Raw genomic sequence first — 71,487 nt, 5'->3', positions numbered from 1 at the left:
AATTTCTTCCTCTGAAAACTGCCTGTTCATGTCCTTTGACCATTTATCAATTGGGTCATGAATTGTATTCTTGTACATTTGACTCAGTTCTCTATATATTTTAGATATGAGGCCTTTATCCCCAGAGCTAGTTGTAAAAATTCTTTCCCAGTTTTCTACTTCCCTCCTAATCTTGGTTGTATTGGGATTGCTTGTGCAAAACCTTTTCAATTTAATGCAATCAAAGTATCCATTTTGCACTTCATAATGTTTTCTATCTATTATTTGGTCATAAATTTCTCCATTCTCCAAAAATCTGACAGATATACTATCTCTTGCTTCCCAAATTTGTTTATAGCATTCGTTTTTATGCCTAGATCATGTATCCATTTGGACTTTATTCTTACATAAGGTGTCAGGCTCTGGTCTATGCCCAGTTTCCAACACATTACTATCCAGTTTTCCCAGCAGTTTTTGTCAAACAGTGAATTCTTACCCCAGAATCTGGGGTCCTTGGGTTTATCAAACAGTGTGTTGCTATATTCATTGACTACTGTGTCTTGAGTACCTAACCTATTCTACTGCTTTACCCTCTATTTATTTGCCAATACCAAGTGAATTTGGTGATTGCTGCTTTATGATACAATTTGAGATCTCATAGAGCTAGGCCACCTTCCCTAGAATTTTTTTTCATTAGTGTCTGTGATATTCAGGACATTTTGCTCTTCCAGATGAATTTTGACCTACCCATGAGCAACTGATATTTTTCCACTTATTTAAATCTGACTTTATTTGTGCAAAAAGTGTTTTGTAATTGTGTTCATATAGTCCCTGGGTTTGTTTTGGCAGATAGACTCCCAGATATTTTATAGTGTCTACCATAACACTGAATGGGATTTCTCTTTCTATCTCTCACTGTTGGGCTTTGTTAGTAATACATAGAAAGGCAGGTGATTTATCTGGGTTTATTTTATAGCCTGCAACTTTGCCAAAATTGTTTATTATTTCAAGAAATTTTTTTCTTGATTCTCTAGGATTCTCTAAGTATATCATTTGCAAAGACTAATAATTTAGGTTCTTCTTTGCCTATTCTAATTTCTTCAATTTCATTTTCTTCTCTTATTGCTGACTAACATTAAATAACAATAAAGCTAACATTGAAAAGCAGTGGTGAAAATGGACATAATTGTTTCATCACTGATCTTATTGGAAATGCATCTGGCTTATCTCCATTGCATATAATGGGGCAGCTAGGTAGTGCAGTGGATAGAACACCAGTGCAGGAGTCAGGAGGACCTGAGTTCAAATCTCACCTCAGATACTTGACACTCACTAATGGTGTGACCTTGGGCAAGTCCCTTAAACCCAACTGCCTCACTCCCTTAACTTCTCTTCTAAGAATTTCGATGCTATACCACTTGGTGTATATGTGTTTAGCAATGATATTGCTTCACTATGTAGTGTACCTTTTATCAGGATATAGTTTCCTTCCTTCCTTCTTTTGGTTAGGTCTATTTCTGCTTTTGATTTGTCTGAGATTAGGACTGCTACTTCTGCTTTTTATACATCAGCTGAAGCATAATATATTCTGCTCCAACATTTTCCCTTTACTCTGGTGTATTCCCCTATTTCAAATCTGTTTCTTGTAAACAACATATTGTTGGGTTATGGTTTTTGATCCATACTGCTATTCACCTCCTTTTTATGAGAGAGTTCATACCATTCACATTCACAGTTATGATTACTAGCTGTGCCTTTCCCTACATCCTATTTCCCCCCTTTTATGCTTTTAGCTCTCCCTTTTCCCTTCTCCTCCACAACAGTTTTATTTTTTGACCACCACCTTCCTCAGTATTTCTTCCCTTCTATCAACTCCCTTCCCTTTTATTCCCATTTTCTCTTACTACTTCTTCCCTCCCTTTTAGCCTCCCTCCCTTTTCTTTCTCCATTCCCCCTTCCCCGGCCTATAGAGCTAGTTAGATTTCTATACTTCACTGAGTTTGTTGTTCCCTCCTTGAATCAAATCAGATGAGAGTAAATCTCAAATAGTTCTAATCTCTCTCCCCTCTTTTTCCTGTATTGTAATATGTTTTTGCCTCTTCCTGTGATGTCATTTACCTTTTCCTGCCTTCTCCTTTTCACATCTCCACTACAATCCCTTTGCATCCTTAAACGACATTTTTTTATCATCACATCATTTAATTTATACCCACTCCCTCTATCTATGTATATCCCTTTTATGTATCACAATAAATATACAGTTCTCAAGATTAACAAGAATCATCTTCCCTTATCTGGATGTAAACGATTTGCCCATATACAATAACAAGTTTTTTTTCCCCATTGTTTACCTTCTCAGGCCTTTCTTTTGTCTTGAATTTGAAGATCAAATTTAAATTGAACTCTGGCCCTTTCATTAGGAAGGTCTGGAAATCTCTTATTTCATTGAATCTCCATCTCCTTGCCTGAAATATTGTGCTCCATTTTGCTGTACAATTGATCCTTGGTAGTAATCCAAGCTTCTTTGCCCTATGGAATATCATATTCTAATCCTTCTTGTCTTTTAATGTAGAAGCTGCAAGGTCTTGTGTGATCCTGAATGTAATTTGTTGATATTTGAATTGTTTCATGCTGCCTGCTTGAAGTATTTCCTCCTTAACTTGATAGTTCTGGAATTTGACAACAATATTACTTGGTGTTTTCATTTTGGGATCTGTTTCAGGAGGTGTTTGGTGGATTCTTTCAATGACTATTTTGCCCTCTGAATCTAGGACCTCAGGGCAGTTTGTCTTGACGATTTCTTGGAAGATTTTGTCCAGGCTCTTTTTCTCATCATGGCTTTCAGGCACACCAATAATTCTTAGACTTACTTTCCTGGGTCTATTTTCCAGGTCAGTTGGTTTTTCAGTGAGATATTCTACATTTTCTTCTATTTTTCATTCTTTAGATACTGTTTGAATGATTCTTGATGTCTCACAGAGACACTAGATTCTACTTGTCCAATGGTATTTTATAATAGATTGTTTTCTTCAGTTTACATTTGCAACCTCTTTTCCATTTGCACAGTTATTCCTTTTAAGGAATTATTTTCTCCAGTAAGGTTTTTTAATTCCTTTTACATTTGTCCAATTTTCCTTTGTAAGGAACTTTTCTCTTCAGTGAATGCATTTTTCATATTTTTGAAATCATTGGCTAATTTTTCTTCTACCTCTCTAATTTTGCATTTAAAATCTTTCTTGAGATCTTCCAAGAACACTCATTGGGACTGAGACCAGTTCATATTTTCTTCCAAAGTTTCAGTTCGAAGTACAGTCTCAATGCTGACCTCTTCAGTTTCATGTTTTGGTCCTTGTCCCCATAGTAAGATTTTATGGTCTTTCCTTTCTAGTTTGCTTCCTCCTCATGATATTACCTTTTTCTTTGCTTTAAATGTGGATTTCTGCTTCTGGGGCACAGAGAACTCTTTCCCATCTTTCTTGTGATTGGAACTTGAGTCTTTGTGTGTTGTAGTCTCTGGTTCTTTCAGCTAGAAGCTAGAATGCTGCAGCTTATCTGGTGCTGGGATGACTTGAGTGCCAAAGCAGAGGCCAGGTGAAGTGTTTCTGAGTTTCCCAAGAGTTACCCTGGAGCTTGTTGCAGGAGGTGTGGGGGAGGGTTGATCTGGTCATAGAAGGTCTCCTCTCCTGAACTAGAGCACAGGTAGGGTCAGTAGTTGGTGAACCCCCTTCTACACTAGTGTCTTCCTGATTCCCCTGACTGTGTTAAGGCATGACTGGTGTCCTTGTGTTGGTGCTTACTGGCTCTCCCACCCTTTGGGGCTCAGTATCTCCTCCTGATTTGCTGAGATGGGGCTGTCTGTGACAGCTCTGTTCCTGCACTGGTCACAGAAAGAGGGATTCTCCCATTTGTGATTTTCCCAGCCTCACCGGCTAAAAGTCTTTTTGCCCCTTCAGGTAATCCCACTAAATCTAGGATTTTTCCTGGGGAAATATTCTCTGGATTTTTCAAGGTCAAAAAGGGGAGGGGGAGAGCATTTACAGATCACTCCACCATTCTGGCTTCTGGAATTTCAAGTAGGTGACTTACAGACATTTAATCTGAAGGCTGATAGTCTCAGGAGCAGCTGCTGCTGTTATCAGGGGTCCTCCTCTTCTCTCTCACTCAATTTCTCAGTACAGTATTTGAATATTTATTTTTCCCTGCAGTTCTAGTGCATCAGGGCAGTTTTCATTGATAATTTCTTGAAAGATGATGTCTAGGCTCTTTCTTTTATCATGGCTTTCAGGTAGTTCAATAATTTTTAAATTGTCTCTTCTGGTTCTATTTTCTAGGTCAGTTGTTATTCCAATGACATATTTCACATTGTATGCTATTTTTGCATTTCTTCACTTTGTTTTATAATTTCTTGATTTTCATAAAGTCATTAGCTTCTGTCTGCTTCATTCTAATTTTTAAGGAATTATTTTTTCAGTGAGCTTTTGGACCACCTTTTCTATCTGGCCAACTCTGCTTTTCAGGGCATTCTTCTCCTCTTTGCCTTTTTGGATCTCTTTTGCCATTTTAGTTAGTCTATTTTTTAAAGTTCTATTTTTAGCATTTTGGGGCTCTCCTTTAGCAAGCAGTTGCCTCGTTTTTCATGATTTTCTTGCATCACTGTCATTTCTCTTCCCAATTTTTGCTCTACTTCACTTACTTGATTTTCAAAATTCTTTTTGAGCGCTTCTATGGCCCGAGACCAATTCACATTTTTCTTGGAGGCTTTGCATGTAGGAGCTTTGACTTTGTTGTCTTCTGTTTGTATGTTTTGGTCTTCCATGTCACCAAAATAAAATTCTAAAATCTGATTCTTTTTCTGGTTTTTCCTCCTTTCTCAGTCATTTACTTGATTTTTGAGCCCTTTATCACAGATTTCTCTGCTTCCAGTGGGGGTGGGGGGTTTATTGTCACCCACTTGATCCCTCTACAATCTGTGAGTCTAGAGCTCCAGAAACAGTGGCTGTAGCTGCTGCTGCCACTGATGCTGCTATGTCTGTCTCTGGCTCCTCTGCCCTTTTTCCCCTTTACTGCTCTGTGGTGGGGACTGGATCATTCAACCCTCTGACCCAGGTCCCACAGGTTTTTTCCAATGACCTTCCAATTTGTCCTCAGCGTTTTGATGAAGTGTGGAAACCGCCACAGATGCCTGAGATTCAGGTCCCCAGGGCCTGCTTGATCCCTTCTCTGCTGGTGTGGCACACACCGGACTGTGCTCTGATCCCAGCCTGGCATGATAGACACTTCCTGGCAACTTTCCAAGTTGTCTTGGATTGGAGATTCCCTTCATTTCATTATTCTGTGGGTTCTGCAGCTCCAGGATTTGTTTAGAGCCATTTTCAACAAGTATTTGGTTGGATTTGTGGGGAGCACCCTAGAAGTAGGGCAGTAGGAGGGGAAAGGGGAAGGAAAAGGGAAGGGAGGCTAAAAGGGATGGAAGAAATTGTAAGGCAAAAGGGGAAACAAATGGGGGGGCTGACAGAAGGGAGGGAAGACTGAGGGAGATGGTAGTCAAAAATTAAAACTCTATTGTGGAGGGGAAGGGAGAAGGGAGAACTAAAGGCATAAACTGGGGAAAATAAGATGGAGGAAAAGACACAGCTAGAAATCATAACTGTGAATGTGAATGGAATGAACTCTCCCATGAAATGGAGGCAGATAGCAGAATGGATTAAAAACCATAATCTAACAATATGTTGTTTACAAGAAACACATTTGAAATGGAGTGATACACACAGTGTAAAGGTAAAAAGCTGGAGCAGAATATACTGTGCTTCAGCTGATATAAAAAAAGCAAGGGTAGCAATTCTAATCTGAGACAAAGCACAAGCAGAAATAGATGTAATCAAAAAAATAGGGAAGGAAACTATATCTTGCTAAAAGGCACCATAGATGAGGAAGCAAGATCATTACTAAACATATATACTCCAAGTGGTATAGCATCCACATTCTAAGAGGAGAAGTTAAGGAAATTACAGGAAGAAATAGACAGCAAAACTATACTTGTGGGGTACCTCAAACTCTCCCTCTCTTAACTTGATAAATCTAACCTCAGAATAAACAAGAAAGAAGCGATAGATGTGAATGGAGCTCTGGATAAAGTAGATATGATAGATCTCTGGAGAAAACTGAACAGGAATAGAAATGAATATAGCTTTTTCTCAGTGGTACATGGCACATACACAAAAATCAACCATATACTGGGACATAAAAACCTCACAATTCAGTGCAGAAAGGCAGAGATAGTCAATGCATCCTTCTCAGATCATAATGCAATGAAAATGATGTATAATAAAATACCATGGAAAGATAGACCAAAAATTAATTGGAAACTAAAGAATCTAATCCCAGAGAATGAGTGTGTTAAACAACAAATCATAGAGCCAATTAATAACTTCATTCAAGGGAATGGCAATAATGAGACAACCTGCCAAAACTTATGGGATACTGCAAAAGCAGTTCTTAGGGGAAGGTTTATATCATTGAACAACGACATGAATGAAATAGAGAAAGAGGAGATCAACGACCTGGACATGCAGCTGAAAAAGCAAGAAAAAGAACAAACTGAAAATCCCCAAGTAAATACCAAATTAGAAATACTGAAAACCTAAGGAGAGAGTAATAAAATTGAAATTAAGAAGACTATTGAACTAATAAATATAACTGAGTTGGTTTTACGAAAAACCCCAATAAAATGGATAAACTGTTGGTCAATTTGATTAAAAAAACTAAGAAGAAAATCAAATTACCAATATCAAAAATGAAAAAGTTCAACTCACCTCCAATGAGGAGGAAATTAAAAATAATAATTAGAAATTACTTTGCCCAACTGTATGCCCATAAATTTGACAATCTAAGTGTGATGGATGAATATTTAAAAAATATAAAATGTCCAGATTAACAGAAGAGGAAGTTGAATACTCAAATAATCCAACTTCAGAAAAAGAAATTGAACAAGCCATCAACGAAGTCCCCAGGAAAAATTCTCCAGGGCCAGATGGATTTACAAGTGAATTCTATCAGACATTTAAAGAACAGTTAATTCCAATACTATATAGACTATGTGGGAAAACTGGTGAGGAAGGACTCCTACCAACTTCTTTTTATGATACAAATATGGTTCCGATACCTAAACTAAGAAGAGCCAAAGCAGAGAAAGAAATTTATAGACTAATTTTTCTAATGAATATAGATGCAAAAATTTTAAATTAGATGTTAGCAAAAAATAATATAGCAACTTATCATGAGAATAATGCATTATGATCACGTAGGATTTATACCAGGAATTCAGTGCTGGTTCAATATTAGAAAAACTATCAGGATTATTGATCATATCAACAATAAAACTAACAGAAACCATATGATTATCTCAAGAGATGCAGCAATTGCATAGGTCAAAAGAAATGATGGGGTAGACCTGATCATGACATAACTTCAAAAACTGAAACCATTGAGAGATATCTTAAAAAGAGAAATTATCTTATACAAATCAGGTAAGAGAAGAAGCACTGACACAGAGGAATTAGAGGGGATAGGAAAGTTGTTAGTTTTGGAAACCTATTTTCATGGGGAATGGGTTTAACAGGGAATAGTATGAACATCTTCTAAATTTAGAAGGAAATGAAACACTAAGAGGATAGGGAAGGGGAAGAAGATAAGAGAGGTATCTTTGGAAAGGAGAGTGAGGAAATAGGTAAAAGGGGGTATAGAAGGACATTTAGATTTATAAGAATGGCAGGATAAAAGAAGGATCATTGGAAGGGGGATAGGTTAAGTAATAGGAGGGCAAGGTAGCTAATAGAAGAAAAGTAGAGGAGTCAGGAGGGATAAGAAATGAGATCTATATAAACATAAAAATGAATATTAAGATTTGAATCTGTTAGGGAAAAATATGTGAGCATGTATATATGTATGTATCTGTGTATATGTGTGTATACATATATGTATATATATATGTATGCTTAATTGCAGTGTGGGGGAGGGGGGGAAAAGAACAAAATAAAAAGTACAACCAAAAAGAAAACCTGAAAGGAAGCAAAGACAGATGGGCAGGTCTCAGAGCCATGTGTGGTATTTATTATATAGGCTTTCTTGAAATGGAAATTTATTTCTATGTATTTTGAATCCTCTCTTGTGTTCTGCTGTGCACATGACATGTTTTTCTTTTCTCTTCTTACATATTTAAGCTTTAACATATACATTTATAATGTTTCTTTTCACATTATGCATTTAAGTTTTAATATTTGTCTAAAATGAAAAAAATAAAAGCATCCTTCTGAGAAGGGGTCCCTGGACTCCACCAGACTGATTGCTCCAGGGCTCTTTGACAAAAGAAAGGGAAACTATGTTGATTAACATCATTCTGCTCCCCAGTTACTCCCTTAAGTTACTGTGCTCCTACCTAACTGTGGTTCCAGGAAGTAGTTAATGCACACATTATGATTCTGGGCCTTTTTTCCTCTCCATATGCTGACAGTTACTTCCTCTGTGCCTCAGTTTCCCCAGGTGTAAAATGAGGCAATACGACTGAATGGCTTCTAGGTCCCTTTCATCTCCAAGTATACGATACACTCCAGGATTCTCACACATTATTTTACAAAGGAGAAAATGGAGGTTCAAAGAGACGGTGAGATTGTTCAGAAAGAGAGTGACTTCTCCTGTTCCCCCACCTGAGCTCTCTCCCTCTTTTCCTGATGGTCCTTGTGACCCTTTTCCAGACCAGGCACCTGAGGGATCAAATCTGGCAGAGGTCAGAGGACTCTGGATCTCCATCTGGAAGGGCTTTTTCCATCATCTAGTGCACCCACTTATTTTCCCAATGACAAAAATGGAAGCTCCTCACAGTCGAGTGACTCTTACAAGGTTCATTGAATAACAACAGACATGGGGTTGGAACACTGGGTTCTGGCTCTGAAGCTTGGCTCTCTTCAGCATATCCCGCATTCTGTCTGTGCAGGAAGCTATCTCCCTATTGATATGGGAGCAATTGGCAGAGGGACAGCCCTGAGCTCAGAGCCACTTTTCTTTGAGTACCCCCTTCCTTATGTCTTTTAGGGCAATGCCCTGGGGGCCCCATGAAGCCTTATTTGCAAACCCAGCCTCCTTTCCAAATCAGAGCCCCTGCCAGGGGTGGGCTCCATTTGGGCGAGTTGGCCTTGCTCCCTTCCATAAACCTCCCCTGGAGAGGAGTATAGACAGGGCCCCTCATGGGGAGACCTAGGTCATCCACTGCTTGGGGAGGCTTGGGCTCCCACAAGATCCCTGCAGATTTGAGTCTTATGCACTATGACTGATCAAGTGAGATGACATTTGTAAAGAACTTTGCATGGTGCCTGTTAACATGGTGGCAGCACACAGTAAGCACTCAATAAATGCTTGTTCCCTTCCTCTTCCCCTAGTGCAGCTTTTCTTCCTTGTTCGCCCAGCTGGGGACACAAAAAGGTCAGCAGATTCTCTCTGCCCCAGGAGAGACATTGCAGCATTCTCAAAGGGCTCAGTAACCTTGGCTGGGATGAGACCCAGGGTAGGCCAACAGTCTGCCCTGTCTGAACAGAAGAGAACCTGAGAGGGCAGGGGGCACCTGGTCCAAGATCCCTCAGCATGCCTGATCAATGGTCATCTAGCCTCTGCTCATCCATGACCTTATCAGTGTTCAGCACTCTGTTTTCCTGGTGGACAGGTCTACCTGTGAGCTCTCCCTTATGCTGTGTGATATTGTCCCCCTGGGACATCCTTGCTTGGGTCCTAGCTGTCCCAACAGGAACAATGTCCTGTTGTTCACTGACCTGCTTCCCCAGAAAGGCCCTTAAATGGGTAGTCAAGACTGGAGTTGTGTTGGGCCCAGCTGGAAAGGGAGTGTCAGTGACTCTCCCCATCCTCAGCAATGTTCCCTTCTGCCTCAGAGACATTGAAATGTCTTGGGACAAGTGAACTTCAGGACCATGTTGCCTGCCTCAGGCACAACTGGAGGGGCCTGGTGCCTCCTTCTGAGGCCTCAGTATACCCTCCAAGCTTCGTGGTATGGACTGAGAAAGCTGGGAGCAAGAAGGAAGTTATCTCTCAAATTCTGACTGTCCTCTCCCAACCACTTTTATCTCCTAAGGAGGTTCACAGTCTGTCTAAAAGACTCTATCTAGGCTTGGGGCTTAGGCAAGATAAGAGAAAATGAGTCAGTATTAAGCTGGTCCCCCCTCCTCCAGCACATTCTTTGTCCCTCCAGCCCTCAGATTTCCTGAAATTACTTAGCCCCTCTAAGGGGATCTGAGCTTAGCTTATCTCCCACTGGAATGTAGGCCTTGGGGACAAAACTAGGATTACAAAGGATCCCTGATCCTGGTCAAATCAGCCTACCTTGTCCCTGCCTGACTTGGGCCTCCAGGTGCTTCTTGGGCTAATCTCTCCTAGACTACTCCTGGTGCTGCCAGGAATCTTGTTCCACATTCTACTGCACCCTGGCAAGGTGTGTAGGGGAAGGCTCTAAACCCAGACTGTGAGAGCGAACTGGAGAGATGACAGGACCCATGGGAAGGGCAGCACTTACCATACATGGCTAAATGTGCTCATGCTCTTACTATCAGAAAGTGTATGGGATTAGCAAACTGTACAATGTGGTCATCAGCGTCCTTGAGGGTAAGGTTGGAGATGAGCAGGGAGCCGTTGGGGAAGATCTTCTGTAGGCTGTTTGTTGTTCTCTGATATCCAGTAATAACATGGTAGAAAGCGATCTGGTGGGAGGATTCTACTGTGCTTCTGAAGCAAGTGCAGCTGGGAGGCTTCTCTGAGTACCTCTGGATGCCCAAGATGACGCTGCTGCCCACTGTCCCACATGGAAGTTTTGGCACAACATGGAAGGAAGCACGTTGGGCAGATATTGGCTGGATCCAATAGCTGAGGATGGAGGCTGATGGGGGAGGAAGGAGGCAGAGGTCAGCAGGGTCCCCCTACCCTCCTGGGGGAACCAGGTCACTGAGCTGTCCTCAGGTAAAGGGAGGGGGCTGCTGAGCCTGACCCAGGGTCTGCTTGGGGCTCAAAGGGCTATAGTTAAAGGGATTCATGTACCTAAACATCTTTGTATCAGTCCCAGTCTCTGAGAATTTAGTCTGTAACACGTTTTACACTCCCTCCATGAACTTGATTCATAAATGACCTGCCAGTTTGGAAGGCAAGACACTGAAAGAAGAAATGAATGAAAAAATTATTGTGGTTGAAGACAGAAATCAGGTCTTAGACCTTGATCAAACCTTAGAGAGCAACTGAGTCAAACACACTCCATTCACAGATGAGGAAACTGAGACCAACTTGGTGCAGTCAATTTGACCAGTATTAAATAGGAAAAGCAGAGGCAGCATTTGAAGCCAAGTTTTCAGACCAAAAACCAGGGAGGGCCTTTCTCATTAAAATCTAGGTGCATTTTAAGGTTGGCAGTGAAACTCCCAAACAGCTTTGGGAGGTAGGTGGTGTTTCAGGTAAACACATGCTAAGAGGGTAAATGAGCTGTCCATGGTCACAGGTAGTAAACACCAGAGCTGGGATCCACACCCAGATCTCCTTTGACTGTAAAGCCTCCCTTAGCCTCTTTAGAGGCTGCTCAGCTCCAGCACTACCCCTTGCCCTGTTTCAGGATTGAAACCTGGATTCGTAACCCTGAACTGTTATTTTCTTTCTGCTTCTGGCTCAGCAAAAACTCCCCTGGTCAAGTCTGCCGAGACTGTCTCTGGGGCAGACCCCCTTGGACCAGTCTCCTTGCTCCTGGTCCTTATATTGACTGATTTGTCTTTATCTCAGCTAGAATCCCCCAAGCTCCCTGACCTGCCCTGGGCTGCAGAAGAGCCGGTGTCTCACTTGTGAGCAGGACCCCCTTCCAGGTTCTGCCCTCACTGTGGGGAGCTTTGACGGACTCTCTGCTGTCCACTGTGTGATCACCTTTCTCCTTGCCAGGAACGTCTGCCTTCCCCTCCTGAGCTGTGTCTTCTCTTTACTGAGCCTAAGTGCAGAACGTGCTGGGGAGCAGACTCAAGCAGTTCCTGCATGTAGCCTAGACCTGTGTCTGCTCTATCTCTTTCTCCTTCCCTAGAAGACTGAGGTCTCTCTCCCTTCAGATCTAGAGTTCCTCTATCTGCCAGGATCACATGGGTCCCACAGGGCAGGGACTTGACCTCTGACTTTCTTTTCCTTTGCCTCTTTTCTTCTTCTCTTTCTTCCCCACCCAGTTTCAGTGGTTTCCTGTCTTCTCAGGGAGCCCCTCCCCTGCACAGATCCCTTCTACTATCCATGGAGAAGTGGCTCTGTGACCAAGGGGAATAAATGTCACTCAGTATTACCTACTGTGGATTTCTACTTCTACCTGACTTTCCCTCCCAGAGTTGGTGGGTTGGTTAGTTGGTTGTTGTGCTTCATTCTTGAAGAGGATCCAAATGACATCACCATGATAAAGTGAAATTTCAGTATGTCTGACTGTGGCTGATCAGACCAATACGAGCTCGGAATGTTCTACCACAGATTGGGCACAGATAGTCCACGTGAATGTTTGGAGTGGATGCTCCAAATTTGCGCATCCTATGTTTACTTTGTGCTGTCTCAATTCTGCTTTGCTTAAAGAGCACAGCACCCTTTCTTATGTGAGCACACCATGCTGAGTGATCCTGTGCCAGTGTCTCCCAAATCATGCAACCAGTTCCAAAGTTCTTCAGAGAGAATCTCAGAGTGTCCTAATATGACTTCTTCTGACCACCATGTGAGTACTTGCTTTGTATGAATTCTGAGTAAAATAAGCTTTTAGCCAAGCGTAAGTTTGGCATTAGAAGAACATGGACACATCAGAGATGTGCTCTATTCAGTAAAGTCTGAATGCTTGGCAGTTCAGTTCAAGAAAGGACTTCATTCTCCAGTACCTTATCCTACCAGGTGATCTTTAGAATCTTCCTGAAGTAATTCAAACGGAAGTGATTTTATGACTGACAGAGAAGGGTGGCCATACAGCCCCAGGAGGAAAATGGTATTCCAGATAAACACAAGCTAACAACTGTGAGATCTGTCCATGGCCAGAGAGCTAGTAAACATCAGGACTGGGACCTAAAGTCAGGTTTCTTCTGACTTTCAAAAATCTCTTTGTATCTTCAGATATCGCTCAGTTCTGTGGTTGGACATTGATCTGAGTCTCAGGGTTGTGGACTGATGGCCTTGAGCTGCTTCTTTCTCCTCTGACTCAGCTCAGGGAAGACTTCCCTGACCAGGTGTACAGAGACTATCTCTGGGACACATGGCCCTGTGACTAATCTCTTTTCTCCCGGTCCTTGGTAAGCTGCCTATTTTGGGGTGAGAATCGCCCAAGCATCCCCTCTTCCCCTTGGCCCCAGCAGATTTGGTGGCTAACCTGTGATCGGGAGCTCCTGAGGGGCTACTCCATCAATCTGTACTGTCCACTGCTATGATCAAATTTCCCTTTGCCAGGAATCTTTGCCTTCCCCCTGTTCACTGCGTAATCTCTACACTGAGCTGAAGTGCAGACCCTGGAGTTGTCCCTGCTTGTGATGAGGCTCAGGGCTGTCTCTGCCTGGCTCTTCTCTGTACCTGTCTACTTCTCTAGCGGTCTGAGGTCTCTTTCTTTCTCTTCAGGGCTGGAGCTCTTCAGTCAGCAAGGATCACATTGGCACCTCAGGGCAAGGACTTTATCTCTGACTTCCTCCCCTCTCCCCTCATCTGCATTTTCCTCCCCTGCCACCTTCTGTAGTTCCCTGCCTCCCAGTCATTCCAGGTGGAGGGTAACCTTCAAGTCGTAAACCCATTGTTGAGATAAGGGGCTGTCTCTTCCAAATGAGAAGACTTTCCCCAGCAGACAGAACAGATGGGAACAATTCATTCCAGCAGCCATGAAGGTGGTGAAAACAGTCACTGCGGAGTGCTTTGAGTTTTGTCAGACATTAAAGACAGAAGCAATTCCACTGCATCATGGACTGTTGCTTTTGTCTTGCCATTGGACTCAGGAAGAGAGAGAGGAATGTTAATGACTTTGCATAGCTCTGCCTCACTTAAATTCAACTTGCAGACAAGTCAAGATGTAGCCCCATGATTTCACTGATATTCATCAAAAATGAAAACCAGACAAAATCATCCTTCCCTATTTCCTCCCTCCCTTCACAGATTTCTCCCACTGTCCTTGGAGACTCTTTTGTCCGTCAAGGCTAAAAGGTGCTATGGTGACGGAATCGCTTACCGAGTAGAGCAAGTCATGCCTGACCAGCAGGCTGCTGGTCCTCCTGTGGAGCTCGCGAGTAAAAGAATGAGGCAGGAGAGCGGGTCAGTGAAGCAACTCTGATTTATTCAAGCAAGCACTCTGATTATATAGTCTCTGCCAGCTAGTCCAGTGAACCATGGTAACACACATAAACAAACCCGAAACTATAGAAATGAATACAAGCTGGAACTATAGTGACAGCAACAAACCAGGAGTGGGGCCGTCCCTTCCAGCGCCATCTTGTTCACCCTTCCCTGCTCCGGACTCAGTTTACCTGATGTCCGTCAGTGTGGCATCCCAGATGGTGTGGCGGTCAGCGCCCCGTACAAAAAGGGATCAGTCAGTCTTAGTCACAGGTGCTTGTAATGCTACCTGACTCTCCCTTCTAGAGTAAGAAGGTTCTGCATGCCAGAATGAGGACAGAGAGTATGGGGGAAGGAAGGACACAGGATTGGATCAATGATTGGAGCTTTTTCTGGGACCTGGACTGCTGGGCTCCCCTTCCTTAACAAGCTAGGTCAGGATGCCAGTGCCCTTAATCCGGCATTTTGCTTTGGCTTCTCTTTTTCATTGGCTTCTGAGAGGGGTTTCTCACAATTTTCTACACAGCTGGGGTATAGGAAAAGAGGATGGAACAGACTAGAGGTGTCCTCCCCTCTACTGACACCAAACTATTCACACCACAGGAAATATGCTTAAGATTCTGGTTTCCACAATATATGAACTGAGAAATACAGAAGAGCAAGCTGATTTTCAAAGGGGCAGAGGAACTAGACACAAAATTGCCAACACCTCCTCAGTTGTTGAAAAACCAAGGGAGTTCTAGAAAACCACATCCTTCTGCTTCATTGACGACACTAAAGCCTTTGAGTGTGGATCACAACAAAATGTGTCACGTCCTCAAAGACATGGGAGGACCAGGCCATCTGTCTCCTGGGGAACCTGTATGTGGGTCTAGAAGCAACACTTAGAACTGGACATGGTTGAACTGATTGGTTTAAGGTGGTAAAAGGAGTACAACAGAGTTGTATGGTGTCAGCTTATTTATAACTTACGTGCAGAGTGTGATAGGCAAAGTGCCAGGCTGGACAAATCAAAAGGACAATTCAAGTTGACAGGCCAAATTTCAACAATCTCAGATATGCGGATGATGCCATTCAGAAAGTGAAGAACCAAAAAGCCCTTTTATGATGGTGAAAGAGGAGAGAGTGAAAACAGTCTTGAAGCTAAACATAAAAACAAAACAAAACAAAACAACAACCTTAAGACCATGGCGAGTGGTTCCATCTCTTCTTGGTAAATACAGAGAGAAGAAATGGAAGCTCTGTCAGATTTTATATTTTTGGATTCAAAGATCATTGCAGGTGGTGACTCCAGCCATTAAATCAAAAGGAATTTGCTCCTTGGAAGGAATACTACAATAAATGTGGACAGCATACTCAAAAACAAAGCCATCACCTTGCTGACAAAGGTCCTCATGGCTAAAGCTGTGTTTTGTTTGGTTGATTCTTTCAACATGTAGCAATGTATGGCTGTGAGAATGTAAACATACATGTATCAACGTATGGCTGTGAGAGTCAGACTATAAGGAAAGCTGAGAAATGCAGAAGCAGTGTTTTGGAACTGTGGTACTGGAGAGGACTTCTCAGTGTCCTTTGGACAGCAAGGAGATCAAATCAGCCAATACTTAAAGAATTCAGACTATTCTCTGGAAGGTCAAATACTGAAGCTTAAATAATCTTGCCATATATTGAGAAGATAGGACATACTGGAAAAATTGATGGTGGGAAAGATTAAAGGCAAAAAGGAAAGGGGACGGCAGAGGATGACATCATCCATCGATGGAGAGTGTGGTGGAAGACTTTGGGAGACAGCAGAGGATGGAAAGGGCTAGTGTGCTATGGTTATGGGGGTCCCAAAGGTTTGGAAACAACTCAGCAACACCCATAGTAGAGAGGATCTGGCCCTACAATTTCATTTGACAGCGGAAGAAAGAGGGACAAAGATAGTGTGACCTACCCAGGGTCCCACAGGGAGGAAACAGGAAAGCTAAGATTCAAATGTCATTTTTTTGGCCCCAAATACAGTGCTCTACGTTCTTCAGGAACACTCCAGGCTCAGCTATGGAAATACTGCCTCTATCTAGAAACTTTCAATGGGAGGCCCAGGTAGGACAGGACCTTTGGGTATATGGGCTGGGGGTCCATGTGTTGCTGCATAATTAAGGAGAAATTTATGGTGAACCCCTCTCTTTTCTCTTCCCTCTGCATTGTGAGGCTAAGCCTGAATCCCCTTGTATTCCCTGATCTCCTTAGAAAGCTAAAGTCCAGTTCCCAAGCATACTGTTCCTCTGGCCAAGGTGGGAGATACATTTCATCAGAGATCCTCTGAAGTCATGATTAACCCCTAAATATTCTAAATTACCAGGTTTTCTGGATGTCTTTACCTTTTTTATTCTTCTGGTCACTCTGTGAATTGATCTCTCTGTTCTCTCTTCAACATGCACAGTTGATGTAATTCCCTCCTTATTTCACTAAATCCATCAAATTCACATTTTTTTGTGACACAACAAAATTCCATGATATTCATACACAGGAATTCATAATCTGTGTCCCATTGGATGATAGCCCAGGTCATTTCTAGTTTTTTGCCATAACAAAAACTGTTACTATAAATGTTGTGTATTGATGGCTCCTTCCTTTCTGTCCTTGACCCCTTTGGGATACCTGCCTGATAGTGTAGCGCATCACCCAATTCCCACTGTCATTCATGACTGGAGAGCCCAGAAGACATCTGATGACTATTCTCTCTCAGGGGGCACAACTGAAGGGCATCTAGCACTGTTTCTTATGAGTCACTACCTGGGTGCTCCCCATTAAAAACCAGACAGAAAGGAAATTATTGTTAGCAAAAGGTATTTACTAAGGAGCAGTAATAATAAAATGTACAAAACATCTCCTCTAAAACCAAAAGTTGGGGGTGCATTCTCCCATGAATACAGCTTTCTTGATAAGAATGTGTACAAATTTCAAATAAAATGGTAGTCAACTTGGGTTGAGGATCCCTGTAGCTGAGGCATGCCACCCAGCTCCTTCCCCTACGTGTCCTTTTTCCTTTTGTGAAGTACTCCATGAATAGAGCTCACTATTGGGCTCCAAGTGTCACTGTCATTGGGGCCCGTTCCTGTCATTTTTTTCCAACATGAGCAGTCTTGGTCCCTGCACCTGCCATTGGCTTTCTGTGACTGGCTCTCTTTATACATTGTAGGAGTTCTGCCTTGGGGGACCCAGATGATCTGGTCCATCTTTGAGATCATGTTATCAAGAAACAAATATTCCTGGGTCCATGGAACCTCAGCAAGGTAAGAATTTTAGACTCTTGAGAATCTCAGCATCTGAGGACCATGCAGATAAGCTGGATCATCTACACCTGAGTTCAGTATGAATGAATGTGAAAGTTTCCAAAAGTACTTCTACAAGGATAAAGAAGACAGGAAAATATTGAGACATTAAAAATATTGAAGTAATTGGGGACCAACAGAGTATGCACCCAAATTCATTCCAGAGGGTATCTTGGCTTCTAATGAGCTCTGGCACACATAACACTGGCTTCCTTCATGCCTCTCAGTCCTCTCTGTGAGGTCTGGGTGCCTGTGAGTCCATGGAAGCCTTCTTTCTCCCCACATCCAGGCTTTTTCTTTCTCTTGGTTAGTTTTTTCCGATTGGCCTAGGTGTCTCAACTTTCTTCCCTGGGAGATTCTTCTGAACTTTCGTTAATGAAGGGAAATAGAAATGCTGTCACAACATCCTCAGGGACTTTTGTGTCTTCCTTCAGCTTGAGGGTTCTTCCAGGGACTGATCTTCTCATAAACATCCACTTGGGTTCTGTCCAATGCCTGCATATAGAGAGAACAGATGTCACTGGCTTCCCAGAATGGAGGCTGGGAGTAGGAGGACCCTTCCCTCTCCAAACCCTGCCTCCAATTGTCTCCATCCTAGCCCTGTTCTATTCCCTCTCCCATCAGCAACTAGAAGTCCATCCTCAACCAGCATTTTGACCTCTCCCTTGGTCCCTGAGAAAGGCCTGGGCCCTCCTTGTACACATACATACCTGATAGGGACTCTCAGATTGGACTTGAGGAAAAGCAGGGGAGGAGTCTAGGCCCTGTGGAGGGGGAAACAACAGCTGGTAAAAGTCTCCAAAGACCAGAATTGGAAAGGAATTTAGGACAGAGAATGCTTGATATAGAAGGAACCTTATGACATATGGCAAATCAGATGGGATTTAGGGACGTCATGGTCATGGATTCCCTGAATTAGAATGGACCTCAGACCCTAAGAGCAATGTCCTCTACAGTTCATGTGACAAGTGGTCATTCATTCTTCCTTGAAGACTCCCGGTATGGAGGAGGACACCATGTCCCAGGTAGCCATTCCACCTGCATCTATGCAGTTATTTAGTACCCACTATGTAGCAAATACTGGAAAGTCTTATTCTTTTCCTGCCTGGAAGTCCTGCTGTGAGAAACCTCCCTGTCCTGAATGGTCATGGCCTCAGGAGCAGGCCACCAACCAAGCCTTGGGCTCAACTCATGAGTCACTTCCTTCCCAGACTACTCCTCACTTCTAGCCCTGACTGATCCACAAGACAAGCTCCACCAAGAGTTAAGCATTTCAGTCCTGGAATTCCCCACCTGGCACTCCTAAGTTAACCATCTCTCTCTCCTGCTTTCCAGCTCTGGAGCCATAATCAAATCAACTTTAGCCTGACTTCTGATTCCATTTACTATCCCTATAATTTCCCAAAGCAAAAAGTCCCTATCTGGACAGCATTTCTCCATATGTGTAATCTCTGGCAATTTCAACATATTCTCATTGTGTACAATGAGCACTTTTACATATGATATGAATAAAAATCATTCATTGAATGAATGACTTTTTTATACATTCATTACTTTATTCATTGGATGAGCAGAGAAAAACGAGACAGTCCAGCAGTCAAGGAGATAATATTGTGTTGGGAGGAAGCCATCAGTAAAGAAACAATAAATCCAAACATATAGAGAAGAATGAAAAGAGGTGGGGCATGAGCAATAGGAAGGAGCAAGGCAGGCTCCTGTTGAGGTTGGCACTTCTGCTGAACTAGGCAGGAGGGTCAGGATTTCATTCGAAAGAGGTGAGGAGAGAGCACCTTCCAGGCATGGAATATAGCCCGCCCAGAGAGGGCAGGTGGAAAGTGGTGTTCTTGGAGCAATAGAGTGACTGATTAAAAATTGTTTCTCTTTTACCCAGGATCCCTGGGGTATTCACCTCCCACTTTGATTTTTTTTATTATTAAAGGGGCCATCCCTTGAGCAACTTCCTTGAATGGGTCTATCTAACTCAAAGTCAGAATGCTATAGGACCTTAGCCTGAAAGGCCTAGGTTCTCGCTTTACATTCTGTTGCATCTCCAGTCATTCTGATGAATATGAGGGCACTTCATCCAGATGACTCAAAAGAAGGAGAGGTTGATGACCTTGCACAGCCCTCTCTCACTCAAATCAAAGTCAACTACAAGTCATGGTCCTCTTTGAGAATGAAGGACAAACACACAGTAACACAAGAGTGGCTGATTAGATGGAATCTTTGAGTGGAGGAAAGACCACAAAAGCGTAATAAACACGGAGACAATGACCTTAGATCCATCTAGTGAGTAAGGGGTAGTGGGTAAATATTTGAATAAAACTCAGAAGGAAGAAATTTCAGGTTTGGCTTCTGATACAAACTGGCCTTAAGAACATGGGCAAGTCCCTCATGGTTTCATTGGCTAGCAGATCTCTAACATTATAGACTCCCTAAGAACATTGAGAATGGGAGTTCCCTACATCAATAAAATCAGCAACTGCACAAAAGCAAAAAAAAAAACCAGGAGTGGTTACAGTTTCTTTTTTCTGGCAATAGGGAACCACTGAGCATTCTCAACATCTGGAAGGGACTTGGTCAAACCTGTGCCTAAGTACATGTTTGCCAGCAGTGGAGAGGACAGGGGAGACTCTGGAGCTTGGAAAACCAATGTGGAAGCAGTTGCAATACTCTAGGACTGAGCTGATGGTGTCTTGAACTAGAATATTTTCATGTTTGAGAGGAGAGGTGAGAGTGGTGGGGAAAGCACACTTGCCATCTCATATTCTACCAAGACTTCCTCTAAATTCCATTCCTTGCTCCCTATTGTGGCCTGCTGGACCAAGAAGGTTCAGTCTGAACCCTCTCCTACATGTCATGCATTCAAAGAGTTATCAGGTGCCCATTTGCCACCACATCCTCTCCCAAAATCTTTCCTTCAGACTGTTCCCTAACCAGGTCTTTTCACAGTGCTAGTGAATTCCCACCCTTATTTTTACCCTCCAGACACTCCATAGCTCCACAGGTTGCTCTACTTATCCTGCAATCTCTCAGGCACATTAAAAGCCTTAGACTCATGAGAGAAGCATCTCCATATCAGCAAAAATGGGCCCCTTCCCATGCCCTGACAGACACTCCAAAGTGCTGGAAGTAAGTGGAGACCATCTGTCCCTACCTGTGCAGACACAGCTGAGCCTATTTGGCAAGCAGTGTTTTCATACAGGGTGGTGTCCTCACCTGGAGGGAGAGAAACCCAAAGAGAAGATTGCATTGGTATATCATGAGCCTGAATTCCGTGAAATACTGACTCTTCTTCCTTCCCACCCCTACTCACTCCCCAAGGGGCAGCTAGGAGGTCCAGTGGATAGAGCACCAGCGCCAGAGTCAGGAGGACCTGAGTTCAAATCTCACCTCAGACACTTGACATTCACTACCTATGTGACCTTAGACAAGTCACTTAACCCAATTGCCTCATCCTGGGTCATCTCCAGTCATCCTGATGAACATCTGGTCACTGGATTCAGATGACTCTGGAGGAAAAGTGAGGCTGGTGATTTGCACAGCCCTCCCTCACTCAAAACAAAGTCAAGTGCAAGTCACGTCATCATTTCTCTGATGGCATGGCTTTCTTTGGCAACGAAGGATGAACACACATACACTCCAAACAGATGAAGAAGACATGGGAGAATTGCTTCCTGTCCATCTCCCCCACAGAGGGTCAGTCAATAAACATTCATTTCAGGCCTATCATATGGCAGGTGCTGTGCCAAGCATTGGGCAAACAAAGAAAAGCAGAAGACCATCCCTGCCCTCAACAAGATTATAGTTTAAGGGATGAAACAACCTTCAAACTGTGTACAGTCAAGACATAGACAGGATAAATTGAGGAGATAACCAAGTGTGGGAAAGCTCTTGAATTAAGGGAAATGGAGAGGTTTCTTGTGAGAGCTGGGATCTTAGTTGGCACTCTAAGGAAGCCAAGAAACAGGCGATAAGAGAAAGAGGGAGAAGCTTCCAGACATGGGGGATAGAATGAGAAAATTCTCACAGAAGGAATTCCAGGGTCTCCTTCACCTAGGTTTCTGAGTTTCTGGGCTTCTAAGATATCATGATGAGATGTGTACATTCAGATTTGTTAAGACTTTCAGGTCTTTGGTTCCAAGAGCTGGACTTCTAGAGTCTGACTCTAGATGGGCCCTATCTTATCTCTGGATCTCTCTTGATGGACAGAACAGAGAAGATATGAGAGAATAGAAGCTCAGTTTCGAGAAGGAAGGTGTCACTTTGGTCACGAAGCCTGTCTATGGTGATTCATCAAGGCAAGAAGGTGACCCAGAGGTGCCAAAGCCTGTGCCCCTAGGATGGCAGCTCTGGACAGTTTCTTTAATCTAGAAGGGCTTGTATCACCAAGTATGCAGAGGCTCATGCCCAGTAGACTAGCCATGTGGGATGAGTTGTTATACCAAGGCAGCCCATAGTGAAAATAATACAACCCACAATGATTCTAATGTTGAGCTTAAAATCCAGCTTGCCTTTGAGCCCTTGTTTATAATCAGAGATATTGAGGTGGAAGTGACCATGGAGGCCAGCTACTCCAGCTCTCTCTCCATACCTGAGGAAATTGTTGCATAGGGACATTTCCCCCAAGACTGCACTGGTGTTAAGCTGAGAGTCAGAATGTGAGGAGAGAGTAAAAAAGTTAGTGGACAGTGTTGAGAGTCACCATGAATAGGCCCTGCAGAAAGAACAACTTGAGTCTTCTCCAAATATGAAGGGCTTTCAGTGCCTAAGTAGGGGATATGTTAATATATCTATTTAAGATTAATTGAATGGAGGGCTCTTTTGAACGCTGGTCATCCTGTCAAAGAAGACGAAAAAGAGCTGGCTGTCATTACCAGGGCAGCTCATAGCTTCTCCTTGAAGTAAAGAAAGGGAACTGTGGTTGGAGCCATAAGTCCCAAGGCCATCATTTCACTTACCATGTTTGGGTGCTGAACAGTTCTTCTCGGAATGGTGATGCTTGCTTGCCCTTAAGAAAGAACAGATATGTGAGAGTGACATTCCTAAAATAAGTAATAGATTTCCCCAAGGTGGAAGGGATGATTGGAATAGAGTCAAGGCTTATCTTGGATACCCTCAGGCCTCTTATCGTATCCCTACATACAACCTCCTCACTGTAAGTATCTTCACCTATAGGTAGTATTAGTCTACTAATCAATCTGGATAGTCCTCAGTGGCCTTTTCCATCACTTGGCCTCTCACTAGGTTGTGAGTAGCAACCTGTCTCCTTTTTCTCTACAGCCCCTTCCATTCTTTCTCTTCAGTCCCTTTGTTTGGGTATCTAAGAAAAATGTTCCAGGCCACACCCCACAGGGGAAAAGAACCCTTGTTTCCAAGAGGCAATCAAGTATGAAAGATGAGACAAAATATAATCCCAGAGAAGAAAGCTACCTAAGGGAATTAGTATTAAAAAGTAGCACTTTGGGAAGAGAGGTAGATCAGGTCCAGAAGTGAATTCAGAATGCTGAAGACCAAACAAATATCTCTCCCCTACCCAGGGAGACAGCAGGAAGGAGGACAAACATAGCAAGTATTATTTTACCTTCCAGTCTTTCTGAAGAAGAAAAAATAGATGATGCCTCCAGTGAGAGCCACCCCAGCCAAGACTCCAATCACAATACCAGCAATGTCCCCTGTAGAGAATGAGGAGCCATTACCTCTGCCTGGGGACACTTTCTCTGTGGACAGAGAAGAGGAAAAGAATCTTGAGTGGTTTGAGTTGTCTCCAATATGAAGTGGCTACACTTGCGCACAGTGTCTGGCACTCTGGAAATACTTATTAAATGCCTGTTTATCAATGAAACGGACTTGACCTTTGTTCCTCAGAACCTAGGGATCTCTGTTACAAAATCGTATTGCAGGCTATCTGGAAACATCTGAACTTTGGGCAAGAACAGGAACCTGTATGTAATCAATCTCTGAACCTGTAATTTCCTGACCACAATATGGCCACTGCACTTCTCTGTTTCTTTTGATGGTGCCACCCTCATCCCAGTAATCTAGGTTTCTTTCTTTGCTCTCCTCTCCTGTCCTGTCCTCTCTGCTTCTGTCCTCTCCTCTCCTGACCTTAACCCTTAAACCTACTGCACTCTGAAGCGCATAGATTGGATCCCTGCCCAAACTCCATTTAAGTGGTGTTTTCTGAACCCTATTGGCTTAAAAGTGATTATCAACAGTAACTGTTGCTCTTTCCCTCCCAACTAGATTCAGTTATTTTTTCTTTTTCTCATTGTGGGGGCCACTCCCTGATTACTTCTTAAAAGGGCCTATTCACTATATGGACTTCAAGGTCTCTTTCATCACCAAGTCTGTGATATGCTCCAGGATCCTTCCACCCCATTTTACAAAGGAGAATATGGAGGTTCAAAGAGATGAGATGATTGTTCAGACAGAGAGTGACTTCTATTCTAGGACCTGAGCTCTCTCCCTCTTTGCCTGATGGTGCCTTTTCCAGACCAGGCACCAGAAGGCTCAGAGCTGGTAGAGATCAGAGGACCCAAAATCTCCATTTTGGAAGGCCATTACCACCAGCTAATGCACCCCTTATTTTCTTATTTTTTTAAATTTAATTTTTCTTTTTACTCATTTATTTTTTCCACTTTTTCACTTCACTTTTTAACTTTTTAAATTTACTTTCACTTCCACATGATTTTGAGTTCCACACTTTCTCCCCAACTCTCCCCTCCCCTAACCCCAAGATAACAGGCATTCCAATTACCCCTCTCCCCAATCTACCCTTCCTTCTATCCCCCCTTTCTTTTATCCCCTTCCCTTCTGTTTTCTTGTAGAGCAAGATGGATTTCTAAACCAAATTGCCTATATAACTTATTTCCCAGTTTCATGTAAATACAATTTTTAACATTTGTTCAGTTCCAAATTCTCAGTTTTCTTCCTTCTCCACGTACCCTCATTGAGAAGGCAACCAATTTGATATAGGTTATACATGTGTATTCATGCAAATCACTTCTATAATAGTCATGTTGTGAAAGACTAACTATATTTAACTCCATCCTATCCCACCACCCACTTATTCTATTCTCTCCTTTGACCTTGTCCCTCCTCAAAAGTGTTAGCTTCTGATTACTCCCTCCCACCATCTGCCCTCCTTCTATCATCCTCCCTCTGATCCCCTTCCACCCTCTCTTTCTGTAGGATAAGATATATTTCCATACCAAATTGAATGTGAATGTTATTCCCTCCTTAAGCCAAATCTAATAAGAATAAGGTTCACTCATTCCCTTTCACCTCCCCCCTCTTTCCATCCACTGTAAAAGCTTTTTCTTGGCACTTTTATGTGGGATAGTTTACCTCAGTATACTTTTTCCTTTCTCCTTATCCCATTATATTCTTGTCTCCCCCCTTAATTTTATTTTCTAGACATCACCCCTTTGTATTCAACTCAAACTTTGCCCTCTCTCTATATGTATGTGTGTATGTCTGTGTGTATGTGTAAATGTATGTGTTTGTGTATATGTATGTAATACATACATTTTATGTATATACAAATATATGTGTGTGTATATATGTGTGTGAGTGTATATATGTGTGTGTGTGTGTGTGTGTGTGTGTGTGTGTATGTACACATATACATATACATATACCAAACTCCAGTTGAGGGGCTCTTTTTGGGACATTCCTGGCTTCAGAATGATTATCAAAAGTAACTGTTGCTCTTTCCGTCCCAGCTACATTTACTTACTTTTTTCTTTGTTTTGCTCATTAAAGGGGCCATTCCCTATTTACTTCTTGAAGAGGCCTATTCACTGAATGGGCATTACCTTACTGTAAGTGAGTAGCTGAACAGGCCAAGGTCTCCCAGTGTACCCTGGGCCTTCTCTGGTCATCCTAGTCTCTGGATCCCGATAGCCCAGGAGGGGAAGTGAGGCTGGTGACCTTGCACAGCCCTCTCTCACTCAAAACAAAGGCAAGTGCAAGTTATGTCATCATTTCTCTGATGTCATGGTCTTCTTCGAAAACAAAGGAAGAACACAGACAGACACACACATATGTGTATATACATATATTATATGTACATACATATATTGTGTATTATATATGTATGAACACATATATACATGTGTGTATACATATACAAACACACACACACATATATATGTATATATTTTTTCCCTCCACCTACCCTCATACTGAGAACGATTTCATGAGTTACAAATATCATCTTTCCATGTAGGAATGTAAATGGTTCAACTTTAATAAGTCCCTTATGATTTCTCTTTCCTCTTTACCTTTTCATGATTCTCTTGATTCTTATATTTAAAAGTCAAATTTCCTATTCAGCTCTGGTCTTTTCATCAAGAATGCTCAGAAGTCTTCTTTTTCATTGAATGTCCATTTTTTCCCCTGAAAAATTTTTCCCTCAAGAATTATACTCGGTTTTTCTAGGTAGGTGATTCTTGGTTTTCGTCCTAGCTCCTTTGATCTCTGGAATATCATATTCCAAATCATTCAATCCTTTAGTGAAGAAGCTGCTAAAAATTGTGTTATCCTGATTGTGTTTCTACAATACTTGAATTATTTCTTTCTGGCTGCTCACAGTATTTTCTGCTTGACCTGGAAACTCTGGAATTTTGAAACATTATTCCTAGAAGTTTTCCATTGGGGACCTCTTTCAGGAGGTGATCCACAGATTCATTCAATTTCTATTTTACCCTCTGGTTCTAGAAATGTCCAGGCAGTTTTCCTTGGTAATTTCTTGAAAGATGATGTCTAGGCTCCTTTTTTGATCATGCTTTTTCAGATAATGTAATAATTTTTGAAGTTATCTCTCCTGCTTCTGTTTTCTAGATCAGTTGTTTTTCCAATGAGATATTTCACATTGTCTTGTATTTTTTAAATTCTTTTGGTTTTGTTTTATAATTTCTTGATTTCTCAGGAAGTCATTAGCTTCCACCTGCTATATTTTAATTTTGAAGGAACTATTTTCTTCAGTGAGCTTTTCAATCATCTTTCCCACTTGGCCAATTTTTTTAACGCTTTCTTCTCCTTGTTGACTTTTAGGACCTCTTTTGCCATTTGGGTTAGTCAATTTTCTAAGATGTTATCTTCTTCAGTATTTGAGTGGTGTCTCCTTTAGCATGCTGTTGACTTGTTTTTCATGATTTTCTTCCATCACTCTCATTTCTCTTCCAAGTTTTTCCTCTACTTATCTTACCTGATTTTAAAAATCCTTCTTGAGTTCTTCCATGGCCTGAGACCAATTCATATTTTTTCTTGGAGGCTTTAGATGCAGGAGCTTTGATTTTGATGTCTTCTTCTGATTGTATGTTTTGATCTTCTGTGCTAGACCCACATGGCTCAGGAGAAGTAAGTGAGATTGGTGACCTTACACAGCCCTCCCTCAGTCAAATCAAAGTCAACTGCAAGGCCTGTCATCATCCTGATATCATGGCCCTATTCAAGAACAAAAGATAAACACAAGCCATGAGTGAGTAGCAGTTCCTCTCCTCTCCTCTCCTCTCCTCTCCTCTCCTCTGGTGTTCTGCCCAGGGGAAGGTAAATTCCATGGTCAAAAGCTGCTTTTTTTTCCTTTGGGTTTACTGGGTGCACTTCTTGCTGAAAGATCAGACCTTAAACCCAATTCACTCTGGAGTTCATGGTTGAGTGGTTATTTGGTTGATTGTTGTCCTTCATTTTCAAGTAGGACCAAAATGACATCACCATGATAAAGTGAAGTTTCAGTGTGTCCAGCTGTGGCTGATCAGATGAATAGAAGCTTGGAATGCTCTACCACAGGTTGGGCACAGATAGTCTGTATGAATTTTTGGGGTGGATATTCCAAATTTGCTCATCCTATGTTTACTTTGTGCTGCCTCAGTTCTACTTTGCTCAAAGAGCACAGCACCTTTTCTTATGTGGGCATGCCATGCTGAGCAGTCCTGTGCCAGTGTCTCCCATGTTTCACAGTCAAATCCAAAGTTCTAGAGAGATACCTTGAGAGTGTCCTTGTATCACATCTTCTGACCACCATGAGATTGCCTGGCACATGTCAGTTCCCCATAAAATAATTTTTTTGGAAAGTGAACAACACAGCCAGCCCATCAGAGTTGTGTTCTCTGAAGCACACTTTGAACGCTTGGCAGTTTGACTTGAGCAAGGACTTCAGTACTTGGTACCTTATCCTGCCAGGTAATCCTCAGAATCTTCCTAAGACAGTTCAAAGGAAAGCGCTTCAGTTTGCTGGCATGGCACCAGTAGACTGTCCATGTTTCACAGGCATATAACAATGAGGTCAACACAACAGCTCTGTAGAACTTCAGTTTGGTAGTCAGTCTAATACCTCTTCTCTCCCAAACTTTTCTTTGGAGCCTCCCAAACCCTGAGCTAGCTCTGGCAACGTGTGCATCATCCTCATTGTCAATGTGTACATCCCTGGAAAACACACTACCAAGGCAAGTGAACTTATCCACAGCATTCAAAACTACTCCATTTGTTGTAACCAGTGGTTCCATGAATGAATGTTGTGGTAGTGGCTGATGGTGCACCTGTGTTTTCTTGGTATTAATTATTAGGCCAAAATTATGACAGGCAGCAGAGAATTGGTCCATATTTTGTTGCGTCTCAGCTTCAGAGGCTGTATTGAGTGCACAAACATTTGCAAACAGAAAATCATGTACCAACACTCCCTCCACTTTGGTCTTGGCTTGTAGTCTTTTCAAATTGAAAAGCTTACCATCAATGTGGTAGTTGACTTTAATGCTGTGTTCATCCTCATTGAAAGCATTTGACAACATGGCTGAAAACATCATGCTAAAAAGCATGGGAGCAAGTACACAGCCATGTTTCACTCCACTGGTGACTGGGAAGGCACGAGAGCATTGTCCACTATCCAAACCCAGGAAAACATGCCATCATGAAATTGATGCACAATAATGATGAACTTCTCCAGGGAGCCATATTTTGACGTAATTTTCCACAATCCCTCATGACTAACAGTGTCAAAGGCCTTGGCCAGATCTACAAACATTGTGTACAGATGTCTGTTCTGCTCCTGGCATTTCTCCTGGAGTTGTCAGGCAGCAAACACCATATCAGTTGTTCCTCAGCCCTTTCTGAAGCCACGTTGGCTCTCAGTTATATGTCCATCTTCCAGGTGAAGGACCAGCCAACTAAGGAGGCTTCTAGCAGGGATTTTGCCAGCAATAACTAAAAGAGAGACCTCTCCTGTGATTGTTGCAGGACAATTTATTCCCTTTCCTTTTATAGAGATGGACAATGGAGGCATCCTTGAACTTCCTCTTGCCATAGAAACTGGAAAATTTCAATCACATTTTTATGAGCAGTAATCTCCCTACCTTGTAAATCTCAGCTGGAATAGAATCAGCACCAGGTACTTTGCCACATGAAAGAAGCCTAATGGCCTTCAAAACCTCTTCTTCAGTTAGAAGTTGAGCTAAAAAGAGATTGACTTCCACTTGGTCAGCTTTCAGGGAATCATAAAAGTGTTTTGGATTGCTACTATCAGCATAAAACTGAATTTCATCTGCCTTCTTACTAAGCCAGGAATCCTGCATCTCTCTAAGCTTTGCTTGTACTTTGCTTTTGATGGAATTAAATGCTGCCTTCTTAGGGGTGGATGAACTATCCTGCTGGTAAATCCTGTGGGGTTCTCATTTTTCTTTTAGCAGCTTCTGAATTTCTCCATCATTTTCATCAAACCAGTCTTGGTGTTAGTGAGTGTTCCGACCCAGATGAGCAAATGCAGTGCTGTACACCAAGTCTCTGAAAGTTGCATGCTTCTTTTCTGCTCCACTGTTGCCAACCATGTGTTGGCTCAACTTTCCCTCCAAGTTAGCAGCAAACTCTTCACACTCAGAGAAGTGCTCTAATTTGTTGATATAGATTCTTGTGGTAGTCATTTAGGCTTGGGCGTGGCACTTTTGATGAATGCGAATATTTAGCTTGGAAAGGATAAGTCTATGATCAGTCCAGCACTCTGCACCACACATTGCCTTTGTCACTCTCATATCTTGTCTGTCTCTTCTCCTCATGTAGTCTATTATATGTCTATGTTTACTTCAAAGGTGTATCCATGAAGTTTTATTGTGTTTAGGTAAATGAAAGACAGTGTTCGTGATGAGGCCATGTGATGCCCAAGTCTTCAGCAGCAAATGACCATTGCTATTGCTGTTTCCAACTCCGTTCCTCCTTAGAACTCCCTGACAAGTCTGGTAGTTTGGGCCTACTCTAGCATTAATGTCACTGAGAATTATAAGCTTGTCCTCTTTTGGCACATTGGTGATAAGGGTTTGTAGGTCTTCAAAAAATTTTTCTTTGACTTCATCAGGGTTCGTCATGGTGGAAGCATAGTCACTGATGATGGTGGCATGACATTTTCCTACAAGTGGCCATCACTTTGTCCTGAGCCTCTCATTCACTCCTTTTGACAGGCATACCAACTTGCTGACTAGAGTAGTTTTGATTGCAAAACCCACAACAGCTTCATGGCCCTCCACTTCACTTTGCCCACTCCAGAAAAATGGGTATCCAGCTCCACCTTCAGTAAGTTGGGCTTCACTTGTCAACTTTGTTTCACTCAGGGCTGCTATTTGGATGAGATACCTGCTGAGTTCTCTTTCAAGAGGAGGAGTTTGTCTTTCAGATCTACTGGATTTTGTGTCGTCTATAAGTGTGCACATGTTCCATGTGCTGATGGTGAGTGGGATCATCTTTGCAGATGTTTTGTGCATTTTATATATTTTTTTGTGTTTTGACCACATAGTGGGATTCCCCACCTGCCGCAGTAATCAGGTCCATGTTGGGTAAGCAGACAATGTTGAGGGCACCTCTTCCAGTCCCTTCCTCACACCAGAAAGTGAGCACTGCAATCATTCAAAGGCTGCTCAGACACTTAGGGGGCTGCCAAGTCCCTCTACCTCCAGTGAGAAATGACCCTATGGCCTGGGCTGCCTGTGTGCAGGGTAGTGACTACAGCTCCCAGTGTGTCTGCATCTGCTGCTTCATCATTTCTTTGCCACCACAGGATTTTGAGGCATAATAGTAAAATAGGAGATGTCTTTTGATTTGTGCATAAATTGGATTTAAGTGAGACAGAGTTGCACAAAGTCATCAACCTCACTCTCTCCTCCAGGGCCATGATAGTTCAGAGTCATGATGACTGGCAATGGGTCAGGCTGAAGTAGATGACCTTGGCATCTTTGGTGTCTAACCAAGCCCTAAGTACTCCAGATCACCTATTTCAACTCTCTTCATGGCCATTAGAATAAATTGTTCTCATCTGCACATTCCACCAGAGGAAGTTTTCACAAGCTTAAGGTAGACACCCCCCAACTCACCAATGAATTTAAGACCCTTTGGTTACCCTCAAGTTGGTTTGGCCCATCTACCAAAACGGTTTACTGGGGTATGGTTGCTACACATGCTACAGCTTCTTGGAGCCACATGTGAGAGTTAGGTAGAATAGGTGAAAAACAAAGTTGAAAAGAGCCCCATAAAGGGCTCAGCAGCCATCATACCAAGGTGCTGGTCCTCCCTGAACACACCCTCCACCCTGGAACTCATAGGCTGGACAAGAAGTCCCCACCTACCTTGCACAGAGTGGATGTAATAACTAAATAGTAATTGTTTCTCTTTTTCCCAGATAACCTGAGGATCTTCCCCTTCAAATCTGACTTTTTTTATTAAAGGGGTCATCCCTTGAATATCGTAAAGAAGCCTATTTATTGAATGAGTGTATCTCACTCAAAGTAAGATTGTGATAAGACCTAAGCCTGAAATGGCCAGGGTCTCATATTGCAGCCTGGGCCATATCCAGTTATCCTAATGAGTATCATGCTACTGGACCCAGATGGCTCAGGGGAAGAAGGTGAGGTTGGTGACCTTGTACAGTCCTCCCTCACTCAAATCAAAGTCAACTGCAAGTCATGTTCTCATCATAACATCATGGTCCTCTTCGAGAATGAAGGACAAACACACAAATCACCAAAGTAAAATTACTTAAGTCTGGAGTTTCCAAGGTGCCCTCTTTCTTTCCAGGCTCAACAGAGGGTGCAGTGGACTGAGCTTCTTTCCCAGGTCACATCTGTTACAGTGTCCTGTGCTGAGGAGGAGAACCATACCTCCCAGCCTGGGATGGCCTCCCCCTGCCCTTTGCCTCATAGACCCAGGCTTTCCTTCCAGAACACCCTGAAACAACACCTCCCCAGGAACCTTTCCTGATGCCGTCATCTGCTGTTGCCCATCCTACATATTAACCTTGTATTTTTCTAGAGAGTCTGCCAGGAAGCCAAACAGAACTGGGTGCTAGTTTTGTCTCAACACCATAGTTTAATGCTGGGTGAGCTGCTTCATCCCTTAGTGCCAAAAGAAGTTTCAAAGACCAGGATTTGCAGACAAGGTGCCAGCCTGCTTTGGTGGAGGGGTTGTCTCCCCCAGGAATTGCCTCTAGCCAGTAATCATCAGTCCAGGACTGACCCCTCGTTTTTCACTTATTCCAATACATGTATACATGTGTCAGAAAGCATTTTCCTTGAGATTAGTGGCTCTTTTTTTTCTCCTTTTATGCCCAGTCCTAAGCCCAAGGCCTTTGCATGTAGTAGAAGCTTAATAAATACTTCTAGTTCAACAGATTTATGATTCCCAGGTCGTTCTTCCCAAAATATCCACTGTCTAGTTACTGAGTGACAGGAAGACCACTGCAGATGACCAGCAGGGCCCTGCCATAACCCTGGCTCCTGCCTCTCACCTGTAACCATTGAATACAACCTGCTACAGACAGATGCCTAGCACAATTTCCAGAAGGCAGACCCTGGAAGAGTGCCCTTGACCTTGTATCCAAGCTGTACTTTTTTTTTATTTGAGACTCTGCTTGTAGATGTTTTCAAGGAACTTTCTCCCTTGGGTTTGTATTTTGGGCATTTCTGTCTCAATGACAGTTTCTTTTCATGGTAGTATTTTTGGTTTATTCAATATTCTAGCCCAGAAGTGGGGAACCTGCAGCTTGAGGGCCACAAGTGACCCTCTAGGTCCTCAAGTGTGGCTCTTTGAATCCAAACTTCACAGGATAAATATCCTTAATAAAAGGATGTGTTCTGTAAAATTTGGACTGAATCAAAAGGCTACTCCCAAGGACCTAGAAGACCTTATATGTCCTCAGGGTCTCAGGTTCCCCACCCCTATTCTATCCCTACTTCTTGAACTGGTACTTTGTTATTAGAGCCAGGCTCTGCACCCATCTGGAAGGAATATCTGGTCTTATTTGGTCTTTGTATTCCTTGGTATCTTGCTGCTGCTTTCTCTGGATCTTCAGAGTTCTGTTCCTTAAGGATATGAGGAGTGGCTCAGGATGGTCATCTGCTAACAACTTTCAGTGTGCCCAAAGCAATGCTATTCAGAGAATTCTGATCACTCTCCCCTCTTGTCTGAATTTGACTAGCTCTTACTTTAGATTTGCAATGCCACTGCAGACTTGTCCCTAGTTCCAGCAGACTGTTCCTGACCACAGCTGCTGTCAGCCAGCCAAAAGACTCTGATGGTATAGAATTACAGGCTTCCCCTTGTTCTGAGCTCTCTGCCATGCTCACTCAGCTGCAAGACTCAGCCCCAGATAGAGGATGGAAATTCAGCTCCTTGTCCACTATACAGCCACAGACCCACAGCTGCTCCCAGCTCTCAGCACAGGTCCCCTCTTCAGCACTGAATCTATGACCTAGCTCTAGACTTAGACTGCAGAGCTGGTCATTGACTCCTGCGGCTGTTCCCTGCCCAGTGCCAGGCCATCTCTGCTGAATCCCTGCCCACTTCTTCCCCAAAGTACATAGCCTAGGGCCCTCATTTAGTCCCTAGTCTTCTCATCACCTTCCTGGTTGGTCGATGTGCCTGGACTTTAGCCTTTATATCTATGCTGCACTGGGGAGGAAAATCACTCTCTGCATTTTCCTCTTGGTCTTTGGCTCCTTTGAGCCCTTTGTTGGAATGGTTGTGAAGGAGAGCTGGGCTGGAGGGCTTCTTTCTCCTCTTCCTTCTGCTACCTTGCATGGTCTGTCTCTCAATTAAAAAAAAAAACATTCTACAAATGCATTTGTATAATGACTCCTCCCCACTCATGGCCTATTTCCTATAGTCTCATCATCTTAGCTTGGAGTTGGGGCCAGTTTTACCTGGAATTGAGGGACTGAAAATTAACTTTGGATTCCCCAGATTTTTACACATCCAGGTTGTTTGGGCCAAGTCAGAAATGAACTAGTGATGTGACAGTGGTCATATATTAAACAAACTCTGAGCCTTGAGTGTCAGGTTCAATTTCACTGGTCTACCCAGTATTGATGAATGGCATGTACCAACCAGATATGTCTGCGATCCTCTCTTTTCTCTGCTAATTATGCTTTACCTTCTAAGTAACCTTTAGTGTACTAAGTCTGGCATTCAAGGTTTTTCACAAAATGGCAACAGACCTTTATAATACTTCTCCTGGTCATATATGATCTGCTCAGGCTGCATTGTTTTACGTTCTGCTCTCAGACACGTACTATAGCTTCCCTCCTCTGATCATCGGCTCAGGCTATTTCTCCATGGAATAGCATATTCTCCCTGTTAAAGTACCATCATCCTTTAAAACAAAATTCAAGTGTTAGCTCTTCTTTGAAACCTGACCTGATTTCTGCCCAGTCCCGAACCAGAGTGGTCTTTTCCCCCAGGTCTCCGACAACACTATTTTGTAGCCATAGTCTAAGTATGCATATAATGTAATATTGCACTTCAGTTAACTGTGTTTGGGTTCTGATTCCTCCACTAGATTGTAAGGTTCCTGAAAATAGTAAAGGGAGTCTTAGTTAAACCTTATATTTCCCTCTGTGCCTGTCACAGGGCTCTGCAGAAGGCCTGCACCTAAATGTGTGTCAAATGATGAATGAACTTGTATTGTACATGACATTTTCTAAGGTGATTTTAGCAGAGAGGGAGACTGGTCTCCATTTTTACCAAAGATAAAATAGTTATAATTGGACTGACATTCATTACAAGTCTGACCACATTCATCAGATCTTTACATGTTGTCTCCTAGTTCACCATGAAAAACCATCCTCCTTAATGGGCCTGAGCACCTGCTCCTGGCCTCCCACCTTTGGCCAATTCAAAAAGCTAATTCTCTTAGGGAAGGGAGAGACCACTTACCAACCAAGACTGTGACATCCTTAGAGACTGATATGTTGGTCACGTTGTTCCATGCCAAACATGTATAGCTTCCTGAATCTTCCCAAGATGTACTGTTGATGGTGTACATGTTATCAGAGAAGTTAGAGTTCACAGTACCATTGACTTGCCATTCATACTGTGCAGGGGGGTAAGACTCAACCTGACACACTAAGGTCAGTGGATTGTTGACTGTGACTTGAATCTTGTCTCCTTCAGGGCTTGGAGAAAATGTGATAGTGTCTGGTCCGTCTGTGAAAAAAATAGAGAGATGAGATGAGAGCCATTGTTGGGGAAAGGATTGGAGAAGGAGGAGACTCAGAGTCACTCACAGTTCACAGTCAGAGTAAGGGGGTCACTTCTGTTGTTGCTGATTGGATTCCAGACTTCACACTGATAGGACCCTGCATCCTCCCTCCTCACATTCCTGATGTTGAGCGTCTGGTTGTTCTCAGACAGGTACTTCCTCTCATTGAGTGACAGGGACTCATTATTGAAGACCCACAGGATGTTTATCCCCTGGTGTTCTGTGACACATGTGATGACCAAAGTGCTATCCTCCAGGATGCTGGTACTGTTGGCAGTGATGGTGGGTTTAGATACTATTTCTGCAGAGAGGAAAAGAAGAGAGAGTTCTGTGAGGGACTGCCCTGTATTTTCACCGGGTCACGTCTCCCAAAGCCCAAGCCCAAACCCTTCTACTGCAGACATACAGCAATGGTCCCTGGCCCCATGGGCAGGGAGATGCCCCCTGGGTCTATAGCTGTGCCAATAAGGAAGGTGAGCAAGAAGCCCAGGGGATGAAGTGCTGTGTCCTGGGCCAACTCCTCCTCCAGACAGCTCCCAGGACATGCAAACCTAGTGACTAAGGTGGGGATGGGAGTCAAGCATTTATGAAATGCCTACTATGTGCCTGGCACATGGTGGGAGCTATCTACATGCGGTTATTTTCCTCATTATTATAATTATCATTCTTGTCAAGCATAGTGTCAAATATCACGTTATCTAATGTATCCTCTTGGGAAGCAGGGGCTACTATTCTTTCCATTTTACAGTTCAGAAAACTGAGGCAGACAGTGGTTAAGTGACTTGTCCCAGGTCACACAGCTAGGAAGTGTCTAAGTCTTTCTGAATCCAGGCCCAGTGCCCTCCCTATCCACTGGGGATCCCAGCCTCTCACCAGTCATCTCATTCTAATCCAGGTCCTTAACCTGGAGTCTGTGAATTTCATCTTTAAAAAGGGTGGAAAACTGTTTTTCAGTAGAATTCCTTCCTCTGAATTCTATAGATTATATTTTCTCCAATTGAAAGCAACCTTCTGAGAAGGAGACCCTGGCCTCCCCTAGTCTTCTTGGGGCTCTTTGATATAAAAGAAAGCTCTCCTGGCTCCCATCGATCTCTGTTCCTCAGCTATTCCCCTTAATTTACTTTGTTCCTTCCTAACTGTGGTACCAGGAAGAATATAATGCACATGTTATGTGGGTCTTGTTTCCTCTCCTTGTGCTGACGCTTACCTCCTCTGGGCCTCAGTTTCCCCATCTGTAAAATGAGGGAGCATGACTAACTGCCTTCTAGGTCCCTTTCACCAGGATCCTCGCACCCCACTTTACAAAGGGGAAAGTGGAGGTTCAAAGAGATGATGAGATATTGTTTGGAAATTGAGTAGCTTCTCTTATTCCAGGATCTGAGCTCTTGACCTCTTTGCTCAGTGGTCCTTGGGGGCCTTTCTCAGACCAGAAACATGAAGGCTCTGAGCTGGCAGAGATCAGAGGACCTTGGAGCTCCATCTGGATCTCATCTAATGTACCCCTCTTACTTTTCTGATGGGAAAAACGAAGGCTCCCAGGGGTGAAGTGACTTACACAAGGTCCATTGGATAACAATAACAGACTTGGGGTTGGGACCCAGGCATTCTGGTTCTGAAGCCAAGCTCTCTTCAGCACACCCCAAATTCTCTGAGGATGTTGTCTCTCTATAGATATGGGAGCAATTGGCAGAGGGACAACCTCAGCTTAGAGCAGCTCAGAGCCGCTTTGCTTTGGGTTCCCCCTTCCTCAGGTGCCTTAGGAAGGCTCTGGGGCCGATCTAGTTTCATTGGCAAACCCAGTCTCCTTTCCAAATCAGAGCCCCTGCCAGAGATGGGCTCCCACGTGTGTGAGGGTGGCTGTGCTCCCTTCCACAAACCTCCCCTAGACAGGGTACCTCTTGGGGAGACCTAGGACATCCACAGCGCCTGGCTTGCAGTGTGAAAAGCTTGGGCTCCTACAGGCTCCCGGCAGATTTGAGCCTTATGCACTATCCATGGTCAAATGAGATGACATTTATAAAGAGCTCAGCATGGTGCCTGCAGACAGTAGGACTCAAAAACTCCTTGTTCTCTTCTTCCTCCCCCTGGTGCAGTTTTTGTTCCTCCTTTGACCAGCTGGGGACACAAAGAGGTCAACAGATACTTTCTGCCCCAGGAGAGACACTGCAGCATCCCCTGAGGACTCAGGAGCCTTGGCTAGGATGAGACCCAGGGTAGATCAACACTCTGCCCCTGTCTGAGCAGCAGAGAACCAGAGATGGCAGGGGGCACCTGGCCCAAGATCCCTCAACATGACTGATCATTGGTCATCCAGCCTCTGCTCATTCAGGACCTTATCAATGTTCAGGTCCTGTTTCCCTGGTGGTAACCTTTGCTTGTGAGGTCTTCCATATGCTGTGTGACACTGGCCCCCTGGGACATCACCCTTTGGGTCCTAGTTCTCCCCTCAGGAATAATATAGAGTATTGCTGACCTGCTACCACACAAAGGCTTTTCAGGATCCTGAGGACTGCTTTCTTGTGCCCTCCCCACTCTGATCCATCCCTCCATCCATTACTGAGTCACCACATTCTTGTGGGTGGATACTCTGATGCTTCAATTGACTATGATTTGTAGGAGGTCTTCCCTCTACCCCATAGTTCTTGGCCCCTCTATCCTTAGCAAATGAATGTCATGAACTTCTGAACCTGCAGAATTCATCTCATGGCTAAACTTGGAATGATGGGCCTCTGTGCACTTGGCAAAGAGCAGTCCTGTAATGATGGACTTTCCTGGCTTCATGAGACATGAAGGTTACCTTCATGGCTGGGGTCTTGTGCATGTCCATCTTAACATGAGGTGCCCAGAAATGAGTACAGCATTTGTTCCCAGGCTGGCCTGTCCCTCGCAGGGCCCAGAAGGACCCCTGCTTCCCTGACTCCAGACAGCATGCTTCTATTGCTACAGCCCAAGATTAAGTTACCTTTCAGTCCAAACAGTCCATGAATTTTTTCTACACCAACTGTTGTCAGGTCTCTTTCCCCACCATTTGTATTCAGTCAATTCCTCTAAACCCCAAGACTTTGAAGAGAGGGTCATTTAGTCCCAGTTGAATCTCATCTTTGTTTGGGGAACTCTACTGAGGAGAAGCCTTCTATCTGTCAAGGCTATCTGCCTCCATTTTGGATCATTGTAATCATTAGAAAGTTTGCTCTGACAATTAGCCTGATTCTACATCTCTGCACCTTTGATTCACTGTTCTGGGGTCAAGTACAGCAAGACAAATCCCTTTTTTGCTTGATAGCTACAGAAGACTTGGAGACACAGCCCTGTGATTTTGGAGTTGATGGGACTTTGGTGACCATCAAAACCATCTCAGGTCTGAAGAAGAATCTTTAGTACATTCTACTTGACAGATGCTAGTGCAGCCCCCAAAGAGGAGGAAAGGAAGGATGGGGAAGGGAAGGAGCCTTTATTAAGCCTTTAGTGACTACTATGTGTGCTCATCACTGTGCTAAGTGCTTTACAGGTACAATCTCCTTTGAACTTGCCTACTTTAGAGGAACCCATTCTACTTTGGGACAGCATTAGGGAGTTTCCCACTGAAGACCAAAATGTCCAGTTGTATGGGACTTTTAAGGCCATTGTGCCCTCTCTCCATTTACCTCTGTGTGCTCCTGGCTCTGCCTTCTGAGGCCAGATGGAACACATCTGATTTCCCTTCCCTGGAACAGTCCAACAAACTGCTATCATGTGTCTACCCCAAGCCTTCTCTTCCCCAGGCTAACCTAAGTTCCCTCAGCTGACCCACCAATGATATGGATAGCAGGCCCTTCATCAACCTGGTTGCCTTCCTCTGGACACTGTCCAGTGTCTCAATGACCTTTGTAAACTGTGTCATCTAGAACCAAATACAATACTCTGTGTGCCACTGGATGGTCTGGAAGGACTGTTATCTCTTTATCCTTGGCAGTGGCCATGCTTCAATTGCAGTATATTTTTGGCTACCTTATCATTCCATTGACTCAATTATGAAGCTTGTGGTCTACTCAGAGTCCTGCCCCCTCCCCGTCAAGTTATTTTTTCAGATGAACTGCTGTTTCACCATTGGATTCTGAGTTTGTGATGATCCCCTCTTTCATGGAAGCCTGCCCTCTTTTTAGGCAATTTAACATTATGTCCACAAGTCAGGTTTCCTGTTTGCCCCAATCTCCCCCTCTCTAAACCAACTCTCCTTACTTACTTGAACTATTTTTCCTATTACTTGGTGACTAGTACTTTCCCTATCTGGACCCATTCTTGGTTATGCTTTGGACTTTTTGAACTCAAGGGCAGGACCTAACATTAATGCCCAATAATTTCATCTGGTCACATTTCATTCACCAGACCAGCTTGCTGAAATGCTTCTGGATTCTAATTGGTTCATGCATATAGTCACCTTCCTCTTGACTTTTTCTTCTTAAATTTCAAAATTATGCTTTCAGTCTCTATAATTATTAGAATAAGAGTCACCACTTACATAGCTCTTTACATATATCGTCTCATTTGACCCAAGTCAGAGATAAGAACATCTACCAAGACAAGGTCAAGAACAGAAACCTCTGAAGATTTGTATGAACTGATTCAGAACTAAGTGAGAAGAACCAAGGGAAGAATTTATACAATAGCTACAGCACTATAAAGGCAAAGTGCTTAGAAAGACTGAAGACTCCAATCAATGCAGGGACCAACCAGGAGTCGCAAAGACACACAATGAAATAAGCTCCTCACTTCCTACCACAGAGATGACAGACTCAGGGTATACACTGGTGGAGAGATCTTTTGCGTATAGCCAACATGGGAATGAGTTTTGCCTGACTGTCCATATCTGTCACAAGAATTTCCTTTCTCTTTAGTGGGGTGAGCAAGAAGAAGGGAGAGCAAATAGATTTGGGTTAATTGAAAATATTAAATTAGGAAATTTAAACCAAAGGAATGAAATACTCTCAAGTGTAGGGTGAACCAGACTAAAATGGAAATGGGAAATATTTACCAAAACAAATAAAAATATAATAACACAAAGACAATAACCCATTTAAGAAATAAGTCAAATATATGGGCCTTAGCAATCCTTCTGTGTAGCTTTAGGCCAAGAAGAGTCATCCCTCCTTCAAGGCATATCCTGCTGCAGTCTGAATTTCTCAGGGTCAGATCCCCAACCCATAATTCTAACTCTTTCTCCTGCTCTCCATTCCACCTATCTCAGACTCAACTCCTTTCAACACAACACATACAGTGGCAGGAAGTTGTGGGTTTGTAACAACAAAACTCCACAAATTTTGCCATAGGTCTTAATAGGGCTGAGAAAGAAAAGGAAACTGAGGCCACAGATGATCTCTCTAGAGTCCTGCTATGCACCAGCGTGAATCAGAATGCAGAGAGTCTGTCATCTGCACATGTGAGTGAGACATAATATCTACTCAGAAGCCATTGTCCGCAGAGCACATGTGGAATGTCAGGCAAGCTACCAGACCAGAGAAGTGAGACAATGGTGAGATGCCAGACCTAGGCACATAATCCTACAGCTATTCGACCAGTCATCCAGACAAGAGCCCAGTTTCATATCGGGCATGTCTGCGTGTTACAGCATGTCACAAAGAAGGAACATATAAATGCAAAGGTGAATCTCTGTGGGTGAAAGGAGACAAAGTTGAAATTTCCCTCCCCATCTTCTGAATTTCCCTTCAAAAGGGGATCAGAGCCAAGCCTATTACATGATCAGAGCTTACATTGCAACCAAGACCCCCATACAGGTCCATAGCACCAAGTGAGACAGACTGAAGGAAAGACCACAGAGTCCAGGGACAGTCATTGAAGATGTGCCCCCAGAACTCAGGGGAGAATGAGAGGTGTGTCTCTGACAGAAGGACAGAACGGAATGAAAATGAGAAGGAGGACAATGACAGCAACCACTCACATGCTTTTTGTACCTAAAATGTAAAAAGAACTTTCTCTACCACTGAATCTTGTGCTATGGGAAGTGAAGGATTATTCAGCCTTCCAGAACAAGAAACTGAGGCTCAGAATGGAAGAGGGACACCTGGGACACCAGGTATATTACAGAGTCAGGTCTCCAGCCCAAGTTTCATGATTCTGAGCTCAGAGCTCTTTCCACCACAACATGTAGTGCCAATGGGCCCAGGGGGCAGAATGCCACTAACTTTTATTTCTTTCATGCCGGGGAAGGGGAGAGCCCAACACAAAGCTGAGGACAGGTCCATCTACTCAGCAGAGATTGTGACATTGATGTCTTTGCTGCTAGACAGGCCAGTGGCTGAATTAGATGCATTACAGGTATAGGTTCCAGTGTCATTCAGAGACACATTAGAAATAGAGAGCTGGGGTGTGGATGTCCTCTCAACTCATTGAAAAGCCAAATGTATTGGACAAGTGGATTAGAATCAGCAGAGCAGGACACCTCAAGAGTTGCCCATACGGGGTAATTAGGGTCTATGGGGACAATCATGGGGGTATCCAGGCCATTTAGAGCAAAGTCCATATTGAGATAAAGACAGAGAGAAGGGGAATTCCCTGTTCTAAAGCCCATCACCAGGGATCATTGTGTCTCCTTGACCCTCCTTGGAGCTGGACATTCACAGTTCATTCTCCACTTTTTAGGTTTCAACCTGAGATCCCTTAACTTGGAAGGTCTTAAGGCCTTCCCTAGGTCAGCACCATGGCTGGCCCAACTCCATCATAGATGGGAAAGCATCATGGCCAATGTGGGCCCCCTAAACTCAAGAGAGACAGGAACCTCAGAGATCTGATCTTCAGCACTCAGGCAAGTGACTGAATGAGCCTGACCTCTGGAAACACACCACCAGACTATGAGCATGAACCACATGGAAAGAGAATTTACTCACAAGTAATATTCAGAGTGAATGGTTCACTCCTATTTCTACTAACTGGGTTCCAGATTTCACACTCATAGGGTCCTTGATCTTCTCTTGTTACATTGATTATAGTGAGTGTCCTGTTATCTGGAGACAGCACTATCCTATCACCAGCTGGGGAGCTTTGGTTTATGAACCAAACCAGGTCTGTGACATCTTCACTGTCAGACTGGCATGTCAAGGAGACAGAGTCCTTGTTCTCCACTGGGGCCATGTTGGTGCTGATGATGGTAGGTTTGGGTAGTGGTCTTGTGCAGAAAATAGACAGAAAATTATGATTTGCTTCCTTTTCTTACCCTTCCAAACAAACATCTGGTTTAGAAGTACCTCCCTATGCCCTTGGCACAGAGGGAGATCTTAGAAGATGAGGCCAAGAACCTGTGATCTCATGGGCATGGACTGCTTTCTGTGATGCAGGTCATGGCTTTTTCAGGCCTTAGGAGGGCTGAAAGATCTTGAGTTGCTGTGGCTCACAACCATATTCCCCTCAATCCCAAGCCCCTGATGCTGAATCTTTCCAGTATGACAGACTGGTACAAAGATGACAGGCTCCCATGGTCATTACCTTGTCTGTACGTGAGGCCTTTCTAGCTTGGCAGGAACTGGGAGAGTTTATGCTCTCTTGGACTGGACTTCAAGAAGCCAGGCTCATGTTGACACCTTGATGAGATATTGGTGAAGGCCAGAGGACAAGCTAGAGGCATCACCTTAACTCCAAAGGAAAGGGAGAGATTGGGAATAGATCAGCTAACAGCCACATGCAGAATGGAGTCCTGGGCTGGAAATCAAGAGACCTGGTTTTAATCCAGGGATTTCTAAGGCATAATAGCACCCGCTGTGCCTAGGACTGTGTCTTGCCCTTAGGGGAAGTTAATCCCCATTTACAGAATATCCTTGGATTCTCTGCTCTGGACCCTCCCTTTTCCCAGGAGTTTCTTCTCCTACAACATGAGAATGTTGAAGCTGATTTTCTTCAAGGTCCCCTCAGGCTCAGATATCCTTTTGTTACACTAGGAAGCAGAGCCTTCATGGCCAAAGGAGGGCCCAGATACTGGCCTTTCTTTGTCTCTGGATTCTCTGTAGTAGGCAGGTCAGCCTGACCACTGAGAAAGGTGTGTGTCTCAGAATAAGCCCTGGGGCAAATTTAGCAGACTCATCCTTCCCCAGCTGTCTAGGGATTGATTTCCAAAGACGAAAAGTTAGGAATATTTGCATTTTTCTGACCTTCTTTCTCCCTCTTTTTGGTAGAGTTCCCACTCCCTCCCTTGGTCCCTGTTTAGAGGTTTAAGGTGAAGGAGAGTGTGACTCATCTCTTGCAAAGATATTGGGAGAGCCTTGTATGTTGTAAGGCTGAGTGGGATTGGCCAAGGAGCTGAGAAGGCTGAGGCCAGCTAACCATTTCTGATGTGTAATGAGGACACACAGGGCAGTGAACATACTCCTGGGAAAGAAGGCGATGGTAGCCTTTTTAGAGGGTGTCTTGGCAGCCCTGATGGATCTTATACCTGACATGGCATAGTGCAGAGTGTTAGACTTAAGAAAGACCTGAGTTCAAATCCTGAGTTCAGATGACTCAGGGATTTTACTTACTAGCAAGTCATTTAACACATCTGTGCCTTAGGCTCCTCATCTTTAAAATGGAGATAATAGTGCTCACCTCTGAGTTGTTGGGGAGATCAAATGAGACCATCTACATAAAGCTCTTTGTATGACATAAGGTGTTGCATAGAGGTAAGTTTTCACCTTTTGTAACAAGGAGAGTCCCAGTAGGTGGACTTGGCTGGAGGAAGATGGGGTAGAGCGAGGCTTTGAGGTCATGGTCACTCCTGGAGTGACAGGAGCTAAAGGGGATGGATCATGGAGAGAGAGGGAAGTAGGACACAGGCCACTTGGAGACAAGACAGAGCCCATGACACACTATAGGGCAAAGGAGAAAGAGTACTGGATTCTGGGTCAGAGGGTCCTGGATTCAAATCCTTCCTCTATGTGATCTTGGCCAAGTCTCTTCCTCTCTCCAGGACTCAGTCTCTTTGTTTGTAAAAGGAGAGGGTTACATTAAAGTATATCTGAGATCCTTTTCCAGGGCTAAATAGAGGATTCCATCATCCTTGCATGACTGGTTTCTCTGCCTTTCTTTGTCCCCCTCCAATGCACCCATCACACCACTGTGAAAACAATGGGAATTGTACCTAGATTTGATCATGTCACTCCTCTCCTCAAGGACATCTTGGGGGTTCACTGTTACCTACTTCTCAGGATCAGATTCCTTTACCTGCTGTTCAGGCCTCTGTACTTCCTTCAGCCATCCTTCCTCTGTAGCCTTATCTCATCCCACTCTTATACCCATGTTAAATCCTCTGACCAAACTGGATGACTGTCTGCCTACGAGGTGTGTCTCATTCTCTGCAACCTTCAAGCCTTGGACCATGATTCATAGAGCTATAGGGCAACAGATTTTGAGCTGGTAGGGACCTTAGAGATTATCAGGACTGCTGGCTCTCCACCTTCTTAATCTCATGGGTCCCTTGGACTGTCAGTTTGAGGAAACCTATGGATCTGTCTCAGAGTCATGGTTCTCAACTCACAGAATGTAATACAAAGGAATATAAAGAACCCAAAAGTTAGTGAAAAGAAAGATGTGAGTTTTTTTCATCCATGTTTATGAATTCCCTGAAGTCCAAGAATCCTGATCTAGGTTGCTACCCTTTGTTGTTAGAGGAGAAAATCGAACCCCCACATTGTGTCTTGTCTATCACCAAACAGCCAGCAAGCAGCAGATCTGAATTTGAACCCAGGCCCTCTGACTGCAGGTGCAGCCCTCTTTCCCCTCTAGGGAATTACTCAAGGCTCAGACCTGCAGAGAACAGCCCGTTGCTACAGGAGTCAGCAGCATCTGATCTCAGGTATTTCAATGTCTGAAAACATTGTTTTTTATACCACACAGTCCTGTGTCTTACATATGATGAAACGGAATTGTATTTTTTTAAACAGTTCCAGAATTATTCCAGTAAGAAAGCACAGAGTCCCTAATAACCCAGGGCTGAGCTAGCTAGTCTGCGAGGCTCCTCCCAGCTCTAGGACCTCTCCTTGGCCAAAGGGCCAGTTCTGACCAGCTCAAGGACAGTTCCATGTTGGAGCAGAGAAGAAACAGCAGCTGGAGTGTCTGAGATTCCCCAGGGAGCTCCCTCATCATGGACACTCCCTGCCCCATTGAACCAAAGCAGTGAGTATGACCAACAAGATGCCCCAGAAGCATTGGAAGGGATGGCCAATGAGAAGCAAGGAAGCCAGAGGAAGGAGCCAACTCCTCAAGGGTCAAGATCTGTTCAGAACTATGAACACCAGGAGAAAGGAAGGAATCCCAGCAGTCCAGAGACCTCGTGATCCCAGAAAAAAACAACACAGCAGTCCAGAAAGAAAACTCGAAGCCAACGTCTGACATGAGCCCTTCTGGTTTCAGGGCATCACTGCAGAGAGTGGGGGAGGGGGAAGCAAGTCCCTCCAGGTGTTCTCTATCTCTCCACCCTGGATGGCTCAGGTCAGCACAGCCTCCTCCCAATGGCATTTCACACCACTCTTTAGAATCTTAATGTTTCAGCACACTTGACTTCCATCACAAACCACACCTGACAGAAAATTTACTAGAGACCACTGATCTTTTCTTTCTTATTGACTTACCATCACCCCTCTCCCTACATTTATACTAGAGGATCCCTGTAGAAACCATCTTCCTGCCATTCTCACATCACTTTCCATCTCCAAGAAGCCTTTCCTCATATCCCCTGCCTCAGCTGACAACCCCTTGTCAAATTATCCTAAAGCAGTTTACCCCAGGTCCAGCACTGGGCCACCTAGTTGCCCAGTTCACTCATTGGCCAGGATTGAGTAGGAAGAGCAGTATCCCCGTTTTACAGATGAGGTAATGGAGAGTCATAGAACTCAGGTGACTCATCTGAGGATACACAATAAATTCTGAATCTGAATCCAGATCTTCTGATCCCAGGTCTAAAGTTCACTTCTTTCCTTGGCCCTACACCTCTAGAAGAAGCTGGAAGCCTTGGGAGAGCCCAGTTAACCTTCTCTCTAGGGAAGGGCCCAATCTTCTGCTGCCTTCAGGCTTGAGAAGACTCTGCAGGGGAACTGAGGCAGTCTTGACCCACACAAGCTCCTTGTCTCAGCTCCTATCACTGGGTCTTCTTGGTGCCCTGTTTTCTCCCAGGCTCCTCAGAGAGTCCAATGGGCTGAGCTTCCTTCTCAGGTCCCAGCTGCTATAGTGTCCTCTGCTAGAGGGGACCCATGCCCCCCAGCATGGGGTGCCCTCCTCTTGCCCTCCCCCTCTCTTCCTCTGGCAGAATGTTTTCCAGGAAACCTTTCCTGATGCCATCATCTGCCAGTGCCCTCCCTACCTAATGACCTTGTACTTAACTACAGGGCCTGCCTGGAGGCCAAGGGGGACCTGGGTGCAAGTTCTGCCTCAGACATATCACCTACTTAATGCTGGGGAAGCCACTTCCTGTCTTAGTACCCAAGAGAACTCTCTAAGACCAGGATTGGAGACAAGGTGCCAGCCTGCCTTGGCAGAGGGGTTGCCTTCCCCAGGAAATCATCAGTCCAGGACTGATTCCCCTCATGTTTATTCAACATCCATGTTTCCATGTTTCCTCAATAGAACATGTGTGCCTTGACTTACTTTTTTATGCCTTATATCTATAGCTGCATGCAGTAGGTGCCTACTAAATGCTTGGCAATCAATGGAATAATGACTTTGAGATCCTTCCTCCCACAATATCCTCTGCCCACTTCCTGAGGGAAAGGAAGACCTCTGGAGATAACCAGGAGGGCCCTGCCCTAAAAGCGGCTCTTGCCTCTCACCTGTAACCATTGAACACATCTTGCCACAGACAGATGCCTAGGACCATTTCCAGAAGGCACACCCTGGAACAAGGCCCTGGATGTGCTGGACTGTCACCCCTCCCCCAGAGATCACAGCATTTCAGAGCCAGAAATCTCCCGGAAGCCTCTGGGAGTCTTTGCTTCTGAGCCTCAGAGGTCATCTTGTCCAACCCAGGCCTGATGAGGGATCCCCACTCAAACATCCCTGGCAAATGGTCATGTAATCTCTGCTTGAAGATTCCCAGTGCTGGGGAGGTTACTCTCTCCTCACGTAACCCTCCATGGCAGGAGGCAACTACACCATTCAATGGATGGAATGGTCTGCATGGGGGTCAGGAAGGCCTGAAATCAATCCCGTCCCAGCTACAGACTAGCTGTGTGACTGGCCTAGTCACTCTGTCTCTCTCAGGATCATTTTCCTCATTTATAAACATAGCACCAACATTGCAGGGTCTTTGAGAGAATCTAGTGAAATATAATACACAGAGGATATTTCCCACCTCCAGGCACTATATGAATGGTAGCTCTTGTTGACCATTCCCCAACTGGAAATCTCTCCTTGTTGGAAAAGTCATCCCAGTTGGGAGTCCCACATGACCTCTTTGCTCCCCACATTGAATTTCTCCTCTCCTCCTCTAGCTGAGACCCCAGCAGGAGCTGTGACCCTCTGGCCCAGCGTACCCCTTCAGGGAAGTCTAGGCCCCTCTGTCTTGACTTTTTCTCTAGAACATAGAGGTGATACAAGTATCCTCCCTCTGGGATGCCCTCCCAGTCCTGGGAACTTCAGGATGAACAGGCCTCCAGGTGGTCCTGGGCACCCAGGCAGTCAGACTTCTGGCTCTTGGGGAGTGGGGAGTCTGGATTCTAGGTCTGCTGCACACAGGTGGAAAGGGAGTGTCATGACTGTCACCACCCCTAGCAAAGCTCCCCCTGCCTCATGAACTTTTAACTATCTTGGGGCGTTGAACTTCAGGTTTCCTGCCTCAGGCACAGCTGGAGTGACCAGGTGCCCCCTCCTGAGGCCTCAGCAGCCTCTCCTAGCTTCACATAATGGCCTTGGAAAGCTGGGAGGAAGAAGGAAGTTCCCTTCCAAATACTGATTGCCCAGAGCCTCAGAAGATAGGGACCTCTGAACTCTTCTGTGCTCCCTGTGACCCATAAGCAAGCAGATCTGGATTTCAGGGGTTCTTATCTCTTTGGTCTACTTTATGTGGGGGTGGGTCATACTTTGCATTCTCCCTGCTCCCTGGTCAAGGAGATTAGGTGAGGGCTCTAAACCCAGACTGAGGGAGGGGATTGGAGGGATGACGTGGGCCCATGGGAAGGGCAGCACTTACCATACACGACCAAAGGTCCTTGTACTGTTTCTAACTGGGCATTGGAATTAATAAGTAGTACAATGTAGGTGTCAGTGTCACTGAGGCTGAGGTTGGAGATGAGCAGGGAGCCATTAGAGAATACGTTCATCCTACTATCTGCTACTGTCTGCTGTCCATCAGCAACACGGTAGAAAGCAATCTGGTTGCCTACTGTCCTTTTGTGCCAAGTGTAGCTGGGAGGCTGCTCCGAGATCCCCTGGATGTCCAAGATGACACTGCTGCCCACTGTCCCATAGGGTGGGTTTGGCACAACAGTGACAGAAGCACTTTGGGCAGATGTTGGCTGGATCCAGCAGCTGAGGATGGAGGCTGAGATGGGAGGAAGAAGACAGGTCAGCAGTGTCCCATGTCTACCTGAGGGGCCCAGGTCACTGAGCTGTCCCCAACATAGGGGTGGGGGCTGTGAAGCCTGCCCCAGGGTATGCTGGGGGCACAATGGGGTGTGTTTGAAGGGGATTCATGTGCCTCTGCATCAATCTGTCAGTCCCAGTCTCTGAAGAGGACCTGAAAGTTTACTCTGTAACCCATTTTAACTCCCTCCATAGACTTGATTCAGAAAGAATGTGCTGGTATGGTCAGCCAGACATTGAAGGGAGAAATGAATCAATAAAGTGTTGTGGTTAAGGATAGAAATCAGATCTTAGATCTGGAGAAGACCTTAGAGATTCCTGAATCAAACACTCTCAATTTACAATTAAGGAAACTGAGGCCCAAATAAGGCACCACATATGACCAATATTAAATAGGAAATAGCAAAGACAGCATTTGAATCCAGATCTTCTAGTCCAAACCCAGGGAGGGCCTTGCCCACTAAGCCCTGGGTGCATATTAAGGCTGACAGTGTAGCTCCCAAGGAGCCCTGGGAGGAAGGTGGTGTTCCAGGTAAAACACAGGATAAGAAGAGTAAATGGCCTGTCCATGGTCACACAGCTAGTAAACATCAGAGTGTGAATCCCCACCCAGCTGTCCTCTGACTGTAAAGCCTCCCTGAGCCTCTGCACAGATTACTAGCTCTGAGGCTGGATGCTGCCCTCAGTGTCAGGGATGTGGACTGATGGCAGTGAGTTGTTACAACCTCCTCTGCCCCTGGCACAGGGAAGACTCCCCTGACCAAGTGTGCAGAGACTGTGTCTGGGACAGACCCCATGGGACTGGTCTCCTGCCGCCTTGTCCTTGTGTTCATTCACTTGTCTATACCCGGGTCAGAATCCCCCAAGCTCCCTCTCTCCCCCTGTGCCCCAGCACTGCTGGTGTCTCACTTGTAAGCAGGAGCCCCTTCCAGGGACTGCCCCCACTATGGGGAGCTTGTGAGGGGCTCTCCATTGGTCTCTGCTGTCCACTTTGTGTGACCACGTCTCTCCTTTCCAGGAATCTCTGCCTTCCCCTCCTGAACTGTGTCTTCCTTTGCAGAACCTCTGTGCAGATCCTGGAGGTGTCTCTGTGAGCAGCCCAGAGTGGTATCTGCTCTGTCTGCTCCTTCCCTAGAGGACTGAGGTCTCTCTCTTCAGGGCTGGAGCTCTTCTATCTGCCAGGATCACATGGGCCCCACAGGGCAGGGACTTGGCCTCTGACTTTCTCCTCCCTCCTCTTTCCTCCCTTTCTTCCCCTCCCAGCTGCTGTGGCTTCCTGCCTCTCCCAGGGAGCCCCTCCCCTGCACAGATCCCTCCCACTGTCCATGGAGAAGTGGTTCTGTCCCCAAGGGGAACAAGGGTCACTCAGTATTACCTACTGTCCAGTTGTTCTGACACCTGACTCTTACCCCTTATTTCCCTCCTGAAGTAGAGAATGTGCACCAACAGTGGTGGGCAGGGGCAATGAATGTGCTTGGTCCCTATTGGGGGCCTTTAGGATCCCGACTGCTGTGTGTCTCCTCCCCTCTCAGACCAGGCCAGAGTGCCCTTGCCTTTCCTCAGGGATTTCACTGTGGCTTCTGGGAGGGTCCATCAGGGCAGGGGAGTGAGAATAGGGGATGCTGAAGACTAGAAATTCCTCCCCCATAGTAGGAGCAGATAAGGGGCATCTTCTTCTCCCCACACTCCTCCTTGACTCCCAGCAATGCTCCCTTCCCAACCCTTCCTTTTGCTCGCTGGTTCAGGTGAGAGAAGGGCTGGATCTGGAGCCAAGAACAGGAGAGTTCAAATCTAGCCTCAGATACTAAGCAGCTTTATGACCCTGGGCAAATTACTTAAACTTTACATGCCTCAGTTTCCTCAGCTGTGCAATGGGAATGATAATACTTGCATCTATCTCTCAGGCTTGCTATGAGAATCAAATGAGACCATGTGGGTGGAGCCTTTGGCACAGTAAAGGAGGACAGCCAGTCACCTTTGGGAGGAGGGAATTGGAAGGGCACAGCACCTGGAGCCAAGATAGCCAGGGATGGAGCTGAGGTGGAGTGTGGAGAATGGGGGAGGACTGGGGACTCAAGGGGCCTTTCCTTAGGTTAGTCAGTCAATAAACACATTGTAGGCTTCTCCTAAGTGCCTGGCCATGTGCTCATCTCTGGGGATGCAAGGGAAGGTAAAAGGCCCTGCTCTCCCAGTCTAATGGAGTCTGTACAAGTAAGATCAATTAAGGATAAAGTGGAGAACATCTCTGAGGGAAGGCCCTAGTCTTGGGGGAGGGGCGGGGTGAGGCTCAGGAAAGACTTGTCCTTGAAGATGGGATTTTGGCTGGGACTTGAAGGAAGCCAGGGTGGGGAGGAGGAGGGAGACACCAGCTCACAGGATTCCCTCAGATATTAAGCCCAGGCACTGAGCTCCATACTGGGGAAACAGGAGAAGACTTCCTATGCCCCCAACACCTTCTGGAGCTTGGGTCCAATAGGGGAAGAAACACTCAGTAAAACAGACATTTCTCGAAAGCAGTTAAAGACAGGCTCTTGTCAAATAGGCTTGTGGGTCTGCAAGGTCAGCCAATATTTCCCTGTGTTGAAGAAGAGAAAACTGACACTCAGAGTGGTCCAGTGACTAGCTCCTGGTCACACAGGGAAGAAGTGGGAGCCAGGCATCCAAGTTTCAGTACATTAAGCCAAGGGCTAGAGATCACTGGGGTTTGGATGACAGGAAGAGAAATTCTGGGTGAAGGGGCCAGATGCAATGACATCCCCTCCCCCACCAAAGGAAGATGAAATCACAAGGTTATGGATTGGACAGCGGGAGAAAATGACTCAAAGGGGTAGTGAGTGACCTGCCCAGGGTCCCAGAGAGAGGAAATAGGAAAGGTGGGAAGCAAATGGAAGTCATCCAGAATCCAGCATTCATCTGTTTCGGGCATAAGCCAGGGAACTCTTGAAACTTGTAACTCTGGAGGAGAACACAGCTCCCTGCTCCATCTATATAGGCGTCTTCTAAGGGTGTCATGGTTGGACAGAGATTTTGGGTCTTGGAACTATGGAGCCATATATTGCAGGGTCTTCAAGGGTAACTTTGTGATGAGTCCCTGTCTTTCCTCATCCCTCTGCTCTGTGAGTCTAAGCCTCAATTCTGTGTATTCCCTGATTTCTCCAGGAAGCTTAAGTCCATTTCCCAAGGGCTTTGTCCTTTTCTCTAGGGAGGCTCAAGTGCCCTTAGATCCATTGTGGGTCTGCTGCCTTTAGAAGCTTCTCAGAGAGGTCTGGTGTTGGCAGAGGAAACTCCTTCATCTGTCTCCCAGGGAGACCTGCTTAATAGGATAATAGGACAGAGCCATTTACATCCTGCTAGTGCCACCTGGAGGACCCAAGGAGAACTACAGGAAGAGACAGATTTCTGGGGGGTCAGGGATCTCCAGGAAATATGATTTGTGTCTGATCACAGCTGGGGAGATATTGGATCTCTTCTTCAACCCCAATTTGAAGGTTGCCTGGTATTCTCACTTCTGCTCTAGACCCAGTCCTGGAATGCTGTTCAGTCAAGCCCATCAGGCTTTTCTACAGCAGAACTGAGCCCCACAGACACCCTACCCCACAAAGTTGGGTTATTCTTGGCCAATGAAACCAACAGGAGCCAATTTCTTATCCCCTAGGCCATGACTTGTTCTTGACTATTGGATGGGACTATGTCTTCTGCTGTCGGCTGTTATTGATGACAGACATGGTGGGAGAGATTCTGAGAACTCACTTTCCCTTCAACACTCAAACGTCATAAAATTCAGAGATTGAAGAAAGAGACAATTTGATTTATTTCATCCCATTGAGCTGGTATGAGCTGAATCAGGAGAGAGTCTGCAGGTAGGAATGGACAGCCCACTTGATGACTATTGTTTGAGGTCTCCTCTAACTCTGGGTTCCTGGGATTCCCCGGAGCTGAACCCTGTGTTCTTTATTGCCTGGAGGAGATGAGACCCATCCTCATTAATGACTCTCCTCAGCCACCGGTGTCAGCCAACAGCCCAGCTCTCTGGATAAGGGAGCTGGTGGTTTATGTGAAGGATCTTGGAAGTAAAGTTTCCTGTTCCTTGAGCTGTTCTTTGGATAGCAGCTTCCCCAAGATCTGAGAGTCTGGATCCCCAAGGAGTTGCCCTCCTGGGAGAGCCTTCCCAGCCCCTATCAGTTCAGGATGGCAGAGAGGCTGTAAATTGGGGTCCTGAGGACAATGCCTGGAACAGAGTCATTGCTTAGAAATGTTTGTCACTGACCTAACTACAAGCTAAGCATAAGCAAACATTTTGTGATGAGGCTGCCAAAAAAAAATAATCTGATCTTTTTTCTAATTTACTAAGTTATTTTTAGTTTTCAACATTCAGTTCCACAAGTTTTAGATAATTTAATCTGATCTTGCTTCAATGCTTCATGGATTCATAATTTCCTTAGTGTAGAAAATCCATCCACTGATGCAGATTTCCAACCCTCTCTCTATTACTGATCAGACTTTCTGAGCATTGCTGTCAGTCTGTGAGTATCCTGTGCTAAGTATCTGTGATTGAGCTGGGCTGATCCTCACACAAGAAATGCACAGTCTGTCCCTAGGGCCATAATCTCTTTCCCATATGTTAGATCCTCTTGGCTTCTGTTTTGCTGGTGTAGCCACCTAGGACCCTGGATCACCTCCCCACTTCTTCATGGAGGACCTCAGGCTGCTGCTGGGGATGTTCACAGCCCAGTGGGAGGGAGGTCATGAATTTACTTCGCTCTGTTCCTACCCCAGTAGAGTTCTGTGTCCACCCACAGGCTTCATATTTAAAGAAAGAGTGAGGTGTCATCCAGAGGAGGTGACAGGAAGAGGAGGGAAGATGAAATTGTGTGTCCTGAGAATGAACCATTGAAATAACTGGAGACACTAGGACCTAGGAGGTATGGTCACCATCTGCAAACTTCTGAAGGTCTATCCTGGGGGAAGGCAATCAGACTGGTTCTGTTTGGCCCCAGGAGGAAAACTAAGGGCAAAGCTCTAGGAAATTCTAATGACTTTTAGCTCAGCACAAACTTCCCAACACTCAGCTGTCCAGTATGGATTGATTCATTTCATGAAGTGGTGAGTTCCCCATCACTGGAAGTATCAAGCAGAGCCTGGACAAATATTACAGTGGGGAAGGACATTCAGTCAGGGCTTCATTGCTTTCACTCTAATTCTAGACATCTCTGATCTCTTCTGTATCTGTGCTACCCCCTGGTGGCTGTGTGAGTGAACACACGCCAGATGCTGGGTTAGTTTTCCTAAATGTGGATTCCTTTTGGGAGGGTGATTTGGCATCAGTATGCCAAGGCCTGGCTCCCTTTACACAATTAGTCTCTACAAAAATCAGGTTTGGAAATGAATCCTCCTTCACATTCACTGGGAAAGTTGGCTCCACACAGCATGTTACTATAGAAGAAGGTCTGACTTACTCCTGAGCACATGGACATTGGAGTCCAGGGCTAGAGGGCAGGCTCTGCTATTTACCCACTTTATGTGTTCAGGTACATTATTTCATCTCTCTGGGCCTCAGTTTCCTCATCAGTAAAACGACCACATCATACTAAAGTGACGTCTCAGATCAGCTGCTAAAAGCTCCAGTGACTCCCCTTCTCCTGGGAGGAATCATATGGCCAATATTTACAGAGGGCTCTAAGGTTTGCAAAGGGCTCCACATGGAACATCTCATTGGATTCTCACAGTGATCCAGTGAAGTGAGTATTATTATCCCCATTTTACAGATGAGAAAATTGGGACCATGAGAAGTTAACTGACTCATCCAGGGTCACCCAGATACTTAGTGCTTTAGGAGAATTTTGATCCCAGCTTTTCTTAATTCCATGTCTGTTGGTGTAGCTATGCTGCCATGCTGTCTCATCAAAAATAGTACACATATTCAAGGCCAGGCATTCAAGGCTCCTCACAATCTGGCACCAGCTTATTTTATCTACCTCTGGTGACTTGTACAACCCTTCCTCACTCAAAACAAAGTCAAGTGCAAGTCATGTCATTATTTCTCTGATGACATGGTCTTCTTTGGCAAAGAAGGATGGACACACAATCTACTAGAAACCATTGGATGGTCCGGCCTCCAAGATTTTATGTGTACTTTTCCCTAGGCCAGCGATAAGGTGGCAAAGTGAATAGAGTGCTGAGCCTGCAGTCCGTAAGACACATCTTTCTGAGTTCAGATCTGGCCTCAGATACTTCCTAGCTGTGTGATCCTGGCCAAGTTATTTAACCATATTTGCCTCAGTTTCCTCATCTGTAAAATGTCTAGAAATTGTAAAGTATTCCATTAGCTTTGCCAAGAAAATCGCTGGGGACAAGAAGACTCTGACAGCATTGAAAAAAATGCCTTAAGGCCCTATTTGAATTCTCACTTATCTTTAAAGACTAAATCAAATGTCCTTTCCTTCAGGAAACCTCTTATAGGTGTTCTTAACTTGGGGGTCCAAAAATTTATTTTGATAACTATTGCAATATTATGGTTTCCCTTGTAATTCTACATATTTACTTAATGTTTTTAAACACATCACCTTGAGAAGGTGTCCATAGACTCCTTCAGACCAACCAGCTAAAGGGTATAGGATTCCAAAGAGGATAAGACCCCTGGTCTCCCTATCAGTAATGACATCATGCTTTCCCCCTCCAAACTTCCCCATTTTTTATGAAAGCACCCACCCTTCTAGTCATCCAATTGCATGACCTTGGAGCTGTCCTTGACCCTTCCCTCTCCAGGATTCCCTCAGTTTTGAATTTTGTCACCTTAATCTCAACAACATCTTTCTTGTCCAGACCCTCCTCTGTTCTCATCCCACCTCTCTCCCATTCAGGGTCTAATCACCTCTTTCCTGGACTATTTTCTAATCATTCTTCCTGCCTCCTGTCTGGTCTCCCTGTCTCCAGTCTCTCTTTCCTCCTCACAGCTGCCACAGATCTGACAGTGTCCCTCTGCTACTGAAATGTCTCCAAGGCCCCTTGTTGTCTCTAGGACCAACCACACACCCCTCAGCCCTTTCTAGGAGTTCTCCACTATCTGGCAACTGTCTCCCTTTCTACTGTTGTTTTCTCTCACTTTTCCTCAAGCACTTTCCATGCTGCTAAACTTCTTCCTTGTCCCCATCCAGTCCCTCTTCCCCAACATTCCCTGTCTCTCCTGACTGCCTTTGCATGAATGCACCCAAGTGTTGGGCATGAGCTTTTTCCTCAGCTCTGTGCCTTCTGGAATCCCAGGCTTCCTTGGACCCAGCTCAGGTGCCATGTCCTCTACGGGCCTTTCCTGATACCCACAGGCATTGGCACTCTCTACCTGGGAAAAGGAAACCCTGTCTTTGTACCCCTCCATTCAAGTTCAGAGTGACTCAGCTCATGAAGGAGAAAACTGGCCAGAGCAGTCTGGATGGAAATTGATTCCCATGTCCACATTGGTGGAGGTGGCAAAGTCTCATGATCAAGCCACATCCTCAGCAGCAAGAGATGAAATCTTCCCAGTCATCTCCTCATTCAATGTCCACCACTCAAGGTTGATTCTTAGCTACCAAGGGAATTCCCTTTCAAGGACCATTTAAAGCTTCCAGGCTCTCCATGTATTTTGTCTTTGGTTATTGAGATAGACCACTAATCATCAATTTATCTATTATTAGCTTGCCTAATTAACAAATTGATTATTAATTACCCAGAAACTTTGTATTTTGCATTTTTTCAGTAGCCACACTCCCTTGGGCCCCACATAACCCTTTGTAACTCTGGGAGGACATTAGTCCTGCTCTGCACATGTCACTTGTGTTGGGGTCTGATTCCTCCACTTTAATTTCAGCTACTTGAGGGCAGAAACTGAGATTTTTATCCACACTTTGTGTCTCTTACAGAGTCAAGCACATTCTACACAAGTAGGCACTATATAAATGCTGGTTGTATCATCCCTTTTACCTTTAAATTTACATGATTTCTATTGTGACATAAAAAAATCTTACTGAAGAAAAATATTAATACTTTACTCTGAATTTTAGGCCCCTGTCTTCCAGAAACAATTTTATTTAACATTATTCTAAATCCAAGCATTTTGAGAGAGAAATATTCGAACTAGCAGGGTTTCCTGTTCCCTCAGACATGTCCCTCCCCAAGGTTGAAAGAGGATAATCATGTTAGATGCAAATACAATTTTGAATTGATATTCCAGAATATTTCCTACTCAATTCCTTCCTTGACCATTCTCTTTAAGGATGGAAAAGGATGTCTTCCCTGTGACCACATTGATGTCAACATGGTATTCTTTATTTTTAGTTTAAGCATTATTTTCAAATAATAAATATTTATTTTTCCTTCATCTCTTCTTCTATTGACAAAAAACAAAACAAACAAACAAACAAAAAAACAACCCAGCCCTTTGAACATATATTTAGAGTCAAGCAAAACAAATTTCCACACTATCCACGGAAAAATTTCTGAATCTTTCTGCATTTTTAGTCCCTCCTTTCAGAAATGGGTAGCTTGTTTCCTCATGGACTATCTGGAATCTCAGAAGGTTGTGCATTCATTGGAGTCCTTAAGGTTTTCCGAGGTGATTGTTGCTTCATTCACCATGTTCTGCAAGCTTCACACTGCATCAGTCCATTTCAGTTCACAATCCTTCCCAGGATTCTTCTGAGACCATCACTTTCATCATTTCTTGTGGAGCAGTGTTCTTCCATTACCTTCATCTACAATTTGTACTGTCATTCCCCACTTGGTGGGAACTCCCCGAGTTTCCCATAGTTTTGCTGCCACAAAAAGAACTGCTACAAATATTTTGTACATATGATTCCTTGTTCCCTTTCTTTGATCTCTTTGGGATAGGAGCTGGTAGTGGTATCACTGTGTTAAAGAATATACACAATTTAGTAACTTTGGGAACTGAGTTCCAAGCTCCTTTTCCAGATGACTGGACCAATTCTCGTCTCTACGAATGATGCACTGATGTGTCTGTTTATCCTACAGCCCCTTCAACATTTGTCATTTTCTCTTTTTGAGTCAGCTTTGGCAATCAGAGGTGTAAGTGAACTGTAGAGCTGTTTTGATATGCATTTCTGTAATTATTAGTGATGTGGAGCATTTTATAGTGACAATATATATTGTTTCTTTCTTTAAAATTTATTTATTCTTTAAAAATTGTGTGGTCACATTCTTTGGCCATTTATCAACTCAGAGAATGACTTATACTTATACATTTAAATCCATTTCTTATGTATTTTGAAAATGAGATCTTTTCTCATTTCTCATAGCTGGGACAGTGAAGTGACACAGTAGATAGAATGTTGGGCCTGGAGTCCAGAAGATCTGTGTACAAATCCAGCCTCAGGTGCACCTTAACTGTGTTACCTTGGGCAAGTCATTAAACTTTTGTTTGCCTCAGTTTATTATCTGTAAAATGGGGATAACAATAGCATTCATTTCCCAAGGTTGTTGTGAGGCTCAGAAGAGGCATTTACAAAGCATTTAGTGAGTAACTGACACATGGTAAGCTCTATACAAATGTGAGTTATTATAACTATTATTATTTTTCAGAGAAGCTTTCAATGAAGATGTTTTTCCTTTAATTATTTTTCTTCCAATCTTGGCTGCATTTAACCTATACCCTCCTTTACAAAACATTTTCTAGTTAATGAAAATCCATATTCTCTTCCGTCCCACCCCCACTGAAAAAATACAAAACAAAATACACACTCTTGTATTTAGTTGATGATATGAATAGTCAACTAACATAAATTCTTGCATGGATCAGGTTTAGAGAAAAAAAATTGTTTCAGTCTGCACACTTGAGAGCATCACCTCTCTCTCATGCTGTAGGTGGCGTGTTTCATTATTATCCCATCTACTGAAGACTAATTCTATCTCCCAATGCTGCTAATTGTACTTGGAAGTGTACTTAGTCATTGTGTTGATCAGAGTTTCCTATCCTTTTTTTTGTGTTTCTTGTGACTCCTTTCCTTATATTTCCAAGTTTCTACTCAGTTATGGTTTTATCATCAGGAATTTGTGAAAGGCCTGTCTCTATTTCATTAAAGATTCACTTTTTTCTGCTCCTCTAGGACTACATCCTGTTTTGTTGAGGAATTTTTTGCTTTCCTGTGCTTCTTTTTAGGGATGGCTGCCAAATCTTGTGTGATCTTGACTATGGCTCATTGGTATTTGAACTCTTTCCTCCTGCCTATTTGTGGTATTTTTTCTTAGACCTGGAGGCTCTGGATTTTGAATATAATATTCTTGAAAGTTTTCATTTTCAGGTTTCTCTCAGGAGATTGCTAGTAGATGCTTTCGATCTTTACTTTGCCTTATAGTTCTAACACCCCTGGGAAATTTCCTTTCATAATTTCTTGAAATAGATCTCTCTCTCTCTCTCTCTCTCTCTCTCTCTCTCTCTCTCTCTCTCTCTCTCTCTCTCCCTCTCCCTCTCCCTCTCTCTCTCTCTCTGGTTTTAGTCCCCTCCTTTTTTTCTTGGTTATGGCCTTCAGGTAGTTTCATGATTCTAAAATTATTTTTCACAGATCTGTTTTCCAGTTCAGTTATTCATATGAGATATCTTATACTTCTCTTTTTAATTTTTGACTTATTTTAATATTTCCTGTTGTCTTATGAAATCATTAATTTCTTTTCACCGCATTCTAATTTTTCAAGAAATCTATTGCTTGAGGAAGACTTGTGCCAAGAATTTCCAATTGTTTCTTATGTGACTCTAACTTTGTTTCTATTTGTTCCCCTAACATTCTTGTTTCTTTTCCATTTCTTTCCTCTAGTGTTTTCATTTCACTTATACTTTAACTTTTAGCAATTTCCCCCTTTAACTCTTGCTTCAACTCTTTCAGTAAGTTGAATTTAACTAATTTCCAAGCAGTTTTGTCTTTTCCTGGAGGTGTGTTCAGTCAGTCAGTTCAGCAGAATTTAATCTGAATGACATCTTCCCCGCCAACGTTTTAACATTTCTTAACCTTTTGGGTATGGTGCTCAGCTAGCCTGCAGGAGAGAGCTGTCCACTCAGGACCAATTCCACTTTCCAAAGACTAATCCCATCTTCCAAAGATTCTGTCATAGGGAAAGACATTAATTCCATTTCTTCATATGTATTAATCAGGATTATATTACCTTTGAATGGAAATTGTTTTCCTCCTGGCCACAAAAGCAGCTTACAGTTTGAATTCTGCCTGCCCTCCAGGGGCTGCCGTGGTTTGCTCAGTAAACTCTTTTTCCTGAATTTTACTTAATTGATCAGGGCAAGACCTGGACCAAGATTTCTTTTAACAATCATGGTAACCATGAAGGGGTCACTCTCTGGCATGGAATCACTGGGTGAGCTAACCATGCCACTCCATAGATGGCACCCAGACTTTTTTTCAATAGCAGATCAGAGTGAACCCTCTCCAAGACTGGTCAGTCATGCAATCGTCAGAAAATTAAACTGCCTAAATTCAAGAAGGATAAGGAGAAATAGGTCCTGAGCCTAAAACTCATGAAAAGGAGTGGCTCACATGCTGAAAAAGAGCAGTGGTAAGTAGATGGGCTTGCCCAACACTAGGCTGCCACAAGGCAAGAGGATACCAGTATCTATATAGGATCAGCACATAGAAAACCCCCTGTTGACTCCCACTTAGGCAAGCACTTAAAAGTTTAGGACAACAGAAAACTGCCTGTTCAAAGAAGAATGAGCAAAAGTCAAGTAATAGAGCTCAGTTCAGACTGAAATTGTTACTTAGATACCAATTGTGGGAAGCAAGTTGGGGCAAATAAATATGGGACCTTTGATTATTGGCAGCTGCATGTGCTAAAAGCCAGACCTAAAGGGCTAGAATCTTTGCAGATGGATTTATTGGTGCTATGGGACAGGACTTTCAAACCAGGACTGCCCCTTATTACCATACCTATTAGTGGTGCTGGTTCATAAAGGACAGCCATACAATTCAGATGCCTCAGAAAACCAAAGACCAGATGCTCTTAAGAACCACTTTTGTAGGAAAAACATCAGAAGAGAAAAAGGAAGGAAAGAGAAAGTTTAAGCAAATAGGGTAGGTGAATGGGTAACAAGTCAAAGAAAGTGAGTCTGTGCTGACAGTGTGATTGGAGGATTTGAAAGTAAAGGACAGAGGCAATATAGTGGAGTAGAGACATGAACTCTCCCAACATTCCCCTCCAGACAACTTAGAATAATACCTCAAATCAAAATCTGGATTAGCAGAGTGAACAAAATATCAGGACAAGACATTTTTCCACCCCAAGACAACTTAAGAGGTTGACAAAAGAGGTCTGTGACACTGGATTGGGGGTCTTCAGGCTGGTTGTTTACAAGCAGTAAGTGGATACTTTTACAGAAGCCCACACAAGACAAACCACCTCTTTCTAAGGTTGGAGGAGTAACTTTGAAGAAGAACTAAAGGTACTAGGACTGGACCCCAGCTGAAATAAATTTCCTTCTGAGATATTCTAATTCAGAATGTCTGCAGAATTCAATGAAGATTCAATATTGATTTCTCTCTCTAATTGAAAAAGAATATTTTGAGAGTGATGATAGAAAAGTATAACACTTATGGACAGGATCTGGTATGTAGGGGAACAGTTGCCATGGTCCAGAGATCTTTTTCTGGAAGTTTAGGCAGTTTGGGTACCAAGATTCACCAGGGCCCTATGAAACCCTGAGCCAACTGTGAGCTTTGCCATCTCGGGTTTAGAACAGAGATGCACACAAAAGAGCAGATCTTAGACCTACTGGTCCTGGAACAGTTCCTGACCATCTTGATCAAGGAACTTCAGACCTGGGTTTGAGAATGTTATCCAGAAGATGGAGAAGAGGTAATGACCATTCTGTAAGATCTGGAAAAAGAACTCAATGAACCAGGGCACTGAATCCCCGTGGTCAAGCACAAGCAGACTTAGAGATGGGATATAACCTCAGGAAATAGCTAAGGAGTCATTAAATACACAGACCCTGCCCGTGGAGCTTAAGTGGGAAGCTTGGGAGCTCCACCCACTAAGACACAGTGATTGGTGATAGTGAGACTGAGACTGGGAAGTCCACTCTGAATCAGGAGATTTCTTCAGACAGAGAACCACGGAATGATATTTCTCTCACCCTTAATATAGATATTACTCAAATTTTCAAATATATTAAGCATAAGGGTACATTTGAGAGAAAGCGGGGAAATTCCTATCATAGCAAAAACCAGTACAAATGTGATGAATGTGATAAACTCATCAGTCAGTGCTCAGCCATTATTCTATACCAGAGAAACCACAGTGGAGAGGAACCCTATGAATGTGATGAGTGTGTGAAAGTTTTCAGCTTTCAATCCTTATTCAACATCAGAGAATTCACCCTGAGGAAAAACCTTATGTCATGAATGTGAGAAGATTTTCAGTCAGAATTCTGGGCTTACCAATCATCAGAGAATCTGTACTGGGGAAAAACCTTATGAATGTAGTGATTTTGGGAAAGCGTATTGTCAAAGTTCAAATCTTTTTAGGCATCAGCAAAGACACAATGAAGAAAAATCCTATCAGTTCATAAATGTGTAAAATATTGTTTGAGAAACTGATCTTTTTCATCAGGAAGGAAGGTGTAATGGGAGAGAAGGGATCAGTTTAATTTTAGTGGACTAAATAGTTCCTTCTTAACATCAGAAAAACCTCTGTGGAAAATGAGGGGGCAGGTATCTTTCACCACTGTTTCTGATTCTTCTATCTTTATGTTGTCACCCCTTAGTATAGACTTTCAAAATCTTAACCTTCTTTTGGTATTTACTCCTGAATTTCCTATTTGTCAAATGTCTCCTCTGCCTGGCTCATTTCAAAGCTTCCATATTAGACAAGTAAATTATTTCAATATTAGGAATATGAGTCCCTTCAAAGACAGATTTTGTGTCCTATTAAAAATATAATACCAAAGAAACCTCAAAAGACCAAATCCTCAAAGCACTGTTTTAGACTCTTAAATTGTGTCTTCTTTTATCACAATCTCGTTTGCAAATCATGCCCAGGAATTTGATAGGAAGCTGAAAAGAAAGAGATGGATCTTAAAATCTAGAACAAAAGAAAATGAGTCAGTGTGCAGTGTGCTAAGCACTGGGGAAAGAAAAAGAGGCAAAAGACTGTACCTGCCCTCAAGGAGCTCCCAATCTAATGAGGTAGGCAACAAGCAAACTAATTGTCCAAGCTATGTACAGGATAAAGAAGAAACAATTAAGAGATGAGAGGCCCTGCTATGAAGAGAGATTGAGAAAGGCTCCTAGGAGAAGATGGATTTTTGTTGGGACTTGAAGGAAGCCAGGAGGCAGAGATGAGAAGGGGTGCATTCCAGACATGGGGAACAAGGACACTGTCACAGGAATGAAGAACATAAAGCAAGGAGTGAGGTTTAGAAGAACAAAAATGGGAGAGGAGCAAGGGTGTGCTGCCTCCTGCAATGACAAACATGGGAGTCTGTATTTGATTCTGGAGGTAATAGGGAGCAACTGGAATTTATTGAGTAGGGAGGTGACATGGGTCAGAGGAAAACAATGAAAAGTAGACATGACACTTAAATCAGGAAAGGAATAAACTCTGTTTATGAATAAGTATTGATTGATGGTAAATGAGACTGCAAGCAGTATGGATACAAATATCTAACTTAAAATGTTTTCCCCAAAGCTGGCTAATTTATAGACAGTTTGCTGATGAGATTGTAGTACAGCCATATATTTCATCAGGAAATAGTCAATTAAAATATAGCCTGTATGACATATAGCTATAAGATGGGAAATTTCAGGATATTATGGGAATCCATTGTAATGACAAAGGGAAACAGGAAGATGGTATCATCCAGGTCATCTTGTAGACTAGGAAAGGGAGAGCTGGAGAATAAGACTCATCAGCATGGACACAACCAAGATAAACTAAGGATTAATTAGAGATAAACTCAAAGAGAAGGCATGAGCATTGAGAGGGCTCAGGAAAGGCTTCTCTGGGAAAACTGAGGAAGGCAGAGGGTGAAGAGGAGGAGGGTGAGACCAGCTCAAGGGATTCCCCAAATATTGAGCACATATGCTGTACAGAGCTCTGTACTGGGGGAGGGAGAAGGGGAACTATCCCTTGGGGAACTTGTGGCCCAGGAGGGACAGAAAGGCAAACTGAAAAACAAAGGCTGAGTCTAAAGTGCTCCAGTGCTTAACTCATGATCACACAGGGAGCTAGTGGGAACATTGAGCTAGGCTGAGAGATCAGTGAGATTTCAATGACAAGAAAAGGAATTCTGGGTCAAGGGGCCACAGGGAACGACTTTTCCTCCTACCCCCAGAGATGAAATCACAAGATCATTGGATTTAGTGACCTTATGGAAGATCTGGTCCAACAATCTCATTTGACAGTAGAAGAGAGACTCAAAGAAGGTAGTGAGTGACCTGCTCAGAGTCACACAGGGTGGCATTCAGATGGGGTCCTCTGCTTCCATAGCCAGTGGTCGGTCTGCCCCTGTCAGTCTCAGGCACAGTTCTGGCTCAGCTATAGGAAACAAAAAATGTGGCCTTCTAGGGGAGGATATCGATGCTTCATCTATACAGAAGGCTTCAATGGGGTATCCTATGACAAAATGGAGTGAAGACCACTTACACACTGGAGCCGGTTTGCTGTAGGAACTGAGAGAACCAGTTAGATTCTGTCTCCTGAGCAGTGACTCCATCCTATGATGCTCCATATATTATCCTCCATCTTTTTTCTACAGATCACACATGGGAAACTAGAGGGCATAAGCTCGGAATCATTTTGGAAATGTGTGAGGATGCAATTAAGCAGCATTTCTCATTTCTGGGAGAAGAAAGACCCCAAAACTTACGCACCCCTCTTCCAGCTTGGTCCCCCTCCCAACTTGGAAAGCTTCTAACTTTTCCTCCAATTAGAAAGAAGATCACCGGATATTGCATCCTAATAATTGTTTTCTTTTAATTAATTGATAACATTTAATTAATTGTTTTTCATACATAAAAATTTGCCTCATTCTCTATTGAGTGTCTTTGAACTGACCAGGGAGTCCATTGACCCTTTTATTATGTCTGTTTTGTTAATAAATCACATAGCTCAGATGGCTTCCTCAGTTTTTAATCACCCACCATACCTAGTGGGACAGGGTTATGTGATTGAGATGTTTTGGGGCTGTGTGTTGCAGTGTTATTGGGGGTAACTTTGTGATGAGCTCCTTTCTGTGTCTTTCTGCTCTGTGAGGTCAACCTGGGTCTCTGTGTATCAGGAAGCTGAGATCTGTGTCCCAAGGGCTGTGTTTATCACCTTTCTCATCAAGGACTGGAGGAAAAGTTTCATCATCTGTCTTTAAAGTCATGATTGGTCCCACTTTGGAGGCCTTGCAGAATACTTCCTCCCCCCACATCATTATTCTAGCTACTGTGTGAATGTTCTCCTGCTTCTAGTCTCTTCACTCTGCATCAGTTTATACACTTATTTCCATAACATCTGATGTCTATTCCACAGAAATCTAGAATCTCATGAATGCTGATAGGTCCTCTGACAACATAGATTCCAAACCCTTTGTTCCAAATTATACAGTTATGTGATATGACTGTGGACAAAATCTGCATCTTCTTGTGACCAACCTGACTTGTATTCTGTCCACCTGCCAATGATCAAAGGCCACCCATTTATCTGGTCAGAATTCGCCCCTCTCCACCCAAAACGTCAGCACTAATTCCCGTCTCACTGAGCTTTATTGCTGAGTTTTGGACGTTCTTGGTTGAACAGAGTTTTCCCTTTTGATTTTTGCTCATTTTCCAGCCTATTTCTTGCTTTTAGATTTTATATTATGTATAACCTACAGTAAACTACTTGTCTTCTCAAGGAGGGGAGGGGAGAGAGGGAGGAAGAGAATCTGGAACTCAAAATTTTAAGAAACAAAACTTAAAAATTGATTTTACATGGAAGTGGGGAAAACATTTTAAAACAACCATATGTTAAAGTTGGGTTTTGCTCCTGGGATGGAGGGGGCACTGTCCTAAGCTTCAGTTTTTCATTGTGCTGTTTTCAGTGCTGGTTCTGGGGGTCTGTAAGTTTTCAGTGCTTCCAAAGAGGTATGATCTAAGGAGAGGTGTGGCCACTGCTCTCCTGGTCTGTGCTCTGCTTATTACCCAGGAAGGGACCTTGTTCCCTTGTAGCCACAAGTGCTTTTGTTCCTCTTGACCCTGGAACTGTGACCTGGAATCGCCTCTGGGCAATGCAACAGGATCCTCAATCCAGTGTCAGCAAAGGGTCTTTCTGATCAGTTGTCTGACCCCCTTACCATCTGTGGGCCAAAGTTTTCCAAAGCTGCCAGTGCTGTTATTATAGGCACCTCCAAGACCTGATCTTGCTGTTGTAGCTGTGGGATGACCACTGCCCCAGAGTCACAGACCTTTCCTGCTCACCTCCTCAGTTATCTTGGGCTGGAAAAAGTCTCATCCTGACCTTTTGTTGGCCCTACAACTCCAGAATTTGATCCAAGGCGTTATTTTCAAAGTCATTTGGAGGGGAATATTGGGAGAGTCTAACTCAGTGCTTTCTCTGCTCTGCCATCTTGGCTCTGCCTCCCAGACCTTTGGCTTTCAGATCCTCCATTCACACTGTTAGTGTAAATGGACTCCAACTTTCTTCAGCTTTCTAACCATTCTTCTCTCATCCCCATTTGCTAAAAGTTTCTCTTTTCCTTTTCCTCTCTTCTTGTAAAGTTCCTTCTGATTTTTTCCTTCTCTCTGCAAAAGCGGTTCTCAGGGGTACCATGGTCTTTGGTTCTCTGGAAATCTGGATTATTTAGGGGTCTTTTATAGAGGGCACATTTAGTGAACCTGGTAATGAGGGACTGTTTTGGTTTGAAAGTCCTATGCCACAGCACCAATCATTCATTTCTCTCCCTTCTAGTTCTTCAAGACTACTGTTTAGCATGGGCAGTTGCTAATAATTGAAAGTTCTGTATTAATCTGACCACACTTATTCCCCACAACTAACCAAATACTGATTCCAGTTCAAACTGAGCGTTACCATTTGAGTTTTGGAAATTTTCTTTTGAATGTGCACTTTTCCCATATTCCAAGCTTTAACAGATTACCAGGTGGATTTGGTAGAAGGTTTTCTCTGTGCCAATCTCAAATACAAACTAGTTTCTCTCTGCCTTAGGGCAACCTAATGTTGGGCAAGACCATCTACTTACCAGGATGTCTTTTCTGCCTGTGAGTCACTCCTTTCCTTTGTGCAGAAATGAGAAAGAATCTGTTTGGCTTTGGAATCTTGTGAGAGGGCTCTCCACCCAGACTGAGGGAGGGATTGGAGGGATAGTGGGAGCCATGGGAAAGGCAGGACTTATCATACACTGCTAAAAGTGCTCATGCTATTATTATCTGGGCACTTGTGAAATCAAAAAATTGTACAATGTAGTCACCAGTGTCACTTAGGGTGAGGTTGGAGATGAGCAGTGAGCCATTGGAGAACACCTCCAGCCGATTATCTGCTCTTTGTTGTCCATTAACCATATCCACATGGTAGAAAATGATGTGGTTGGAGGGCTTTACTTCTCTTCTGAACAAAGTGTAGCTGGGAGGCTGCTCTGAGGATCCTTGGATGTCCAAGATGATGCTGCTGCCCTCTGTTCCATTGGGTGGGTTTGGCACAAGACTGACAAAATCACTTTGGGCAGATGTTGGCTGGATCCAGTAGCTGAGGATGGAGACCAAGAGGGGAGGAAGGAGGCAGAGATGAGCAGGGTTCCTCTGCCCTCCTGAGGGACCCAGGCCACTGAGCTGTCCCCAACTAAAGGGAGGGTGCTGCTGAGCCTGCCCCAGAGTCTGCTGAGGGCTCAGTGGGGTGTGTTTGAAGGGGATTCATGTGCTTCTTCATCAATGTGTCACTCCCAGTCTCTGCAGTGGTTCTGAGAGTTTAGTCTGTAACATATTTTAAGCTCCCTCCATGGACTTGATTCAGACAGGATCTGCCAGTGTGGAACGCAAGATACTGAAGGGAGAAAGGAATCACTAAAGTGTTGTTGAAGATAGAAATCAGATCTTATACCTGGATAGAACCTTACAGAACAGTGAGCCAAACACCCTCCATTCACTGATGAGGAACCTGAGATCCACATCGCACAATCGATGTAACCAGCATTAAATAAGAAATAGTACAAGCAACATTTTTTCAGTTTTTCAGACCAAAAACCAGGCAGAGCCTTTCCCACTAAACCCTGGGTGCATTTTAAGGCTGACAGTGTAGCTCCCAAGGTGCCCTGGGAGGAAGGTGATATTCCAGGCAGACACAAGGTAAGAGGGGTAAGTGAGCTGTCCATGGTTTCACAGCGAGCAAAGAGCAGAGTCAGGATATACATCCAGCTCTTCTCTGGCTGGAGAGACTAACTTATCCTCTTCAGAGCTTGCTCAGCTCCACGACTGAACCTTGCCTTGAGTCTCAGGAATACCGACTGGTAACCCTGAGCTGCTATTTCCCTGTTGCCCCTATCTCAGGAAAGACTCCCCTGGCCAAGTGTACAGAGACTGTCTCTGGGAAAGACCCCCTGGGAATGGTCACATAAGCTCCCCCTGCTCCACTGGGCTCCAGCAGAACTGGTGTCTTACCTGTGAGCAGAAACACCTTCCAGAGGCTGCCCCCACTATGGGAAGCTTATAACAGGCTCTCCATTGGTCCCTGCTGTCTGCTGTCTGTGACGACCTGTGTCTGCTTGTGCAGAATCTCTGCCTTCCCCTCCTGAAATGTGTCTTCTATTTACAGAGCCTAAGTGTGTTCCCTGGAGCTGTCTCTTCTGGTGTCCAGCCTGAAAGCTGTCCCTGCATGTAACCCAGAGCTATTTCTACTGTCTGCTTCTCCTTCCCCAGATGACTGAGGTCTCTCTCCTCAGGGCTTCAATTACTCTAGCTGCCCTGTTCACATTGGGCCCACAAGGCAGGGACTTGGCCTATGACTTTCTCCTTACTCCCCTTTCTTCCTTGTTCTTCCCCTCCCAGTGTCTGTGGTTTCCTACCTCTCCCAGGGAGCACCTCCTGTGCACAAATCCCTCTTCTTGTCCATGGTGAAGTGGTTCTGTCCCCAAGGGCACCAAGGGTCACTCAGTATTACCTACTGTGGCTTTCTACTTCCACTTGACTTTATTCCTTCTTTTCCTTCCAAACAAGAGGGTCTTTAGACCCTTCAAAGAGATGGTGAATGGTGGGCATGGATCCTTCTTTTTTATTTTCAGGACTATCCCCTCTCTTATCAGGCCAGGGGAGAGGACCCTGGGCTTTTCTCATGTACTTTTTTTTTTTTTTTTAGATAAAACACATTTATTGCTTAGTGTGTTTCAGACACTGGGCTGAGTTCTAAGGATACAAAAAGAGGTAAAAACATATTCTCTGTCCTCAAGGACCTCACAATCTAATGAGAGAGTCAAGAAGGAAAGAAATATATACTAAGAAGGTCCACATTTGATACATTTTTATGGTTGTCTAGTAGTTTCAGTTGTGTTTAACTCTTTGTGACCCAATTTGAGGTTTCCATGGCAAAAATACGGGAATGGGTTACCATTCCCTTCTCCAGCTCCTTTTACAGATGAAGAAACTAAGGGAAGTAAAGTTAAATGACTAGCCTGGAGTCACACAGTTAGTAAATGTCTGAAGCCAGACTTGAACTCAGGTCTTTCTGACTCTAGGGTCATTTCTCTGGAGACTAGCTCCTGCCAGTCCAATGTACCATCTAGCTGCCCCAGTCATAGGACTGGAGAAGGGCAGCTGTTTTCTCAATTTCCAAAGTGCAAATATATTTTGCCAAATCCACATTGGTAAGCTTGACTTTGATTTCTTGAACAAGTAAAGTACTTATCCTTAAAGAGAGGGTGAGCATCAAGAAAGAGAACAGATATAATAAAGAGGTGGCATGGCATCATCAAGGTGCAACGAAGCCAGAACAATCTCTTTTTCTTTATTGAGAGGGTTACTAAACTAGTTAACTAAATATATCAGAAATATGTTTGAGTGTATATTTTATAAAAAAATTTTAAAATTATAAGTGTATTGAAGGTAAGGACCGTCTTTTGCTTTTTTGAAATATTCAGTTCTTAACACAGTGCCTGCCACATAGTAGGTGCTTAATAACTGTTTTTGATTGATTATTAGATTGACTAAACTGCTAACCCAGTTAGGCTATCTCGTTTATTTTTCTCATTCCCTTCATCTCTTATAAAAACACGTTCCAATATAAATAAGTCTGGGGCAATATCCCAGTGACTTTGATGGTTCCTAGCAGTCATAAAAAATCCTAAGGTATGTTCAGTATCTTCTATATTTTTCCATCATCACAAGGATATCCACTAGATAACACTTTATTTATTGTATTATATTATTTTATATTATTATATTATTATTTTATTTATTATACAGCAACTCAAAAAAATTTTACCAAGGTAAAGAAGGGATATGATTGGCATTTGAGAATGGAATGACCATGGTGATTAAAAAAATGAGTCTTTCCAAGCATTGAAAAAAATATGGCCTTATTGAAGATGGTGAGGAACTGTGTTAAAAATTTTAACATAATGTCAGTTTGAAATTGTTAAATCCCCAAACAGCAAGCAAACCTTCATCTGACTACAAAACCCAGTTATTTCTAAATATTTGATGCCATGACTATATCATGAAGACCAAGGAGTTAATAGTAGAAACTGGTGTTGACATACACTGAGAAATAGGTGGAGGGTCACAATTCATTATTGCTTGGGTCTCAAAGGGAGCTACATCTAAGTTTATTGAAATATGAATCTTAGAAAAGGGCATTTGAGAAAAAAGAAATTATCAAAATAATTTCTAAAATTTAGTCAGGATAGTAATATTTCTGGCAAGTTGGATGAAGAAATTTACAAATTTCCTGTTTCAAACTGGGAGTGGATCTACGGCACTATTCTAGAAGACTGATGTTGGAGATGGGTATCCTGTGCTTTGACAGAAGATCCTTCCATCATGTACCCTTTCCTTCCATTCCATTACAGATTTTGTAATATGCTTCTTATCTTTGGCCTTCTTGAGTAGCAGCTAAAATTTGATGTTTCTTCCTCCTGCCCACCTCAGGAATCTGAGTACCTCAGCATTCAAAATTGAAGAGACTGAAACTGAAGAGACACTGTCTAGAAAGAGATAGAATGAATGGAGAGGTATCAAGGAGGGCAGGGAGAGAGCAATGGCAGTATATTCAAAGGGAGATAGGGGAAAATCTTTCTGCCTCCTCATGGGTTGTAGAAAGAGAAAGCAGGTAACGGGGAAAGACCTTTAGAACAGGACTGGGCCACAGACAGAGTGAAAGGGAGAGAAAACCTCCAGGTGAAGCAACTGAGGATGGGCAGAAGGATCCTTCTTCAGGCCAAAGGTCTCAGAGAGGGACAAAGATCCAAGAGCTCTGGGAGAAGACAGGAAGCTTGAGGGGATCCAGAGAGAAGTCTCAGGACTGCTCTGATGACCCCTCAAAGCTCAGAAAGTTCTGTTTCTCTGCCTGGGAGGGTCATTCTTATGTGTTTGTTCTTTCCTAAGGTCCAGAGAATGCCATCTTCCAGAGAAGAACCATTCAGGCCCCAGGACAGTAAGTAAAGTCACCAAGCAATGAAAGCTGCAACCAGTCAGGGTCTTAGGCCATAGGGCTCCAACCAGAAACTCCTTTTTTGTCTCTGCAAGGAGAAGAGAAGAAGAATTTCTCCAATGAGGACCAACTCACTCTTCTTTTGTTTTCAGGAAGATGACTGAGACTGATATAATTCTGCTTCTCCAC

The 71,487-nt window shown here is 43.8% G+C and overlaps 2 protein-coding genes and 1 pseudogene across 3 annotated transcripts; 1 reads left to right on the top strand and 2 right to left on the bottom strand.

Annotated features, from left to right (window-relative positions):
• Nucleotides 1-14,325: 14,325 nt before the first annotated feature.
• LOC140503726 (cell adhesion molecule CEACAM6-like) lies at nt 14,326-49,846 on the bottom strand. Of its 2 annotated transcripts, XM_072607956.1 has the most exons (9): nt 49,603-49,845; nt 48,302-48,652; nt 35,186-35,461; nt 34,836-35,105; nt 23,230-23,365; nt 22,607-22,656; nt 20,803-20,864; nt 18,356-18,409; nt 14,326-18,140 (listed from the first exon to the last, which is right to left on the bottom strand). In XM_072607956.1, the coding sequence occupies exons 1-9, from the start codon at nt 49,664-49,666 to the stop codon at nt 18,054-18,056; spliced, it is 1,350 nt and encodes a 449-aa protein (XP_072464057.1). In that variant the 5' UTR covers nt 49,667-49,845; the 3' UTR covers nt 14,326-18,053. The 2 variants fall into 2 exon arrangements, with proteins under 2 accessions (XP_072464057.1, XP_072464058.1); XM_072607957.1 differs by lacking the exon at nt 18,356-18,409 and having other exon boundaries at nt 49,603-49,846.
• LOC140503160 (cell adhesion molecule CEACAM1-like) lies at nt 41,400-42,285 on the bottom strand. The gene is made up of 3 exons (XM_072606974.1): nt 42,042-42,285; nt 41,615-41,628; nt 41,400-41,516 (listed from the first exon to the last, which is right to left on the bottom strand). The coding sequence occupies exons 1-3, from the start codon at nt 42,283-42,285 to the stop codon at nt 41,400-41,402; spliced, it is 375 nt and encodes a 124-aa protein (XP_072463075.1).
• Nucleotides 49,847-60,221: 10,375 nt separating the features above from the next.
• Nucleotides 60,222-62,259, top strand: LOC140507437 (zinc finger protein 24 pseudogene; annotated as a pseudogene).
• The last annotated feature ends 9,228 nt before the right edge of the window (nt 62,260-71,487 follow it).

This window comes from Notamacropus eugenii, chromosome 5 (assembly GCF_028372415.1).
Source record: "Notamacropus eugenii isolate mMacEug1 chromosome 5, mMacEug1.pri_v2, whole genome shotgun sequence".
Taxonomy (NCBI): domain Eukaryota; kingdom Metazoa; phylum Chordata; class Mammalia; order Diprotodontia; family Macropodidae; genus Notamacropus; species Notamacropus eugenii.
This window is presented reverse-complemented; position numbering and strand designations above follow the sequence as displayed.

Bases quoted from the DNA above. Each gene is read 5' to 3' on its own strand.
- LOC140503726 (XM_072607956.1), bottom strand. From the start codon at position 49,666: ATGGAGAGCCCCTCACAAGCTCCCCATAGTGGGGGCAGTCCCTGGAAG. The intron at 22,657-23,229 runs GTAAAATAATAC...TTCTTTCTTAAG, and splicing joins TTCTTCAGAAAGACTGGAAG to GGCAAGCAAGCATCACCATT. The intron at 18,410-20,802 runs GTAGGGACAGAT...CCCCCTCCACAG, and splicing joins GCTCAGCTGTGTCTGCACAG to GGCCTAGACTCCTCCCCTGC.
- LOC140503160 (XM_072606974.1), bottom strand. From the start codon at position 42,285: ATGGCCCCAGTGGAGAACAAGGACTCTGTCTCCTTGACATGCCAGTCT.